Genomic DNA, 66048 nt, shown 5'->3' with positions numbered 1-66048 from the left:
GTTCGACGTCAAAAACGAATTGTAACACACTCTCATCTCTCTATTAGAATGCAGAAGTCGAAATATTACTGGGATATTTTTAAAAAATTTTAATTTTTAGAGATTTTCCTTGCAGTGATGCTGCCCATTGTCAACTGCCCGAATCATGTTGTCCTAGATTACAATCATCGGTAAGAACTGGTAAAATATCACCACAAACGCAGTTAACTTTTCAGAGTACATTTGAAGGTCGATAGTTACTTATGCCATGTTTCAAACAACGTAATTTCAAAACTGACTTAAAACAGTTTACATGTTTTGCAGGGAGACTGTGACAAGCATCAAGCAAGTGAGTTTCGGCTTTAAAATCATCCTGCTGTTTTACCTTATGTGTTTCAAATTCAATGAAGAGATCTATAATAGTAGCCTATATTCTTACTGCCTAAAAAGTAAATAATCCCATGCATACACTTTACGCAGATTTTAATGGATGTATGGATGCGATGTTCAAATGGGTGAAGGGCCACACTCCTCACATAATCGGTGTATGGCTTGCAATTATCATTTTGTATCTGATCCATTTCATCTGCATATACTATATGGTAATGAATTGAGCAAATGGATTTTTAGCTTGTCCCGTTATTTTTGTAAGGAATGTTACTTTGCATAAGATTTCCTGTTTTGTGTTGACTAGATGTTTTTCAAAAAATCCGTTACTACTTGCACACAAATTTCTGCGCATACAGGTCAGGGAAATCAGATACTTCCAACTTATTTTGGACAAGATCTTTTCTCTGAACGAATCGGAATCAGAGCCCAGTACTACGAGCAGCAGCGAAGAATCGACCGACAGTGAGTACGAGGAACGTCGCAGAAGACGACGCCGGCGCAGGAGACGTAGAAGAAAACGCGCCAACAAAAGACGGCGAAGCTATCACGTGAACAGGGCCTATCATTGACAAGAGATTATTGTTATGTTAAAAGCAATGGAAATATTTGTGTTCAAAATATCTTCGACGCTTCGGCGTAAATAATAAAAAGTGCTGTCAATGTTGGTTAATGCAGCTCAAGGTCATTTGTCGTTATTTAGATCGAAATGTTACATCAAATTTGGACAAAATAGAAGGTTTGTTTGTTAATGCAGAAGCCTGTCATTTGTCAATATCACTTTATTCTATATTTCTATTATTATTAACAGGTTTCTTAGCTGTTTTTCTCGACGGACTTGTTATCACAATCACTTATTTTTTGGCACTTTGCATTATTCTGTATATAGCGTTTATATAAATTCCTGCAACATTTCTGAGATTCGTCAGGAATGACTTTATTGAATTTGTGTCATGAGGGTGGCGCGTTGAATAATAAAATATTTAACGCAAATACTGGTATTTTGCTTCAAAGTATCAATAGCAAAATTAAATTAAATATTATTATTAAAAAATAATTAATTAATAAAATTTATTTTAAACTAAGACATGTAGTTTTTATTGAATTCTTTGAGTATTAAACTACTTCTTAGCTATATTATATCAAAAAAATTAATACCATATCAAACTCTGCTAGTAGAAATTTGGAAAAATGAGTTACCGAAGGAAAACTTGGCATTTTTGAATTTTTGAAAAGAAGGTGGCTGCCGATAACAGGCGCCACAGAGTAAGTAAATATTCTTTTTGTTCCTTTGGTGATCTTTCTTAAAAAATTGGACTTCCGTATAAAGTTTTCTACGTGACGGTCGTTACACGAAAACCGCTAGGAGACGCCGCGAAGTAAAATATATATAGAAGCTATATACTTTAAGTTTGTCTGATTTAGTCCTTTACTAAGAAAGTCATTTCCTTGGATGATATCACTTGGCCATAAACACATTTTTGACGTGTGATTATAATGGCTACTTTCGAAATATTACTTTGGCTGAGAATTTCCCAGAATTTAAATTTACCATGTCATCTCCGGCAATTTTGAACAAATTGTAATCCTTTAATGTTACAAGTAGTGACATCGCCAACTATTCATTGGAGAGAAATTTTACAAACAACAAATTTATCGAACACAGAAGTTACGTAATGTGCAACTATTGTAAAGCTTATAAGACTTCATTAACGAATTGTTTTGTTTGCTTATCTGAAGTGAGACTATAAAATAGTAATAATTCAGTATTACTAAATAAATATTCCAAAACAAGTTGTGAATCTTGTTCATTTTAATCCAATTATAAGAGATGTCAAACAATAGCCATTTATTGCAACCTGTTGGGATTTCATTTTACGTTTCACACGACAGTGTCTTTCTTCCGGTTCTATTTCTAAATCTATTTCTAACAGCTAACAAAGTTTCTGCAATGAAATGTGTATTTTTGATAGAACAATCCATACGATTTTGTAGATCTAAATATAAATAAACTTATACTTTGAAAAATCGATAACAATTTAACAAAATCGAAAATTTATCCGTGGATTGAAAATGTCATGAGAAAGTTCTTTAGTTTGACGTTTTTGAAACAAAACTTTCAAATCGCATACGTATAGCATTCCAGCCATAACCGCTCGTAAGCGAGGGACGTTGTTCAGTCCCAAAAAGTGCTGCAGTAATCGATATCACTTACGAATATACAAAGTGGATTTTGAAATATGCACTTGTTATTGAACTTTGTTGAACGTGCCTGCTGATGTTAAGCGTTATTTCTTTCAATAAACTGACTCCAGCTTCCACATGCCGCTATAAATCAAGGCAGTTTTTGTATGAAAACAACTTTACAAGCTTTCAAATTAACATAACATAAATGTTTCATATTCATGTAAACAACCCTAGTCTGACACGTTATTTAATTACAGAGAGTCAAGTAAAAGGTGTGGAAAACGATGTGCTTTGTTTTTCTTTGACCAGCTGTAGAACGTGTTTCGACATCATCACAAGTAGCTCGCACACCCACAATAGCTCATGTTGTCATTAAAAGGTTATATAGGATATATGGATAGCCCTATACATAATGAACCGGGTGTCAGCTCACTTAAGGTTGACCGATTGAAAACACCTGTCACATTGCACAGGTGGAGCCCAACGTGACTCACTTGACAGATCGTTTTAATCGATTACAACAGGTTAGATACAATTATTCGTTTAATTATACGACGGAGAGATAGCAGAACCGCGCTCCTTTCAAACTCATACAAGTTGCACGTCTAAATTTACAGCAGTGACTAAAATTGGCCGTACTGAGTCACTTTCCCGATTAAAAGTTTTGGATGGTTTTTGTTTTCTTTGCTACGATTATGATGAACGCTTATACGGCTTTAGCCGTCAAAAAGTATACAACGAAAATAGCTAGTTGTTTGACAAATGTCGGATGAATAATACACTTAAAGCACTGGCCACTCATATCAAGTCAAATTCTCAAACAGCATTTATTTTCTATAAACAGGATACTACACGACAACAAGCCTGTTGCGATATCTCCATTCCCGATGCTGTACGCGGCATGACTTACAACTCATTCAAAAGATAAACCGAATTAGTACAATTTAGTTAAATCTTACTGGACTTGAGGTATTTTACATGGCATAAACTGATGCTATCTTTGACCTTGCGGGCTTGAGTTGTATTGATTTGTTAGTCAGCAGCATGTCGGTTAAGCAAAAACGCAAAACAAAAGAAAGGTTTTGTTTGAAAAAGTTCTGTTTTTTTAAATAAAGCTATATGGGCTTAAGTTTATACATCTTAACGGCGTAAAAATGTTTTGAAAAACTTCCAGCTTAAGATTGTTTACTTCCACGATTAACTGCCATGTAACTAAGTTTGTAGATAATTTACTTATAAATCTGACACCAAACGTAAATGTGAAGAAAGCAGAGGTTTGCTAAAATTTGGTATGCCAGTATATGCTGTGCTGAAGGTAGCACACCTAGCGAGCAAAATTAACCGTTTCTAAGAAGTAGTGAAATGGATATAGGAGCTGTGCTTTCTAGACCTCACAAGCAGAAAAGTCATCAACACTTCTGTATTTTGGGCTTGCACGTACGGTTATATTGTTCCTTTGTCAACACTTCAAATAGAATGGTATGTACAACAAAATGTTGCAGTGAAAGAGCTGCACCGCATATAAATCCATCAAATCTCATTACCAATAAAGAGTTATTGAACAATGTCATCAACTTGTGACAAATTGATCAACCCGTTGAAAGATTATGACCCGCGATTGACCTGGGTCAATAACTTTGTAAATGCCGTCTGTCGTTACTTGCAATCAAGCGTAACGCGTTTGACTGTGTGTTTTGACGTATTTTTTCTATGCAGAACACCTTTAAGTCATGAGTGCCACAATTACCAGATTAAAGCTTTCAAAAAATCTTTGCTTACGTAGGTTCCTTTTTATATCAGATGTTATGTGTCACTGGCGGTGCGGCTTCCTTGTCATTTAGTTAATACGGATGTCTGCTTACGCTTATTTGATTGGCAAAATGTTGTCATGTTGATTGACGTCTGTACTGTTTCTCACAACTATCACCGTCTCTCACTTTATGAAAACCATGTGACCAAAAGCGTTGTTTCAGCTTTTTAAAACATTCCGCGCCTATTATGTGTGACGGCATCCCAACGAAATGCTTGTGAATAGGAGACGCTGACAAAGTGCCAGAATCCAGCAGGTAGTTCTTGTTCTTTTGGGCTTATTTTTCGCGTTGGGATTTGTTTATCGGTTACTTCAGGAGCACACCACCACTAATCCGATGTTGTTCCGTCACCTTAGGTTTTAGCAGTTCTTGATTGGTAAATTGCCTGTAAAAGCAAGCATGTTACCGAGCTTTGCTGGGTACACTTCACCAGTCATTTTACCTCAATCGAAAAGATTGAGTTAAGGTTGCGACAGGCTCCAATGGAAAAACGTTGAGACCTGTCAAAGCATTTTGTGCCGAAGCAGATTAAACCCTGGCAAGGCTTTTCTTTAGTCTAACAAGCCTCCACTTAACATAAAGTTAAACGTGTTAGGTTTCAGGATTTCTGAAAACTGCAAGCTTTATAGACGTTGTGCCTGATCCAAAAGTAATCATTACTTATGGGCTATGGCCCTTACACGTCGTAATTTAAAATAGATTATATACGATAAACTAATATGACTATTGCACCATCACATTACAGAAATTAACAGAGTTGGGTTCGGAAATCATTGTTGTTAACTTGCGTAGGCTATAGCTCCAAATCATTTTGCCGAGGAACTAGTACGCATGTAGACATATCTATGTCGACCTTTATTCCAAAGCCAGCGTTGTCCAAACCATGATAGGTCTAATTGCGGTGATTTGTTAAATTTTATTTAATACAATTGCCTAATCTAACACAAATTATCACAATTATGCTGAAATATCTAAGTGGTCTACAAACTTTAGTTTTTGCATAGCTTTTTCTTGTGTGTACTCGGATTATTTCATTGTATCTGTAGGGATATAGTGACGTTTTCCAGAAATAATAGGTAAACATATCGTAGTTGGTATTTCTAGACTAAATTTTCAACTTATACTCGTATACAGTATACCTTATAGCTTCAAATAATTGTAGCTGATAGCGGCAAATACCTTTAAAGTAGTTTTAAACTCGAATGCAGTACTGAGTACTTGATCTCATGTACCATGCACCTGTTGGCAAGATTTAAACGTGTATTGGTGTAAATTCCAGTACGTCTGTGCACAAAACTCAAAGTTTGGGACTATATAGTTTTTAAGTGGGCGTAAACCAAAACCTGATTTCGAGTACTGAGCAATCCAAAAAAATCTTTGATGTCTAAATCTAGCAGGCGACTTTATCGTAAAATGTAAATATTGATAGCAGTCTGTTGTCAGTTTTAACCGTTTCAATCAACAGGCAGTGGATCGGCGACCACCGGGAAAGCAATATGCGGCTCTTGTAGTTGAAGTGCAGAAAGATGAGAGTTTGACAGAAATCTCATTCGCGACTTTATAGGCGAAAATTAAGCTCACTGCAATGGTGCGTATATGTCTTTTTCCCTTTAAAATGATTACCTTACGTTTTAAAAATAGTACGATTTTCGGTCACCGTGCTTGCAACTAAAAGAAAAGTTTTGTTATCAGTCCTTGGAAAAATAATCTACTTGCAAGCGTGCTCACTTGGAGTTGGTATTTGACAACCATTCAATTCTATATTGTAGTTCGTGACTTGTACTGGAAAGCTGAGCAATCCAACACATGATGTTTAAATCAGATTTGCGCTATTTCTTGAAAGTTATTTTATCATCACGTTAAACGATGTTTTGAGAGAAAATGTTTTTCTAAACATATTAGCAAAGTTAAATTTTCAAGCGCTTCTTATATGGTAAGAAATGGACAATAAAAGAAGAGGGCTTGAACAAATTTATCGCGGATAGTTGCAGCAGGTGTTTTATATCAAGTCGTTCGTGAGATTCTTGAACCTAAAAACGTCAAACTGTCAGCGAAATAAACGAGGCCGTTGATTGATGATTTACATACAAACGTTAACGATTCGTTTTACAGAGAACATTGAGCATCTTGAAGTGATGAACGAGGTTCACTCTTTACTTCAAAGAACCATTTTGTTTTGAATGGCAACCGTGACCCTTTGCAGTTAATGGAGTGTGCCGTGATTATTCTTAGAGTGGTGGACAGCAATCATTTAAAATTAAGCCGGACCTATCAGTGTACAGTGGATAGTGCGAGGAGCGACTTGTGGTATGTAGACAAGCGAAGACATCAGTGTAAATGCCGTTAAAAATCCGCTTACGCCAGTTGAAAAAAGAAGCTAAAACGTTTTAGACAACCTTTTTTGTGGTGGGTTCTTTAAACGTGCAAGGTTGGCAATCTGAGATGCAAAGCACCTTGTGGGGCTGCCAGCTGGACTTTGATGTTGAAGTGCGAACGTCAACGACAAATGAACCTTATATCCAACCTTCCTGGCTCTGTTAAGCTAGGTCAGGTCGAAATTTTGCCCTTCCTTATTTTGTAAACGCAAGATGTCTGCTGTGGGGCGGACACTAAGCGGGAAACGGTGATATTAACTATTAGCAGTGACAGGAATTTGTAGTTTCTTTTCCGAACTGAATAGAGAATACTTGTGAAATTGCTTAAAAGCTATTAAATTAATCTGAAAACACAAATCCGTGGCATACCTAAAACGCTCCCCTGTATACCAAACTACTATACTGTGTTATAGTTGAGTCCAGACGACAATTTGGCCCAAAACAATTTTGTGACTTGCTGGAATCCTTGGGGTAATCTGAATAAGTCCCGCACGATCAGTATTGCTAATTTTTAATCGATATTGTCAAATTAGGATAAAGTATCAAAGCGCACGTATTCTTTCTATAACGTATAACTGTAACCAAATAGTTTCCGAGGGAAGTTGCCAAAACGATGAGCGGCATGACATCTTCATCCGCAAATGGCTTAATTTCCCAGAAAAGCACGCTTGACAGACTAAACAACCTTTTGTTAAACCACGTCCGCAGTAATTACATCATAGAACTGCAAATGTGACAGCACCAAAGAAACGTCGTGAAACAGCCATGCGGATCGATAAGAATTGGCATGTTAACTTTTAAATGCAGGATAATTTATCATAAGTACATGTGTCAATGAAAATACGTATGTACTTAAATTGTCCAAAACTATACGTATTCTTGACAACGTAAAACTTTCCAGTATAAAAGCATGGCTATTAAAGCGCTCATTAAGTTGTACGGAGAAATCGTTTGAAAAAACATTGTTGTCATCAATTGTCAACAACCCTGTTAAAGCTGTCATCAATAAATTGGATGCTTGTCAGTTTAGGCCGGGCATGTTTGTTTTCAATACCACATTTTACCTTTCTCCATACGCATTACTCCGAAGATCGAACCTTTGGTTTATTTATGGTATTATTTTTCGGGTTTAGTATACACACATACGCGAGTTGCTGCTACCGCGTTAAGCCAGGAAGCGCGTGATATTTTGCAATTTACGCTGACACCGTAATCAAAAACCGTACTTGACTGACGAGAAATGAGGCTCAAAATTAGACAAATTCCTAATTTACTGGGTTTATTTAAGCCACACGATAACTAATTAACGTGTTCGTTATCATCGTAAATGCATACAACTGTCTACAAAACCATTTTCCAAGTCGCCTAAATTTCTATGTCGTTTTCTCTTGTATGTTTATGGCCCATTACCACGAAACAACAGCGAACAGCTAATTTATGCATAACGAGTAAATCATTTGCCTCATGATGGAAGTATTCGTTTAGCGTCAGGCTTAAAAAGCGATTAACTTGTCTACCGACCATTTTTGCGCCACTTGAATGAAAAACAGAGCTCTGGATTGGCGCAATAAATCCTTTCTGTTAATACTTGAACTAACAACTGTATAAACATGTCTAGGAGCTTGCTTATGCAAGAGCTCCACAACTACTGCAACGAAATCTTGTTAAACCAACAATATTAGTATATGTTAGGAAATGTCTGCTACTGTACCAATAAAGTTAAATTTGCGAATGCAGCTCGTTGTCGTAGTTATAAAACTACTTTGCTGAGGGTTAATGAAATTTTTTTGCGGTATACATTCTGTAAATAACCTGATGTACCGACACAATCATTGGGAATTCCGAATTGGGTATTATAATGTTATTTGGATTTTTTGAACAGCCATTAACAGTATGGTGAACAATTGGAGGTTATACAAATTGCTTTCCCGACAAAAGATGCCTTGTTCTATCATTACGAATTAAAAACCATGAGGCGCACTACAAACATAACCTTAGAAAAATGGGCATATCTGATGGTGTTGTGATAATTATACATTTGTTTTTCTTGGACTTTACGCACCTTTTGATTAATGGGTAAGCGAAAATCTCGACAAGCACTAAAATTGGAAGAGGTATTACGAAACTACGTCCGTCCGGACAAGTGTTTTTGTTCGTTCGTGGTTGGAAATAAATCACCTCTGATAAGAAAAACAGAAGCCGAAAATGTTGACAGGAATCGGTGTGAGACGAATTGTTGAAAATTCGATTAAGAGGCCGCGCGCGAGGGCTGAGCTGTGTAAACTGTCTCAAGTGTCACAGCACAGCACTACACCCCGTATGAAAAGATCAACAGTTCAAACGAGAGAGAAGCGAGTGGGAAAAGAGAGAATTAACAGAGGAAAGAGCTGAGGGCCGCCTTGTCAATCAATCATCATCTGGGCCTTCTTGGTGGGGAGTGTGCCTGTTATTTTAAGAATGCGATAAGCAGAGCGGTGAGCTCCTCTTTTATCTCTTTTACGATTTGTGATTCATTGTTCAAGTGACACGAAAAGACGGATTGGTCGTTTTGCCTCGTAAATCCCCGCAAGCTGTAGCACTCAAAAATTCCAATTTCCGGTCGCTACAAGGGGCTAAAGAGCTCTTTTCGGTAGCAACTGTTTTTAGAGGAAATGGCTGACTGACAACAAACAAGAAATCTAGTCCTGATAAATTTCCTTCTTCCTACCGTAACGTGGCACATTCGCACATCGCAAAGTAACGATAATTATGAAATCATCACTTAGAGATTATTCATCTTAGCCCGCTCGATTTAATCGCTCCTGTTTATCTCGAAAGTGTTGACGTAAATACAACACTCAAAATAGCTTTGCAGGATATTTCTGTTGCACCAGGATGTTAAACAAACTTGTCCAATGCACTTTTCCACGCCGAAATGGCCATCAACAGTCATTACACTCGGCTGATTAAGGTTCGGTTTAGTGGCTTAATCTGTTTGAGGTTGTAAAAGCATCTGTTTAAGAGAAGAAAAAACAGTTTGTAGCCTCTAACGGTGAAGTGTACTTGAGAAACTTAGGACCAAGCACCTACTGGGATACTTTGCCAAAAATAACCGATTCAATCAGATAAAAATAGCACTTAAGGTAATTTCTGGGGGAAAATCTAACACTAGCTTCTAGCTTCATATACAATAGAAGTCCAATATGATCAAAGGCAAAGTCGTTAAATGTACGGTCTAGTTGTCGAAACAGCTTACATTAAAATGGTATACAGTGGGTACGTGCAATCTCGTAACATAAAAATATGTAGCGGTGTTTGGAACACTTGTTACGGCTATGCGGTTAAAAAGTTATGTTCCAAATGTTCCAAACATCTCGCATTATAAAGTCTAAACATAACTCGATTATTTTTCTTTTAGTATGTTGAGTGCCGGAAAACCGGAAAATTGTGAACCTGTTTTTCTCATAAGGTAGTGTAGTCTATGGCACATTGCCGAAAATTTGTATTTCATACAGCGCTCGGTTTTGTTGCAACATGCTCCGAAAGCAATGAGTTAAGCTGACACTTCCTCATTCCCTTGTGTTTTGTCTAAAAGCGAAAACGCTAAGTTTTGAAAAATAAAATAGAGTAGTTTAAAATGGAAAACTAAGATTAGTACGCTATAGCAACCGGTAAATGGCTTGGAAAGGCTTCGGAAGTTATAGTTAACGCTATAGACGTTTTCCATTCAATACTATGCTTCACAATAAAGGCTATAAAAAGTTTTTTTGCAATTTGGTACTTAAGGCCTACAAACTAACCTCGACAGGAAGCTATTTCCATTTGGACTTTTACAGGCTATTCTTGTATTGGGAGTTTTGTTGTTTTAGAATAGGCAGCTGATATCGCTTTAGTGAAATGAACAAGGCGGAAAAGAAAGTGCGTGTAACAATTGCAATAGCAACAACATGTTATCGGTCATAGAAATTCAATCGTCGGTTGTAAAATGAAATGGTTTCAAGACAAAGCGTACAATTGTAATGTTGACCATATGTCGCAAAAACATGATCTGGTAACATCGATGTTTGATTGACGTTTTATTGTTTTTACACACTTATACCTTATGTATAGGTTGTGTTGAAACTTGCGTGTCCGTTTTTGAAATGAAAATACATTGGCGGCCGCAGATGATGTTATTATTGATTTCTAACATCAAACGTGAACTCATTGTATTGGAATGAAAATGCAAGCTGCCCTTTTCTAATGGACATCAAAGCAATTGACATCCAACAACCTGCACATTACAAGCCACCCTGGGTCTGTGTACCGGTTAAATTTGTGCAAGGTGTTTTACATGAAATCTTTATGTTTTATATTATTTGTCAACATCTAGCCTACAGTGAACAGCTATGTTGACTAGAACATATTGTTGTACAGCACTTGACAGGTCGCAGCACATTTTCATAGGCAGAACACGTATGGTACTTCATTTCGCAACGTTTAAAGTGCATGTACGCTGGAAAATACCTTGTTTGTTTCGTGGTAAACCACAAAATTCATCATGGCAAAACAAAATTTTTACCAGTAAAAAAAATGCAAGTAACAAATTGCTTCATCGTACCTTGAAATTAAACGGCTTATACAATATTCGGCTTGAAAAAGCTTAATTGGCGTTTTTTATTGGTAAAAATTAATAAAGCTGACAGGATAGCACTTTCGTTGGCATCACCATCAACGTACGGGTCGATAGACTTTTTTTGTTTCGACAATCGCATTTCCGCGTCGGTTCAAGCTCTAAATCTATTGGTGGCATGAGAGCTGTCACATGAGTTGAGAGACAGGCAAAAAAACGAAACTGGGCTTTCAATCATTCGAAGAAAATGAAAAAAAGGCGAAGCGAGCAGGGCGAGTAGACATATTAACGCGTATACAATCGCAAGTCAACACGTCGTAGCAGATGGCTTATTAGTAACGTCGGGCGTGCGTGCGGCTATTTTGAGTCCTGTAGTGATGGCTAAATATGGGAGTTTAGTATTGAAAGTTATTAACTTTGGTATTATTTATGTAATTAACACATATTCGAAAATGTGTTCAGAGAAGAACGCCAGTCTGCTAGTGGTCAGAGATAAGTTTATCCAAAGCTTAAAAATTTCGAAAATGGTTTGTATGTCTAACATCATTTGATTATAACTCGTTTTTCCATTTATTACGATACAACAATTCGCTTTTATCAGTAAAATCAAAAAATGTTTAAAAAATCTAAGCTGAAATTGGCAGGAGTAACACTCTGATTAAAAACGTATCGATTTTTTCAAGAAAACCTTCACAGTAAACGACAATCAAGGCGTTTAGAGCATGACAGCACTACAGGATGACACCTTTTATTTTAGATATCGTTACTTGGCCTCGCTTATATAAAATAGGCTGAAACGGCGAGCAGATATTCACTTCATCCGGTGTTTCGGTGTTGCGAATGACTTCCAGTAATATTTTGCAGGAAGACATGTTTGAGTCCCCCAGAAAAATGTGCACGTAGACAGAATTTTTGGCAGAGTCAGGCTGTCATTATGTTGCAGCTGGAAGTGCTGACTACCGAGCAAGTATTTTGTGACTTGCATTTGTCAATGCGACACATGTAACTTACCTTGACAGCGAATGCGCTTGTCAGTTGTTAAAGTATTACAAATGTGTACGACAATCATATAGACGTGGGCCCGAGACTTACTATCCAGCCACGTACGCATCACAATGAAACATGCGTTTTGGGCAGTTGGTCTAAAATGAGGTTTTACTATTTTGCTTAAGTTACAATCAGATTTTTATGTTTTAGATCTAAAAGTTTGCGATACTAACATTCTTTGATTTGCTTTCGTAATACGTAATTCTTCCGTTTACAAGACATCGAGTCTCAGATCAGAAAATGGCGGGAAAAATGCAACAATATCTCCGCTCGGAGTACATTCAACCACCCCCGGGTCCACCAACAGTAAGTTGTTATACAATGAGTTACAATTTTTTGAATAGCATAATACTATAAATTTAGGTTATTTTCATATTTTGCACCATATTTTATTACGTCAAACTTGGACTGTAACAAATTGTAATTAGTTGACTGACATTTTCTGTGGTATTAACGCTGTCCCCGGACGCAGAAGAGACATGAAATGTAATTTAAAAAAGGTCGCTTTGGTTTGACACTTGAATTAAAGCCTAACGACCTCCGGAGAAGGACTGTGTTGTTAACCTGTCAAGCATTGATCGCCGATAGTAATAAAATAGAAGTGCCGAGCTTTTCGGATTTTCGCGTCTCGTCGCAAACAGCGGCTAGTACGAAGGTATTGCATCTAAAAGAGAACCCTGACCGATTGGTGACCCCAATAACAACCCCTTGATGTGACCCTGGCAATAGTTTGACCGCCGCGAATGGTCGGAGAATTCATGAGCTTTCGCGCTGTTCTAACCCTTCCCTGACCCCGCGAAAGAGAAACAATAATACTCATAAATTATCGAATGGTGCTTTTCGTCAGAAGAGTGTAAGACCATCTCGATTACCAAGCATTTATCACACTGAAGCGTCACTATTTTCAAACACACTCCCACAACAGCTAGGAAGTAATCGTAACATTTAGGGTCGGGTCATTGCGAGTGTTAAGGTGTTTTGCCAATGGCAGTTGTTTTAAATGAAACGAAAACCAAAATGGCAAAAAGCATTGGCGGCTTGGGAGATTCATCTGCTTGATGCTTTCACACAGCGCCCAATATGGAACCTTACACGCAACGACGTGGCTTGCGATTTAATGTGTTTGTGATATTTATATGTGATTTACGATATCTCTTGCGACGCACCATGTCATGATATAATGTACTCGCTTCCTCTCGTGTCGTGTTTTGCGACATTATGATGATTATATAGATTGCTTTAATTAACGAAAAAGGTCTTATATCTTGAAAATCCGTCACATCTTATGACGGTCGCACCAATAAAAAGGAAATGGTTAGTTTAGGATGGTTCAGCCAGTCGCCCAACTGGTCGATAATTTGCTCACTTACACCGTATTTTTTTTTATTATGGTGGTACGTTGGTTGAATCTTTTGTGTTTGGTCAACATTTATATCACTAGCACCTGGTATTCTTCCGTTTGACTGATTCTTTCGACACCGCTTTGTTGGTCGTTCTGCCCTACATCAAAATGCCTCTTTCTTTGAGAATGGCCAGACGCCTGTTGATACCATTAATCGTTTTAACGCTTCGCTTATCGCTAAGAGAGACATGGGCTTGCCACACATGACGCCTTAAGACGCTTGCATTGGTCGAGGTCATGGTAGAAGTTACGCGACGTTTTTTGCGCCTAAGTGAGCACTTACCGCAAATAATACAAATCCGTCAAATGTGGTAAACGGGGCGGATGACAAAGCGCCATCACCAAACGTATTTCTCGATTTTACTGCAATGTTTTCCGCCTAACCAACAGCACTTTCTACTTTGATCTAGCCTTCATTTTAACTGTCAATCATCGCTCATCGACCGCAAAACCGAAGAGTGATTTCGATTTTCGTGGACTTGGCATTTGACAAAACGTCGCATTTATTGCTCGATGAAAAGTGGAATAGAGCCGAATAAATAAGCTATTATTGAGTGATGATATATTTGATAACGCCAGGCGTCTACCCTTGCCATTGTTAGAGCGGACAATAGCCTTTGATCTATTAAAAAACTCATTGTAATGTCACAAAAAGCAGTGATTTGTCAAAGATATTTGGCACCGATGTGTTTGCATTACGTAATGACTGGCGAATACGTCACATAGCAGACATTTTGGTTGTCAGTAGTTAGCCCCGAAATTTACGATTGAACCCGGTGTTTTATCGGTTTAGTCGCGCAGCCATAAACCGTCAATCTCTGTCGGTCTCTTTGATCTGGCCCTGTCCAGGATATAAATTTCCTTTACACCTGCTCTGGCGCATTCCCATGTGGATTTATTATATCTTTTCATTGTGCCAGGGCGGACTTCTTTTTAGCCGTTGTTTGATGTAAAAATGAATAATTTCCTCGTAACAATACCAGCGTTTTGTGCGCCCCGCTCGTAATTATTGACCAGCTCAAAACAACTGCCATGGTTCGCTTTATTTTACAGCATAATACCACAGAAGAGAAAGTCGTTGAAAAACACGTAAAGTCGACATTAAAACATAAAAGAAAATTGCAAGAGACGTTACTTTTCATTTTGATTTTATGATATAAGCGGTCACGCACACAGGTGGCCATTTAGTATGATCGATGTACTGACATAATTTTTCCTTTGTTTGCAGTTGGATGCGAAAAACAGTCCATTGGCATTGTTAGCTCAAACCTGCAGCGCCATTGGCAAGGAGTTACCCGGAAAAAAAACAATTATGCAAACCAAACTTTGCCCGGTCAATGACGTGAAGAAGACATCAATGGTCGTTCCTCCAAATCATAAAACGTCCATATCGCGAAGTCCACCGATAACCTCCCTGTCGCCCAAACATTCGACGTCACCTTCGGGAGCTGATGAGAGGTTCTCGTTTCGTCATGGGCAGCAATTGAAGCGAGAGAAGTCGCCGACCAATCTGTGCGTGTCACCCGCGAAAAGACCGCGTGCTTCTCCAGAAGTTACCAAACCCCACAATCTTTCAAAGCCTCGCAACAATGACATCAAATCACTGCCAACATCACATGCTGCGCCTGAACACAAGAAATCCATCAGCTACGATGCCAAACGACGTCACGCGCACTCGACTGATGATGGCGAATCGAAGCAGAAGATTGATACGTCATCGATACGTCACAGATCTCCCTCAGGATCATCTCCTACAAACCAACGGGGACTAAGCGGCTCGTGCGGATGTCCGTCCACCTCTTCGACAACTGATCAGTCCCTGCACTCCACGCAAGGTATCAGCACATCACCACATCAACAACTGATGTCGATGTACGATCCTTATTGCATTGGCTGTCAAGGCCCTCATGTAGCCGGTAATCCGTGTTTAGAAGGACTAAAATCCCCTCATCTACCCTTCTACCCCTTCGCCAATCCCGCCAGTAGTTACCCATTTTACGCACAGATGTTAATGGCGGCAACAGCACGCACCGGAAGCGCTGCCGCTGCGGCGATCGACTCAACCCCCCACGTCTGCAACTGGGTAAATGTAGGTGCAGGGAGTTGTGGAAAGAGATTTGCCACGGCAGATGAACTTTTCAACCATCTAAGAACCCATGCGGTCGGGTCCACTAACACCAGTTCCGGCTCTAACTATTTAATGAATGGACTGGACAAGGCAACCAATCCCTACGCTGCCTACTTCTCGCAACAGGCAGCGGCATTTGCCGCGGTTTCCCCAAACGTCTCAACTCCTCTGACTACAAATTTCCTATCGAGGAGTCAGAGCCCCCTTAGCAGATATCACCCATACAAAACCCCGAATATGTTATCCCAGTTGTCGGGAATGCCATCGCTACCAATAGCGGCTGGTGTCGGGCCGTATTGTTCACCTTTTGCCCTGTACGGCCAAAGGCTTGGCGCCGCTGCGTCAGGATATTCGTATCCTTGAGAAATATTTGAACTGCAATTTTTCTCCTTATTAGTTAAAGCTGATAGTAAGCGACAATCTATTATTTGGTCATAATGCAAACATGACAAGTTCTATCATCCTGAATAAATGCCTTATTGTTCGGTAAAGAATCTAATTCAATTGATGGAAATTCAAGAAGTGAAAAAATCCTTTGATCTTTTCTGATTTATTGATTTGTCGCCCCTTTTGATCAATATTTTGCAGTCGCATACGTTTATCAAATCCCTTTTCTAAATTCAAAGTTTGAGCAAAGGTGCAAAAGTTGTCTGCTTAAAAGGTGTTTTCTTAACGTGCTTACAAGTATCCTTTTTGTCTGCTTCCGCTATACGAAAATTTGAATGTTATTGTAGTATTTCTGTTGACTGTTTTATTTTCCGTATTTTTCCTTGTTTTGTATGTGTTTAACTTGCAGATCTGGACATTGTGACATGTGAATAGTTGTTTTTATCCTCTCTTCATTTTAAAATATTTACGCCAATAAAACTTATTATCCTGACTTTCCTTGCTTTTGTTTGTCGGATTGCAATTGTATTCACGATATTATAACTGCACGCTGGGACAATTTTAAAGATTAGGCCTCGTTGTTGAGCGATTAACACAGAAAATGGATGATGACATTTGCGACGCGATGAAAATTTACAATTATACATCCTGGCGCACTTGAAGTAAAATATAACGCAAAAAAATCACCATAAATTTTTGAAAGCTTGTAAGTATCAAAATTTTGACAAGAGTTTATCTTTATCATAAGGAGGTTCCCGAACGATTGTATACAAACCTTTAAATAATGTAGAGTCTGTCTTTAAACAACCGGTTTATGTGTGGATGCAGTCTTAACGAGGTAAAGTCGCATTATTGATTGTTGTTGAAGATGGCAAGGCGATAAGATGACTGAACGTGGGTTAATTTAAAATTTGACAGGTTGTTCTACGCAAGGGAGCAAAGATTTCTAGGCTTATGTACATATGATTGATATAGGAAATAACCTTCATTAGCTTTTTGAAAACAATAGCAGCAAAAATAACAATTGAAAATAAAACAACGCAAATCCCATATTAAACCTAATTAATGATAACATCCAATGCTTCGTTATACAACTGATAGCGGTCTAATTTAGATTGCGTATTCAAGTCATACGAGTACGTATAAGCTTAGAAAAATCATTGACCCTGAAAAGTGATTAAATTATGAGTTTTCCACAGGAATGAAGGCTGTATTTCGCCATATACGTATACAAATACAGCTATCTTTACGCTTGCGACTTTTTCAGACTTCTTACAGTGTATTTATTCATTCACAAATATAGCATATATAGCTTACATCTTGTACTTTCGCATATGTACCAAATACAGTTTTTATAGAATTGACGATAATACAATTGCGTCTGTTTAGATGTTAGCGAAAGTTGTCCGACATGGAAAACATTTTGTGAAATTGTTATTTTCCATTCGCAAACTTCTGTATGGAGTCATTTGACCTTGTGTACTTTGATAGAACTATGCTAAGCACTAGAAAAATGATATCCAGGTATTTTAAGTTTTTGACAGTAAAAATTCCAGGTTTTCCCTGTTGTTTGTCATAAGTAGGACATAGTTACCAAAGTGCTTCGTTAAATCCCAGTTAGCGAACCCTCTGATATTTTATAGGCTACCTGTAAAGATGAAAGATTTTGAATTCAATATACAACGCAATAAAGGGATTTTATTTATAAATCCAATTCACGAATACGGAAAATAACTTGACGTGTAAACCAATGCAAAACCTGAAGTCTCTAACTTATTGGAGTTTGGAATCACTAAATGCTTAGGGTTTTCACCAAAGTTTACACTAAAGGCACCACCAGACTGAGAACAATAGACGTGATTTAATGCAGTTGGAAAATGGTGGTGAAACTGTACTCCATGGATACTGTAGCTGTAACCACCACAGTACGACAGTACATGTTAGAAACAGCGGGTGTCTTCTATTTAAACAACATTTAAATGTGAAACAGTGTGTACCATACATTACAGTAACTCCCGTATACTGCATAATAATACCAAAAATGTTTTCGGTTGGTCCAGGCGAATAAGGTTATCAGCCCAATGTGCAGTTTAGTAGAATACAAAAGATTGCAGTTTGTGCAAAGTAAGTGCAACGTCTGTCATGCGCTCATGTATAATTAATTAACAGAAGCCCGGTTTAACACCTCTATTTTTTTCGCAAAGTAACTTAGGTGAAAGTACGATTGGACAAGTCAAGGTACGATATGACAAGGCAGGTAGACAAATGGTAAAATTTTACTCTCTCTCTCTCTCTCTCTGCGCTACACGGTTTTATCGTAATTATTTTTCTACTTTACTTCTGGGCTATCACCCAGCTTTTAGAGTGACATTACCCGGACACTGCTACAGATTACACTACCTGTGTTGGCAATAAAATAGCGAGTCGTAAAAGCGACCAAAACGATTTACGCTTCCAAAAATCTTTGATCTTTGCTGTTTTGTCATGTCGTTAACTGGAATATATTTCAGTCAAATATTTTGTCAAGTTGTTCATCAGCCCAGGTAAGAACGGAGAGAATCCAGTTAGATTATGTTGCTAATGTGCTGGCTCGTTGTTCGAAGGTTTTCAGCAGTATCGTATGTGTGATTTCCTACCATGCTTACCGCACCAGAAGGTGTTTAAATTATGATAAGTCAAGTAGTAGTTAAAAACTGTACTGTTGAACTTCGGCAAGCCAAAAACCAACATTTAATTTGTCGTTGAAACGTAATGACAGCGATTACGACATCAAATTATTAAGTGTCGTAATAAAGCTGGCAGTGATAGCGCGATGTCGCGTTTTATTCGACGGGAAGGTAACATCAACGTCGAATCATGTTAAGCACATGTTTCGGTCCGTTTAATTTCGAAATTTCGCACTTAACACTAATGAGACGTTGCCAAGACTGAAGAACTTGTTTGTTACCTGACGTAAGAGCAATTTTCTAGAACACTCCTCAGGAAATTTAACAAAAAGATATAATAAGTAACTCATGACGTACTACAAACTCATAAAATAATATAAGTAAAGTAATTATGAAGCCCATTTTGTTTTCGACTTTTTTTTGCATTACATGTAAATCTTAGCTTTCTTAATAATACATTTACTCGCATATTTTACAATGAAAATTTAAAGAATGAGTGAGTCATTTTAAAGCAATCGACATGTTTGTTTAGATTCATTAGTGTGGGTAGCAGGAGAAATCCATTTAACAACAAATATCGAGGGTAAGCACTTTGCCACGTACGTGATGTTGGGTAGATAAGGCAGTTATTTGGTTATTACAACTACAACGAACTCTTGGGGTACCTTGTCAGCACGGCAACGAAAACTCGTATATACAGCGTTGTACCAGTGTGCCAAGAACTTCTTGTAGTGCAGTCAGTCAAACAAATTGACTTTGACAGCGTGTGGCACAGCTGACAAAGGGCATTTCTCCCTAGACAAAAGCGGGGCAGAAAAGCAATAAAAACGGGGAACCGATTTCTGTTATCAGACAAATCTCTTAATGAGCACGTTTATCACGACGTTTAAAATTATGAGCAGAAACATCGCGCCTGATTAAATTATAAACATCATATAGCTTCGTGATGATTTGACAGCTATTCCACGTTCCGTCAAAGATTCGCTGAACAATTAATCACTAATCATAGGCTATTTTTAAATAGACCAGCATACTTCTTTTGTATGTGGTATGTCGATAGTCGAGCCTATGCCAAGCATTTTCTTTTTGCCTGGCAAAGCTCGTAAATATGCTTTGTAGTCATGGGATAAAGAGTACCCATTATTCGCAGTGAATGCGGCATAGGTTAAGTTATCACAATAACATTTTCTTTTGCAAATACATGGCTCTTCTTCTGCAATATGACTGAGACTAATTATGATTTGCAGACCGGTTGTTTCCAGATTTGCTTTTATCTGCGAATTTAGTTTTTATTTAATGTGAAACAAGATTTGCGAATGCGCGTTGATGGCTTTGAGGCTGATAACATAAACACCCCTTCACTCCGAACAAACATTTATGACTGGTTGTTTATATCACGGTTTAAATGTTGTATAAATAAGCTGAAATTGAACACAAAAACGATCATCCTAAAAAGTCTGCGAAAAATAGAAAAGGTGAAAACCATACATACGCTATGCGACACAATCTTATCGCGATCTTACTGATTTTTCTTAGCTTTTGGCATAAGTAGCGTTCTGGCTAAAACTAGACAAGTTAACGTTTTCCAAGCGTTTTTGTGTAAGTGGATAACGTTATCATAGACAAACTTGTCAGGAAAATTGCCGTGTACAATTTATGGCCTTTGTGTTTAGTAAAGTGCAGTATATTTCCAGCTGAAGCTAGTAAGAGAAAGGCACCTTTAGATTATTGGCAAGATCGCTTGTTTAAAACTCTTCCATTAAAATCTTTCTCCAAGATAGATGTAGGTGCAAAGTATGGACCTGATTTAAAGAAAGGCCTTTCATTTTACTTCTAGAACGTTCTTATCACTTAAATCGGCCTCCTACGCAGGTAGCGGGTACCCTGTTTAAGTGACGGTTTGCGGTGACTTAAGCCTGTTGCTGAACGCTTATATAAAAAGTAAAAATTGGTTTATACGTGTCTATGTACGAGAGTCACTCCATATCACTCTGCGTAGGCTTTAGCTTTTAAAAATGCCGACGCTTGGTTGTTAATGAAACTGTGCGATAGAAGCAAATTTGATTGTGAAAACAACAAACCTTTTCCTTATCCTTATACGAGAATTTCATAACAGGATGTAGTGAGCGGAAAATCTGGTGGCTTATTGTCAGCAAATCAATCATCGCCTAACTGAAGTTGCGTGACGTGCTAAAGTTTACTAAACGTGTGTAGGGGTTGCGTAACAACACAGGCTAATACATCACAAAAATAGCGCTTGGGTTGCTGTAAACTATCAAAAGCAATAATAAAACCATTTCGGTTGCGTTTCAAGTTATTCAAGGACATGTACTGTGTGCTGTATATCATTTCAACAGCTTTTTGTCTCCAATAAATATATCGCATTTAATTGCAATCTAAACCACAGCGAGCAACCCAGCAAAAAAACGCAAACATCTATGGCGAACGATTTCAACCATTTGTGCTTATGTAATAATATGTATGATGTATTTATGTCGGATTAAAGCCTTCGGCTTTCAGAACTTTTCTGTTTGGCATATATGAAGAACGACCAGAAATTCCTTTGACTCCAAAAACAGTAATATCGGATTTACGCCATTGGTTCGCAATCAATCTATACGACCGCGAGTCGCCTCAAACGATGAAAAATGAATTCGTCTTAACGTTTACTGTTTGGTTTTATTTTACTTTAATAAAAATAAAACAGCAAGCCGGTAATGATCTGTTGATAATTACTCACGCAAATATTAAGATCAAAACACGGACTATTAAAAGATTGGCCTGTTTTCAGCAAACTATCTTTACCTCTCAGTTCTGTCATTTCAATTATATAGGTTAATACATGAAAACTATTTATCCATGCAGTAAGCACATTAATCGTCATTAAGGTCTTCTAATAATTCCCTCGTAGAGCAAGTAAAGCTGAAATGGAATTGGTATTGACCGCGCATAATTTTCTTAAAGCAATGGGTCGTCTCTCTGAAATCGTGGGCGCCAAATCAAGTGTGTTGGTCACATATGTACACACTTGAAAATTAAACTTCGTTGACCTGCAGTACATACTAATGCTGATTGTCATGCGCAAAGCGTTGCAGTAAATATTTGAAAAAACTGGCCAACCGAATAAATGCTTTGAAATTACACTCGATAAAACCGCTTAATTCGGTCGGGAATGATAACACCGTTGAAGTCATAGGTGACAGTTTATTCTGACCACGTTGAGTGACAAGCCAGCTATTCACCGTAGACTTTGTTTGTTGTTTGTTGAATCTAAAAATAAATCCGTGAAATTCTCCCAGCGAAATGGTGGATTAACCGAATATTTTGTCGGCACACGGGCAGCGACAACACATTCATATATGGTTTTCACCTTTTGCATGAAGCACCGACTCGCATTTTTTTTGCGTAGTCGCTTTGATCTTGCGAATGTTCAAAGTTCACAATAATTTCTATACTGGTTGGATAAGTGGATTTGTACGGTTTCTCAAGGGTTATGTATTTGCCTAGTGGTTACATGCTGCGTGATGCTTAAAAGTATAAAGCAAAATGTCCAATCCATTATTACCCGCCACCTTGTCAAAATGCTTCCTTTAAATCATTTTGCGGAAAGATCTATAACAAAGCATAAGCCTTTAGGTAAGGTGGATTTCGCTATCTAATGGTATATGAGGTGCGTTGTATAACGATTTTATACGACGAGTTTGCCTTTGACAACTTCTAAATTAGATATAGGCTAATTCCACAAGTGTGAATTTAGTTCATATCAATATCATTTTACATGTGAGTGTGACGTAACGACAATGGTGTTACAAGCTACGGATAGCAGTTTAATAGCAACGGCAGATTAATGTAGATGTATACACCCTAAACCACAGTTTTCATTGGATGAATCTTGTAACCAAATTTAAACTTCTCGCCCAATTCAAATCACAGTTCTGTGCAAAATGTGTCATTTTTTATTGTGATAAGAAAAACCAAGCAAGAATGTTTTACTTATCATTTTTAAGAAACTTTTTTGTTTGTTTTTGATTTTATTTGACTTCGTTAAAATCGCAATTGATTCCAAAATTGTGTGATACCTGTGCGCTGGCAGATAAGCGACAACGGTTGTTTTTCATTTGGCGATTATCATAAATGGCAAATTATTGACACCTATTCGTTCATCGACTTGCCAGCTAAACTTCTTCGTTGCCGCAGAACATCTACTACGAGTGAACGATCTACTGCTAGTCTAACGCTACTATAAACACAACCAACCCATCAAGTAATACGTTTCCGGGATCTTTGTTGCTGGTATCACCTAAAATCTTGATATGTGAAAAACTAAAAGATAGTACAAGTTTATACATTAACAGTCCAAGACTGCTAATGTAAGTCGGCCCGGCTTCTTCAACTTTAGTAGCAACAAGTGTCAGATAATGGCATGTCGGATCGGCTTAACCGACCAAAACAAACTTCTCTGTCATGGCGCATCGTATATTTAGAAACTTTGCGGCCTTGTCATACGAGATCAGTGCGTTGGCAAGATTATATATGGGAGAAATTGATGGAGTCTATAAGTGATGTTCGAGTAAGCCGCTTCAGCTCGACTTTGCAGCCAGTCGGCTGGAGTTTGGTACAGAAAAAAGATGGATTGGATAACTAACTGTGGTCAAATATACGTCGTATTTATTTACACCGTTACACTAAATCGTTTAGCTTTAACGTAAGAAATATTCATCGTGTTAATGCGTTGATTTGTTGATGGATGATGCGCGTGACAATTTTCGTTCTTTTTGTTACACTGCCTCAGCTATACTTCATATATGAGGGGTAATTCCATTTATGCATACAAATGGGATTGTGCTCCGGTATATTACGCAAAGGCTATGCAGTAACTTGAATTATATGGCAACTTCATCATTTGCATAACGTCAAGCCGTGCAAGATACGAAGAATAACTTGTGAAACGTGCATGTGGAATGGTATTCTTTGTGTCGAGAAGCTATGACGTGAAAACAAAAGGGTCAGGAAATTTCAGTTTCCTCGCATGCTTGCTGCGATAATTACCTTAAAAAGTATTATTCTTGGTAATACCGGAATGGTAGTAAACTGGATCTTCTGTTACGAGGAGTAATTTCTCAGAAAGTTTATTTAAAGCAATCTTCACGTCACAAAGAACGTTAAACTAAATGGGATGTTTTTTTACGGGACACAAGATCGTTAGGTTGAAATGGTGATTGGACAGATGGCCAATATTGTAATTTTATCGGGAATTCGGTAAATTAAGTTGTAAAGCGGCGTATAAAAGCGCACTATTTCACGATTTACGACGTCATTTTTCTTCTGTTGCGCTTCAAACTTCCACTATAAAAAACAGTTAATCAGCGTGAACCAAATTCCCATTTCGGCGATTAAATTCTTTTATTGACGATCTATAAACAATCGACCTAATAAACGATTTACCGGTGTGTATTGACAACAGTGGTAAACATGACTATTAGCTTGATTTACAATTTTTTTTCTACGGGAACAGCTTAACTGATTAAAAAGGGCTAAAAAAGAAAAAACATTTTACAAAAAAAGAACTACATAAGTGAGTTAAGAGTAAGGCACGTATAGGAAAGAATTTTCGGTAAATTAAGCGTCTAAATCATAAACTATAATAACATAAGCTGTTAACTTTTAACGACCTCGTGAATTTAAGAGCGCTTGACGTGACACATAAGTTAAACCTCGCAAAATTTTTTTATTCCTTTTTGTCTAAAACGCAGGTGGCGCACATCGATTCCGCTATTAAAGTGTTTAATTGTGGTCGGTGCTAATGTGCATCGACGTTTACAAAAAATTTCTTCAAAATACAATGTTAATGTAAGGCATTTATATACAACTGCTGGACATGTTAAATAACTGTGCGTAACTTAGATGCTGCCCCTGACAACGATTAAATTATGACAAGCACTACCCGATTACAGCTGTGACATCAAACAACTGCGAGAAAAAGAAAAATTTCACGGGATATCAAAATCGTGTGATCAAATTCAGACATGGTGCTTGTTGATAATTTACCAACAATATTTTAAGGCCCTGTATGTACAAGATAATTTGCAGGGTTAGTTGTCTTGCATTTTTATGTAAAGCAGGAGAATTTCTCGTTCCTGTCAATTTGTGGGATGTTGAGCTACTCCATAGACGAATTAATCATCGTTGTGACCGATCGCAAACACGACCCAAGATTAAAGCAAACAGAAAAACAAGCTTTGTCGTTCATGCCTATCAATAACACTCTTGATTTTATCGGATGAAAAGCCGCGATCGCAAACTTGGCTCACTTTCAGTTAATGGAGGGTTTGATGCCTTTTTAATCCAGCCATTTTCTAAGGCGTACCGTTTCACTTGGATTTGTAATTTTCAACGGTTATCAACGATCGTGTATGTATGATCACTACCTTTAGAGTGAGCTATTTTCTACTTAATTGTTCACTGTTCAGCTGTTCGCTGTTTACTGGGAATGCCTCATTAATTTGTTCGGATTTGTACGACTAAGAGGACCAACAATGTCAAAAGAATTTCGGCCAGATCTCCTATGAGCTGAAGAAACCAACAACATTCTGGACTTAATTGTACTCTTTAGTAGAGATTGCTCTTGATTCCCAAAAAGGTCAAAATCCAAGTACCGGGTTAGTTTTCTTCGAACGCGTGGACAAGCTGATGTTATATTGCGGATATAATTAGATTAGCGCGACGAATTGTTTATTTTGTGACTTGCCTTTGGTATGTTAATCATTTTTGTACATTGTCATTCAAAAACAAAAACAAGCCGAGATTGATAAAATCCCTCATGAAAGGGAAATTTTGTTCCGTATCATGCACGAATCGTATATATGTTAATGGAGAGATGATTCATGTTTGTTATTTACGTTCGATTGTATCGAGGTAGAAGATTAGGTCGAGGTCATCGTTGACATATTATATACAAATCCCAAAAAGTATACTAAAAATGGAAATAAAATTTTCCTCGTATTCTTGTTTTTAAACGATATTGGAATATCCAGTGTAAAACGCAAACAATCCTCATGTGGACATTGGAAACAACATTGAAACAAGCAACTTGTCTAGTTCAACGTTAAATAAAAAAAATCTATAACAAAAACTGACTCATTAATGTTAACTTGCTGTTGCTAAGCGTGAGTAAAAATATTGTTGTTCCATACAAGACTTCAATCGAAATATAAACGTATGATGCAGTGGTTATAGGAGAATTATAACGAAGTATCTCACTGGTCACCGCTCATGATGTGTCAACTCTAAAACTGGTAATACCTTTACTTGAATTGAAAATTGCTTCAATAAAAACATTTGCATTGATGTTAGATTTGGACAGGCCATAGTATACGTCCATTGCTACAATCTAGGCAGAAAAGCAAGCTATTCTCCTCAAGTAAACCAGCACGCTGACGTCCCAGCAGTCGTAAATCTAAAATCTTTATGGCATCCAAAGATTTACGACTTTGGATGACAGGAAAATTTTTCGCCTCTATCGTAATCTTTTTACTTTAACTGCTCCCAGAGGAGAGGTGCCGTCGCATTGGGAACATTTACGAGATACCTGGTCAAAACATCCCAGTGACATTCTTCCAAGTGTTTACACGTAGATCTGATATCGCATAGGTAAGGTGATATGGGTTAGAGTATACTTGAAATCAGACTACAGAAGTAGTAGCGGATGTGGAAGTGCCAAGCCAATTTTCTAGAAGTACTGCCAATCATTTCCAAATATTTATCCAGTGCGAATTTATCTCTTGGAGATAAAGACTGAGCGACTGAGCCACGTGATAGAAAATAAATCCATCACTGTCATCTATACGCCTCTATACAAACCCTTACCTATGCACCCAGACATCAATTGTGGAGGGCGGTTACAACTGGTAAAAAGCAAAGCATGACAAACTAACTGTATGGTTAGCGCATCTTTCTAAAAATGACGTTTATGAATTGGTATTTTCTTTCAATGTAATGCAACTGACGTGTGAATGAAAGTACGAATGATTGATTGTATGGAATGTGTAATCAACTGTTCTTCAACAGAGGCAATAAATTGGCACCCAGGGCGATAAAGAATAAAACAGTGGCATTCCGTCGTTGGATGGTACCACAACGATTAATGCCGAATAGTTGTCCCCTGTGCAACGAGCCATGATTCCCCGATGGCGCCTCACTGTCAGATAAAGAAACATAAAACTGTGATGAGATTTCGTATCGTTTTAAAGTTTAAACAGAACCATTTCATCCAATTAAAATATTAAATCATTCAAGCGCCGAACAAGTCTCGTCAGATGTTCCTTCGTTTAAAAACCATTTGCGACCAAACCACCAATAATTGGCTAGAGGCCTTTAGAAATAAGGTCAAAACAGGAAGGGTTGATATGGCCGATTACCGACAACCAGCAATTAAATAAGCTTTGACATTGCTCGTATGGCTGCCACACCTTAGATTTCAAATAGTAATTTGGCATGAGCTTGATACGCAACATGCTTTTTGCAGTACGTCATAATATTGCTAAACTAAATCAACCGCAAAAATGATGCTTATCAACCTACAAGCCGGCGCCAACCAAGAAAACATTTGTTGGCCACGAGTTTTTGCTTTCCTGCAAGTGGTAAGCATTAATTAGGAAATTCACAACTTAATTTCACTACGATCACATTCTTGCATTTGCAGTACAGAATTTTAAGAATAAGTTTTCATTTAAAGTGTATGTGTGCATTTTGAAAACGGAAATTGCTTTAAGCAAGGATGATAAATTGCATACAAGGAGCAGTACATAAAGCGTTTTCCTTTATCAATTAGTCTTTTTGAACGCGTACAAGCACAGAAAACGAGCCAGTCTTCATAATCAAACAGAAACGAGACGATTATTTTAAATTAACATCAGTTTCGGCTTATTTTTTCATCTTATTTTCAACATTGCTCATTACATTTCTTTTGAAGTAGACCCTTTTGGGCTCAATAATGCCCAATGCGGTCTTGATTGTGAAAGACGTGCTGGGCACTTGGGGCCGAATTTTACTGGTTATCTATTTACAGCAAAGCTATTTAAAAGGCATTGTTAGAATAACCTTGGTTTATTTCGTTTCACAAAGAATCCATTTTGGCTGGTAAACAGCAAGATAGTCGAGTGTTAAAGAGATCAATCAGAGATCTCTTTTTGAACATCGAACAATAAACGGAAGATTTCATCCGGTTTGGTTCTTCCGCGTATAGATGAGGAAATACTTTTTAATACAACATGCTGATGACTACTCTCTGTTTAATTAATTGAGCGATAGTCGAGTTTTCATCGCCTGTTTAGATCACAATAGGTCAAACGAGTATAAATAAGGCGTTTGTAAATTAAAAATCAATCACTTTTGTTTTGCCCAAAGGCAGGAAGTCCTACATTCTCACATGTGATAAACTGCTTTAATTTAAAAGTGAAAATACACTGCAATTTTTTTATAACTCAAAATACGGGTCAAGCTGCATCAACAGAGTACGGATGTGGTTGGTGTGAGCTGGAAAAAATTTAGAAACTTGGGTAGGGTTGATCGATGGCCTCTGCGAGCTTCCCGGGAGTATGATCGATGGCGTAGTCAGGCTCGAATTATTGACCGACTGAGCTGAGGGATGCATATAATCCATCAGATCCACTACGAACGCTGACGAAGGAAGACGAACGAGCACTCGATGATCGACCAACGGTCTGATGATGACATATAGACAAGCCTTGTGACCCAAAGCCTGAATGTTAGTATCGTTACCAAGGGCCATCGGAAATCTCGTTTAAACGGCGATTGTTTGAAATCAACGTTCACACGTGATTTGCTGAAGAGCGGCAAGTTTATTCTGACCAAAACACGTCCGCGCAGCTTAACGAAATGGTCCTTTTCAATTGGCAAGAACGCCATTGTGTTCATTAGCCCATTTCAGGCTTCTCTTGCATCCTCGAAGTTTGTTCAGAGGTGACGTTTAATTTTATTCAACTTCGTATTCAACTAGAACAAGATTAAGTTTTTAATTAAACGTCAAACAATATTGCTTGTGATCACAAATTAAGCAATTAAAGCGCATCTTATGTTGTCAAATATACCCCGGCCAACATGTTGTTGTGGTAAGTTGCCATGCAAAGATCATTACCTGGGTATTTGTTTCAGCAAATTAAAACTTTACTAAAATGACGTTTGTCAGATGAATTTGAAAGCCACAGAATATTGCAGTCTATTTTGATACGTTATTATCGATCATTTCGTGGCCAGAAATTTATACTGTCTTTATTGCTTACAAAGCATTAATTCGTGAGTTCTTGAAACACGTCTATTTGGGTCCAAGGATTCATCTTTCACCTCAACAAACATTTTGTACCAAAAACCCAGGAATGACTACATACGAAACCAAAATCGTTGTTAAATGTTGCTCAAAGCCCCAACACAGGTTTTCATGGTATTAGCGCAATATAGCTCAATGGCTTTAGTGTTTATACGGATCGTCAAAACAGTGGTAAATTAGCCAAACTCCAAAGCACTTTAGCTAATGGTTTTTTGATTGCTACGACGTGGGCAAAAGGGTATTATTTTGATCGGCCATGACTCATTGATTCTCCAATCACATCAAGTGGGGTTTGATCTTATATAACAAAGAGATGACTTTGATGCAGATACTAACTCATGCTTTGACATTTCGTCACTGAAACCTAACACAACTCACTGTCGAAGGTCCGTTTTCACTACCATACAATGTCTTTTACACGGACCCTTTTAAATTTTGCAGAGAAGATAGCTTATCGAGGCCATTTATCAAATTGGCTTTATTAATCTTCACGCCTCATGTTTTGTAGTGAAAAGGGCACCTATAAATTTTGCGATTCTGTGACCATCATTGCAACAAACAGAAAACGATTCAATGTTTTGCTAGAACTGGAGTCTTGAAGTTACCTGGCAAACTGATAACCTGATCGCGTTAAGGTGTGCCTTGAAAGTTTTTACGGTTGTCAGTTGGCATTGAGCCAAGGAAAATATGCTGTAAAAATTAACCCAGCGAAATGTGCATTCAAATAAATCGTGACGGACGTTTTTGAGTTCTTAACAAATGAAGATTCATCGTGTTGATACCAATATTTATGCAATATTATTCGGAGAAGTCATAATTTCGGAATAAATGTTTAGATCGACAATGAAAATTTATTTCTCTTCTATTTATTATTATTATTAGCTTGCTGTATATAACTAACTCCTCCTCGTTATAGTTTATTGCGCTGCTGTTGACATCTGTTATTGATAACCATAAATTTATATGAATAAAACATTAGTAAAGATGAAAACTGTGCAAAGGTGAATTGTATGCGCACCAGTAAACTTGCCAATGGTGAAAAAGCAAGTCGTCAAAGCTTTTTTCACATGCGACGGCCAGAACTGAAAATAACTAATCACCTTTATAACGTCATTAAACCTTCGTTACACGTTATTTATTGCTTCCATAAACTATACGACGCAATATCCGCCACAGTTACGGATGTTCATCAGGCGTAACTGGCTGTCATAACGCTAATGGACATTAAATCAGACTGTCACTTGGCGGTGCCAGTCCAAATACAAGCGTTTTTGATATTAAACCTGCGCGAAGATTTTGTCTCGTCCCTGTCTAATTGTAGACGGGTGATTTATGAAGGAAACTGCGCAAAATCCTTTTATCAACCCGAATTAACAATAACGCTCCGATACAACACATATTAGTCCGGGTAAAATAATTAAATGCAACGAACTTTTTAACGCATTTTTAAACAATCTTCTGCCAATAAAAGTTTTGTCCAAGTGTTGGGAAAATATTTCGTACATAATATAATTGTTTAATTTCGCACTAGTTTAATCGAAGAGGGTAAGGCTTTTCAAAACAGTATTGCCATTTTCGGCAGCTGTTTCCAGGGCGTCGGTGTATACAGACCACAGTCAAATCCACTCACTCGCTTTTGTTAAAAAGGTTTTGGGTAAACGTCAATTGCAAAATTGATCCAGCCATTGTTATAAAGATCACGAACTGCCGCCAATGGAAAAGTAGGGTCGGTTTTGTCTGTAAAAATAGCCCTGCCTGTGTGACAGCCTATCGCTTGGAACAATGCCGGTCGAGCCGAAGCGAGGAAGGATATACAGAATTATGAAAGGAGATATGATACGTCCCAACTATTGCGGATATCCCAGGCTAATGACTATTATAGCAATTTCCTCGGTCACCACGGCTTATCCTGTTAAACTCTGCTTAAAGCCATAGGGTTTAACCAATGAATGTCTCCAAAGCTGCCTGGTTTTAACAACGTGACTTATTTGTTTGATTGACGTCTTGGAGGGACAGCATAAATAATAAGCGGTTGCTAGGGGCAACAGAAATGAGAGATTAACTTTCTCTATCCCCGCTCATTAAAAAGGATCTTTGATGTGCCGAAGATGTAACGTTGCTACGGATTTGATCAATCAGGCGTAAAGAACGGTAATTTCGTTGATGGATTTCTTGATCTGGAACGGCTTTGGAAGAGATTTTCTCTTCTAAGTGATTTAGTGACGCTGTAACTGAATAGAGTAATGTGGTTTTCGCTTGGTTCGTGGCCCTGTCACTATCATTACAAGATATGACGCGATAGGCCGACACTAACAGCGGTTTAACTTGACTATTCGAAGTGAGGTTTTTCTGCCGTTTTTTTTACCTCAGACGAAGCAGGGATTAAAACATCCGACTTAAAGTATAATGTCAAGGTATAATCATAATTCTACGCGCACTTATAGACAAGTGTCGGCCAAATTAAGAACGACGACAGCTGTGGTCATGTTAATAGCAGTCCCGCCTTTGCTTGTAATGTTGTTTACCGGTGGTGAGAATATAATTAGTTTTTGGCTAAAATTGGCAAACTTTAGAAAACAACCTTTTTATTGAGGTGCTGAGTAAATGTAAAGCATCTTCTACTGTGCTACGCCGCTAAACGTCTAAACGTACACAATCTTACATTGACTTGTTGCAGTTTCTGCACTTTGGCATATTGTCCAAGTTAAGCGTACAGTAATGCATACAAATGAAAGCAACTTGTAACATCCTAACGACGTTTAACGCCTGAAGTTGTTTGGTGAACAATTTTCATGTTATCATTAAATAAACAAGTTTATCATGAGTCGAGTTCAGGTATATTTATTGCCTATAATTGAATGCTACGATTCTTAGGTAGTCCACGTTTTGTCTATATTTCTCTTCATATCATGTGACCATACCATATAAAGGATTAAATTTAATGATGTGAAATTTATTTTGTTTAGCAAAATGCCGTCAACAAATATCGTACAGTTGGCTGCTGTTACGATTGTCATGTTTTACCACTCATCACCAGGACACTATACGATTACTATTGGTTCGAACAGCAGGGTACGACGCGTTATTAACGTTTGATTGACAGCTGGAAGACCACGGTTTATCCCAACGGAGAGACCTGACAGCGATAAGCATCTTTCGCTTTGCGTGGGGGAATTCTTCACAGGCGTGTTTTGATGTATTGGTGGTGCACAAGCAACATTATCGGCTTTGTCGGGCGAAGTTGTACAAGTAATGTCGAACTTGATTCCTTTGATGTGCGATCGATCTCACAGTTCCTTTCAAAGAATGGTTGTCGTCATTCCCACATTTTCCAGCAATAGAGAGCTGCTTATTAGCTTGATGGTAAACACACATGAACTTGGACGATAAGTTTAGCGCCGTGTAATGACATAGCAACATAGAGGGGAATTTAAGGAAAGGAGTTAAGCTCCGGGAACTAAATTACAGGGGACATCAAAGATGAAAAGGTTGCGAAAGCTGCGTGGGTACACGATGAAAAGAAAATAACGTTCGAAGAATCGTCTTCAAAAAGATAGTTTGCTTTTTCACAGGTCGTTTACTCCTTTCACATAGAGACAGCTTCGGTTAAGATATATTGAGTGGTATTGATTGGACCATACGCATCCGTTTAACCATAAGCCAAACGTGCTTGTATTGAACTAAGTTGCTATATGTATTACTAATGCGAGAAAAAATAATGAAAAACCACAAGATCAAACGCCCCATTTGCACTTGAAAAACACCCATAATATATGAGACTATGAAAGCGAACTTTTCACCTTTGATCCCAAGGGGAACATCACGGTCTTGGGTTCTTGAAATGAAGTGATCAAAGATTATCTTGTAGTATGTAAAGCTTTCGTTGGCAGAGAGCAAGCCCATTAATCTCGAAGATAATTTTATTAAACCTCAGCAACATGATTGACTGCGACTGTGTTTGGGGGTCAAGACCTTTTCCCAGCCGGGCGTTAAAATCATCTTCAGGGACTAAAAAATATCCTGTTCTATCTCGCGGCCTGTATTTTCCTGCACCAATTTATGAAAATTGTTAACCAACCATGATGGAGCTCTACAATTACTTGTTATTTGTGTTTACCAGCATCCAAAGTCCGCTAATCCTTTCATTAGACTTATGGTGCAAGTCAACTATATTTGTATGGGCCTATCTCACTGATTTTGACTAGTTGTGAAAGTGTAGATACGTAAATTTAGCAGAAAGTACATGTTTGTTTTGTGAACAGTATACTGTTCAAAATGTCTGTCAACTGTTTATACGATTGTGCTTTGCCTACTTTCCTCTTTATAATTTCCGCCTCCTAAGGCGATCCAAATAGGTTATTTTTACTTTTCTCAAACAAAATAAACAAAAATAACTCAAAAAATCTTTGAGTAAGTTGTGGTTCAAGATTGAAACGCAAATTGTAAACAACGAACAGGTTTGAAAAGTTTAGCACCAACATCAACACAATAAAGAATGATTACAAAAATATTGCGCTCTATGGACATCTGGTGGAATGTTTCGAAGGATATGTTGTAACTGCTGCACTGATGTAAAACAAACATCTACAAATATTTAACGATGTAGCAACTTATTGTAAATTCCAACAAGTTGTGGGTTAAAATAAAATTTAGATACAGAACAAAGTTTAAAAAATAAAGTTTAATCTCGGAACTAAGATATTTAATCAAATTTGCTCCGAACAATAAAATACGAGCATGAACGCACACACGACCGAACACACGTATTGAACAGTTGAATTCAACTTTATAAAAACATGCAATAAATATAAACAGATTATTACCTTAAAGCTTGCTTTCTGGACGTAGGAGAAATGCGTTTCTAGTAAAGTCCGATTAATGCATGTTCGCAAGCACCAAAATACAAACAGTTAAAACTTTAAGAAACTACAAAGAAGATCACGGAAACTTTGTCATAAAAGAATAAACTTTAAATGGGCTTCCGACTTACAAGGTAAAAACACAGTATCAGCCTGCGAAAGGTGTATAGCTTAACGTCCTTCTTATTTGGATTTTCCAAGAACACCTGAGTCGTTTCAGGTAGTGCTTAAAATAGCCATTTCTCTTTAAACATAATTACATGACTGTCAGAAATTAAAAACATTTCTAGATTTTTGCCATATGTGCAACTGCACGAAAACGACAACATTTGCAATTACTTTAAGTTTGTAAAAGCTTGGACCACCGATGTTAGAATCTTCATGTTGGCTAACAACGACGCTGACATGAAATGACATTAATTACAAAGTCTTTTGCATAGATGTGGTATGAAAAACAGGTTTCACTTTACAGGTGATGAGTTGTTTTCAAGCGACTATGATAAGAGAAAACATGACATTATACATGGAGTCGTCTGCCTGCACTCGGCTGTAACCGCAAAGCCTGTTATTATATGTCGTCGCAAAGGTCAACTTGGGCTTTTTTGCTTGTTGTTTTGAGATTTCAAGTGAACAAGGAATGTAAATGACAACCAATGTGATGCTATATCACGTCCGCTGACAAAGATTATTCTTTTGCTATCATTTCGCAGCATTAGTAGAGTTCTTGAAATAATACAAGGTTGGTAGGTGATTAGTTCGATAGGAATTCCATAAATCCGTTTTGGTTTGATGAAACGTCAACAAGCGCCGTATATTGCTGTTTGTCTCTTCGCTTATAAATTTAAAACGGTCACTCCAACAGTTAAAATGAAACGCTTGGTAGTGATTCGGGTGTCTGGTTTGTTTATAATTTCGACTCGCTATTGACAAAGTGGAACATTGATTGAATGCTGCCTGTGACGAAAATAGAAGTTTGACTTACAACGTCAATATCATTTTTTCTGCAAAACGGACATTCGTTTATGTTTATTTACAAAAAAAAAAACGAAAAAGCTGACAAATAACAACAACGAACTACAACTCTAAAGAATAACGTTGAACAACGAATTGAGAAGTTTTTAAAACTAGAATGTTTCCAAGTTTAGTGCTATTTATATGGACAGCTGACGAGAAGACACCATTTTATTTTCAAATTCTCCATCTCTTGTCTAAGAGTGAATGGCTGATCAGTGATCACCGAAAATGAGTTCTCTAAAAGGTCGCACCAAATTGAGCGTCACGGCGGTAGCAAAACGATGTTTGAGTTACTTTTGCTTCACAACTCATTCCAACCTGAACAAAATTCAGGCCAAATTATAAATGATGTGTTAAAAAGCGCGCAGTCGACTGCTGTTTTATAATCGTTTAGGGACTTAATAAAAATGAGAATTTGACTTATAACGTTGTTATTGTTGTCCCTTTTCCAATATAAATCCTTGTTTTTTCGTTTATTATTAAAAGAACTGACATACAACAATAAAACGAACCAACACAAAAGAACGTTAAAGAACAGCAAACATCTATGTACAGGTCGAACGAATTGACAACTTTTAAACCAGAATACTTCCAAAGTTTTGAAACTAAACCAAACATTAAAACCAAATTTCTTCAACAAATAAGGAGATGTTAATTGATTCACAATGAATTACATTAAAAGTCCCGCTAAAAAGAGCTAGTGCAAACATAACCTGATAAAAACATTCACTTCATTTTTATAGAAAAACGTTTACAAAACCTGGTCAAACGACATATAGTCAAAGTAAACTGTCTGATCGTACAAAAAAAAGAAATCACTGCTGTCCATTCTGCAATTGATGAGGAGGCATAATTTCATTTTCAATTTTCAGATTTTCCATCGCTTGTCCTATGGAGTGGGCATCAATGTCTGGCATGACAACATCGCAATGACTGGCCACCGAAGTTGAATTCTCGGGAAGGGCAGCAACGAATTGTGTGTGGGCACACTTGAGTGGTACTGGTTGAGCGTACAACGCGGTTGGTGGCTAGTAAAAAACGATATTTACTTGACGGATTGCCTATTTCTCTCAACATTTGAAAACACAACTTTTGTAAACACAGTCCATGCATCTTGACGCTATATGCATTTTTATCATTCGTGAAACTAAAAAATGAAAGGCAAGTTTGTTATTTTCCAGTAAACCATTCAAAGACAGCCGTTTCAAAATTAATTAATTGAATGTTTGTTGTCTACTTATGGCAGGTTTTTCCTATAAGTTACATACTGGTTCTACTATTACTTAAAAGTGAAGCTATCTGTAATTAAAATCAATATAAGAAAAAAGCGTCCTCAGGACAAACATAACTGTTATAATTATTTTGAGTAGTTTAAACTAACTAGTTTCTTGTTGATGGATACATGGCGGCCATTTAAAAATAATCTGCACATCGAAAATTCGTTATAAAGATGTATGTAGTTGACTGCTATTTCATAATAAAAATGGCAGGCAAAAGCGTTGAAAAACTGTATTCAACCGTATCACAAAGTAAACAATGCTTGTGATGCCCATTAATTTATATAAATTACTCAAACCAAAAGGCAGCACTCTGATGAAACAACATCATTGGTCCTAGCTCTGGGTGGTCCAAGACTGCCAGCACAAAGGGCCATGTTAAGGTTTGAGGAAAACATTGCGGGTCGCAAATTGGGGAAACTCTGTAGTCTAATGTAAGCAAAGGACTGAGTTTACTGATCTAATCAACCTAATGTTTTGTCGCACTTCTTGATAGTTTCTACTTGTATGCGACTCCAAAAAAGAGCAAAAATCATCGCATACATGTGTATTATCTCACAATACAGTGACGTTAGCGATAAAAAAAGCATTGTTATTCCATGATATTCACATATTGACTTGCACTTCAATGATGTGCGACTTATCTCGGGCTGTGGGTGAATGTAATGATTTTAAATGAAACGTAGTTGTATTTTAACAACTGCTCATTTTGAACTGGAAAATACGGTGTAATGAAAGTGTCATCGGGCCGCAAAAAAAATGTCCCGCATGCGGCCCGCGTACCAGGGTTTGGACCACTCTGTGACCTAGCTCATTAATTACAGTCATTATTGTTATCTGTTATTGGACCGCGGATCACGTATCTAATAGCATGTACAATTTGGAAATGTTTTGTCTTTAACGGTAATAATAACAATAATAATTTAATGCAGTATATGCCACAAATACTAAAATCGCCACCACAGCTAACAAGCGTAAAAGCTTCATACTGTCTATGGCTATATGTATTAAAACGTTAGAAGACTTAAATACTGCATAGACTTTTTATACAGTTATTGTAAGCTTGTGAAGTGATCGTTAGTCTAAAATAAAATAAAAATCCATTTTTGGAACCCTTGATCACACAAGAAGAAGACAAAACGTTAAAAATTTGATCAAGAGGACCTATAGTCCAGCTCCTAGATAAAAACAAAGCTCAACAGCCACGACTCAAGAGATATGAATTCAATATTAGCACATAAATAAAATTGATTTCTTTTATAAAAAACTTTGGTTCGAAGTTTCTAGCAATTAAAGCTTTTGCTATTAAGTTCGGGCTCAATCATTCCAATAAATATTTCTTATTGAGCTACTCGAGTTTTCGAACCCTAGTCTGTTTTTGCAAAAACTACAAAATTACCTAAAACTCAATTAACAACGACGTTACACATGCCGTCATTCTGACACAAATTACGCTCGTGACGTAACACAGGACATAACTCCAAGCAAACAATAATATTTACAACAAAATTTAGAACAGAAGTGAAAGAGCTATTTTAACAAACAGAAGGTAATTAACTAATTATGGTACTTGGCTGAAAGCTTGGAATGCTTCTAAAATTCTATTCTGCGTCTAACTCCTTCTAGTATAGAGTCTCGTAGAGAATTAAGGTTTTGAAAAATGACTTCTACTATTTCTTATAAAAATGAGTTGTTAATTGGCCGTCATGCAAATGCACCTAACGAAGCAAGCTCTAGCTGGCGAATGCTCGTGTTATTACACTAAAGTTGACCTTTGAGGTGCTATTACATTCTGCTATCACTTTTATTAAAAAGTTGTTTCGAAAAATAACTGTAGATGAGACCGTTTCGGAAAGCAAAGAAACTCTTGTATTGGGTTAACGCAAAGTTGAGAATCTTTACGTTTGTTGCTGGCACAATCGGTTGTCGGCTGTGCTAGTTGTAAATGTGACATTGGGTATATTAAATTGATGTTATTATTACACCTGAAAAAACATGCTCAAGTTTGCGAGAGCTCGTGTTAATAAATTTAAGTTAACCTTTCAGGTGCCATTTATTTTGCTTTTGCTTCTTTAATTAATTATTCATTAAATTACAGTACAAGTCTATGATTAACACTTTTCGGTAGATTGCCTTAGATCCTTTTCTTTACCCAAAAAAGTTGATTCGGCCTTTGCTCAGTGAACTTAACTTTCATATAATTTTATGTCTTAAAGCAATAAAATTATTTCCCAGATAAAAACTAAGGTACTACAAGTTTCAACCCAAAGTTTCTTATAAAAAGAGTGTATTTCTTTAAATATTTTAATAAATTTCTTACCGAGTGAATAAATGGTGGTGGAACTGCTGATGGATGAACGTAAGCGCCAGAAGTAGGTACAAGCATTCGCACCGACTGTAAAAATGTTTGAAAAAGCGAAATGATATAATCAGCAACAGTACTATATAAAAGTATCGATATGGAAGACGAATACAGTGAGACCTCGTTAATCCGGACCACTTCGTTTCGTCAAAAAATGTCGGTTTAGCGGGGTATCCGGATTATCGGAAAGTAAAAAATCAATCAATCTTGCAAATGCAGCACCGTGTTCAAAACGCAGTATGCACCTTACTCCAATTCTAAGTACCGACTTTCTGGCTGGACAGCAACTAAAATAAAATTATATTTTTTGTATGATCCGACCCAGTGTCGAACCCCAGAACCACTGTATTAAAGACGAATGCTCTCCAAGTGACGAACATTCGGCCGCAAATCGGTTTGACAACCGCTCTTGCATGGCGAAGCATTCCGGCGGGACCAGCAGTCTTGAACTTTCTTTGACCTGTTTCCAATCTTTGCGCAATGCGATATATTAAGCTGATAGCACGATTGAGTCGCAGCAGTATGTCTTCAATAGATTGCCGCACTCAACCGATGTACTGTACGTATTTTTTTGCGACCGCGGAAGTGTTGTTTGTTACTGTTGATGAACAATTTATTTTTTCGTTTCTAAAATACTGTACAGTATTTCATAGTATGACTAAAAAGCTGTGCGGCTAAAATTTTTTACAAAGCGCAATACTGTACTTTTGAATCAATAAAGACCGCAACGTTATTATGCGTAGATAATCGGCTATTGTTTCGTCAACTAACTACATAGTGTATTAGGACAATCGTGAATCATTTTCGCTTAACTGTTAATAATCCGGTTTATCGGATTTTATTGCTATTGATTTAGCACATTTGTTCCAAAACTTTTGTGTCGGAGTCGGACAGCGGGGTTTCCGGATTAAAGGGGTAAAATGCATAGGAAGAAATCCGTTCCCGGCAGTTTTGTGTCGGATAGCGGGGATTCCGGTTGTTCGGGGTCCGGATTAACGAGGTCCCACTGTATATACTTGATACTTGACTATATTTGATACCTCTGTAGGCGGAAGGAAAGCTGCTTTTTCCTGTGCAGCAGATACAGCTTCTGAATGGCGGCTGCTGACAACAGGCAAACTCTGAATAAAATATACAAAGAATTACCTACAAACGAAAACAGATTACCAACACAATTGCGTAACCATTGTTTGTATGCTGCCAAAGACGAATCGAACCTGTGCGTTGGCTGCTACAGTACGAGGTACTATGTAGCTTGGAGCCGGAATTGCAGATGTCATTGGAAGAACATTGACGGGTTCAACCCCAGTAGAGTGAGACGGGGCAGGAGCAATTAACTGACCACAGGCTCCCCCAATCTGCAAAGAAAAAAAGCAAATAGTCACAATGTCAGGTTGTGTGGTGTTATTTTGTTAATACTGAACAACTAAATATTTAAAACGCTCAAAGATTGTTGCAGTACATTTTGCATTACATTTGAAAAGCTTTCCAAAACATACCGGTGCATAAGGTAAATGCAAGGTGTTATACGTCGGCCCGCTATAGGTTGCTGGATACGTGTAACTCGTGTAATGTGTAGGAAGTGGGGCTGGGTAAGTCTCTGCCCCGTAGGTCATCACATGGCCATGACCATGGCTATGAGGAAAGTTCTGAAATCGTATTCGATGTAAACATCATAAGGCTGCTATGCGGTTAAGCGGCCATTTTTACGGCTAACTAACCTGAGGCTGCTGTACAGAAGTCATCATTGGTGGAGAATAATCAAGAAAGTACGTGATTCCGTTGCTGGGGTTGGTAAAAGAAGCATAACCGGCCGGGTGAATGACCCAACTACCCGGAGGGCCGGGAATATGAATATCTGAAATGTACAACAAGATGTCAGCCTAGCCATGTTATATAAGCCGTCTAATTCATAAGGTATTTCATTTTGTTAGGGAACATAAAATATACATCATCTTCGGCATATTCCCACCAGACAAAAGAGAGCAGTATAGAAATTTAATAATAATTTCGATATTTTTGTACCCCTAAATAAAATTAAACAATTTACCATAGTTGCGTGTTTAGACAAGTAAGTTCCCTAATAGGTAATTTAAATTTTTCTGGCATTGGGATTAATATAGCTAGACCTACAAGCTTTAGTAAGATATGTATAAGCTATGGTATTTTCGTTTCTGGCTGGAGGTGCTTGCCTTTTGGAAATCCTGGTTGCTGCTTTCGAATTGCTGGCCCGATGTTTAACTTTTTTCCGTTCATATATAAATTGTCTTCCTAAAATTTAAACGTGACATCATCTACAATAACTGTAAACGTCACAAACACTGTACTAACGTTCAAAGAACCTTCCGGTGGAAGATACATGCTTACCTGTTCTCTGACTTTATTGGCCTCTTCCGCGCTTTCGAACGTTACAAAACCAAATCTGAAACACCAAGCATAAATGGATTTGAACAGACACTGGCTGTAAAAATTTATATATAATACAAGCTTAGAACAAATTATATATATGCAATCATGTGCGCAAGCACAAGCAATCTCTTTGACAAACCCTTTAGAAATTTCAGCTCGATCTCTTTTAATGTTGGTGTGCTTAACACGTCCAAAAGCAGAAAAAAACTTTTGAAGATCTTCTTCCTTAGTCTGTTTGATGTAAAACAATCAAGTTTATTAGTCACACTTAAGCTTTGAGTGCACTTGACAGTTGACATTACTTTATACATTTGCACTTAAAATGATAAATAAGCCTACTTTAAAGTCAATTCCGCCGACAAATATTCGGTTTGGAATGAAGGTGCCATATCGGGGTACCGAGGGGTTGGTTAAACTTGGTATGCTCGCGAAATTAACAGGAAACGGCTCAACCGGTTGCTACAAGCAAAAAACACTGTTATCCACCAGCCAATAAAAACAATGCAAATAATTCTTTGAACAAGTAAAAATAAGTAGAAGGAACGGGTTTCAGAGGTTTTGTGGTCACGATCAGTTACGATTATGGTAAAAATCTTACACTAAAACATCTACAGTACATAATTTTGCTTTAACTTCGTAACTTGATAGAAATATAAAATCTAACTAACGAGTATGACTAAGGTTTGAACAATGACCGAGAGGACGTCCATTTTGGACATAATTCACCGCGAATTAACCAAGCCCAGAAGCGTAAGCGAAATCCTTACATAGTCAACACCATGGGCGGAATTTACCACCACGAAACCAGTTTTGGAGAGAATTATACTGGTAGATGTTGATAAATATGTATTAAACAATAATGAGCATCATATGCTGTTGAGTGGACAGCGGACCAAATAATTGAAGAGAATGGTATATTTTAACGAAAAAAATCTTTAAGTAGAAGCATTTTGCCTTAAGTGCGTATAAAGAAATAACATAACTATTTCACTGAAAACCCATGCCGAGTTATATTTGGTCTACAATAAAATAATAATCAATTAAGTTTTTATTACATGTCCTATCTGTTCAAAAATGTTTGAATTTAAGCGTATAGAATAGATCGACTTAATTTTGGATTGCAATCAGTAAACAAAGCACAAAATGACTATTATGATACATGTTGAAACAAACATGCATATTTGTTCGTGACCTCGTAACAGAGTAAAAAGGCTAATAATTCATCATAATACGTATTGTGCATATAGGTGGTTGGTTTTCTTCGGGAAAATAAAACAACGTTATACAAAACAGCAAGTATGTGCAATGCTTTCGACGGATTGGTAAATATCACGGTAAATTTAACAAAAAAAACAAAAACTGCTTGTTGGGTCCAGTTCAGTATGCAAGTGCACGACCATCGAATTCATAATCCCATATCGCAGTAATATGACCTCAAAAGTCGTCCTTGATATGGACGTCCAATTGTACGCTTGACTCTATTTTTTAAGCGTTCATATAAAGGATGTTTATAACACTTATACTGTAATGATGATTACTTTATCATAGAGATTTGGACAGTATAAACGTCATTTTATTATACGGTACAGCATACGAATACTTAAACCTATAATTAGAACAACTTTACTCTCCAAAGACAAACCTCTGAGCTACATCGTTGCCGACAAGCGAATGTTTATACAAACTGTTTTTGTTTTTTAGAAAAGAATAAACAAGAGTAAGCGATTTTGAGTGTACGTCGCTAATTTCATTACACTGCACACTACAGTGTTCACATTTAAGTCGTAAGTTGACGTCACGTACAAAAATATAAAAAGCAAAGATATTGCAAACAACAGCTACAGTGTCACCAGACAAAGTGGTCACCGGCAATTGATTAGCAGACTTAACACACACCTTTGCTCCACACTGCTCTCTAAGGGCGGTTTTATAAAAAGTCAAGATAAGCTTTAGCTGAAATTGCTCAAACTGTAACATGTTATGGTAAATATACCTGCATCGGCTTTAAGTAAGTTTGCTGACGATCTTTGTCAATTTGCTCAGAACCAGGAACACAAGTCTATAAGTTGATTTAGAAATGATAATAAATTGTAAAAAAAACTAATGATAAATTGTATTATAAAGAAGAGTATGGATCAGGTATACTGTAAAAATAACAAATGCTTCATATAAGTAAATTATAATCAGGCTGTAAGATAATTTTGTGCTTAAAGCAAATTAAATTTTAGAAAGTGACTATTTCACCGTAAGTAAATCACGCAGCCCGTTGTCAAAGAGTGTCGATTGGGTAAGGTCTTTAGAAGATATGATGGAAGGTTTTATGAAAGTTAGATTAAAATTAAAAAATTTTTGGGTAACTATGTTATAAATTTATAACAAGTATGTTAGGTTAAAGAGAAACTGTGACAAATAGTTTTGAACGTACGATTTTGTCCGGTGAAATAGTGACAGCCTAAATTATATGCTGTTGACCTGAGATTTTGGCGTAGGAAAAGCATTTGTCGGCGCCACACCAGTCATGATTAAGTCTGTAATGTGTAATGCCTATACAATTATTATAACTTTAATTGAAAATGTTAACTTATAAAAAGCAAGCCTAAAATTTTGAAGAAAATAATTTGTTACAGAACTTGTCGTTGGCAAATCATATAAGTTACAATGACTGAGGAAACAGAAAATTATTTCGCCTGCAGAAGTATTTTGTATGCTGCGCTGAAAGATATTTAATTCTGTTTTTTCAAAATAAAATTTTCTCACAACAACAAAAGACTGCATGCATCATCAATCAAAGTTCTATACTTTATAGCTGTTTTGCTCAAGCATAATCACAGCGGAGACTTGCCAATGGAAACCAACTTAGTCCTTTTTGATAGGGTCAATGAATATGACTGCAAACTGAAGATAAAAAACCCACAATATCTGTTAAAACAATGATAAGTGAAAAATCCGAATCGTAACTTTTTAGAAAGTGATTATTTCTCCGAAATTAGGTCACGAAACTCATTGTTACAGACAGGCGTTTAACAAGGAAAATAGGCATGCAAAAAGTTGATTTTAGCTGCTGTAATTAGGGTAAAGGGTTTAATTGAATTTAGATTAAAACATAGAATAAGCTTACTATGTTATAAAATTTAAGTTAGGTTAACAAAAATCTGTGAAAAGTTCCTTTCGATAATAATCGGTGAAACAGTAACTGCTAATTTTTTATTAGTATCGGCAGCGCATTTGGTAAAAATTTTAGAAGCGTCCCTACACTTGATTGAAGGTAGATTTACGATACAACCATAAGCATAGGCGTCAGTTTTATGAAAATTTTTTGATATTTTTGGGGCAACTTATCGATGACGAAAAACAAGCCGTGATTAACGGCGTAACGATATTCACCGATAACAATATTAAAGTTATAGCTAATGTTGGATTTATTATGGTTTCAAGGACATAAAATCGCTTTTCTGAATGAGAAAAACTGTTGATATTGCAAAGGTTTGGTGCATCTCTTATAGTAGGCCTACTTAAAATTGAAAGCTGGCGCGGTGTTTGTGTTTTGCAGTGTATGTTTTATTAAAAGCGATCGTTCTTAACCGAAGCGTTGTATACTCGTTCCTTACAAAAAAAGCAAGACATGATGCTCAAGCTTTTCATTCATTAATTGTCGTATTTCAGGCACTTTTTGATTAATTTTGCGTTCTCGAGATGTGTTTCAAGTGAATATGTACAACTTAACACCAAGCGTCACTGGTCAAAAGTTACTTATCAAAGGTTATCATTGATCGCATCGGTCGTGTTGGAAGCGAGCGGCTTTGTATTTGGGAGCCACTTCAGTTTAACCGAGAAGTAACTGTTAGTTTAAAATTTTAATTGTTCACGCTTTCATGTCTACCAATTCCAATTTCAACATTCGGCCGCTAACAGTTAAGCATTTACGTATAGAGATGCAACAATTAATAACACAATACATCTATTAAATTTTGTATGGCTATATTTTTCTTTTTATTTCTCACAACGAGTCGTATAATTACGTTTGTTGTGAACAACCCTGTCATTATTATACAGTGTCATTACGATTGTAGTAAGTTATGTTTCTGTACTAATCGTATCCGATTAAAACTAACTAGAAATTATCAGTTAGTTATAATATATCAAATGACCTCTTCATTCAATAGCAAACGGAATTTTCTTAATTTTTTACAACTTTTTCGCAATAATTCGTGTAGAAATCGCACCTTAAGTTTAGTTTCTTAACTTTTCAAAATTGTGGCTGTTATACCATAACTCAATGGAGTTTTTGGAATGCCAAAGAATATTTGGTGAACTTTGCTGTTGTTTTGGTATGTTGTTTTACAGCATTTATGCACATCTCACAAAATTGTAGCACTGAACAAAGGGAAAATTGATATTCACTTTACGAAAGTAAGTTTTGACAAGCTACGATTTTTGCATGGTAAAACTTCACATCCGCTCATTTCCAAAAAATATACATACAGCTTATGCGACATAATGAACCAAAAATCCCTGTTTTCAAAGCGATTTTCCAGAGGCAACTGATGTAGGTGACCAAGACGTAATCTTTACAAAATGCGAAAATAAATTTAACCATTCCTACGTTTAATCGTTTTCGCTACGCAGTTTTTCGTTGGAGCTTACCCTTACCTTTGTCACCAACCACACATAAAAACATCAAATAAATGTTTAGTTTAACCACGCAGATTCAAAATCCGAGCACAAGTATTTTACCTACAGTAATAAGCGAAGTTTTTAAACGAAAGAATGTGGTACGGATCGCATTGAAGCAACTAAACGCCTTGTCGTAACGCAGCTGTTAAAAAAACTGGACAGAAAAATCAAAAAGAGAAAAACCGCTTAGGCACGCTACTATGCTCGGTAAAGCAGAGCCCAGAGCGAGTAGACGAAAATTGTGCAATATGATGTAGTATGGTTATTATGGAATGTTAATCTTTACGAAGACTATTTCACCGTTTGTAGGTCACGCAGCCTATTGTTAAAGATAGGCAGTTAGGTTAGGAGAATGGGAAAGCAAAAAGTTTATCTTAGCTGTTTATGATTTTATTGAAGTCAGATTTAGATTAGAAGATAAATTTAGGTTATGTTACTACTGTATGTTAAAACAGTTAAATTAGGTTAACCAGAAAATGTGAAAAATAGCTTCGAACGCACGATCTTTTCCGGTGAAATAGTGGCAGTCTAATCTCTATCCGTGGATTGAGGAAAGTCCTTGCCCAACTTAAACCTGATGATAATTCCCCATCACTCGAGCTCAGGTTACCGAGCTAGCCTTCATGCAAGGTCCGATTGTCACACATTTTTTATATATATAGTATTGCCCGAATTTAGGACTGTCCACAGGATCTACTGAACAGAAGCAGGTGTTGTTAATACCTTGCCCAAAGGCAGTGCAGCGGTATAACTCCACTGGGTGTCGAACACGGAACACGAGCAGGATATATTGGGAGGCCAGCGCTAGAATCACTCGGCTACCGTGCCAACTTTGGCAATTAGGGTCAAAATCTTCGGATGTGGATGAAGCCTTTCAGTGTTCGTCGTGTTACGGTGCGATATAGATTAACATTTTTAATAGGATATATCTGGGTTTATTTGCGTTATGAAAGCCTGGGGCGGCGCCCCCTCTGCGAACTTGACGCCCGGCCATAGCTAACATTTAATATAGAAAAACTCAAATAAATATCTACAGTATTATCTCTAATTTGAAATAACCAGGGAGTTGATAAAAATTTGTGTGTCAAAGATATCGATATTCAGGCAAATTTGAAATATATTGTGCATATTGAAATTGGTTTAATAGTTTTCCTTTCGATAGCCTGATACCCCAAGAGCTGTAGGTTAGCACATAAGTAATACTACCAGTACTAACCTTTAAGAGGCAAGTACAAAACAAGATGATCTTAAAGCAAAAAACATTCGTCAATAATTATACCGGAAAATAACATTACCAGAAGTGTTTTAGCATTTAGCCTAATGGGAACTAGTTAGGAAAATGGGTTGCAAGCAGAGCAAAGGGTATTGTTCCCCACAAGTTGTACTTAGGTACCGTGCCATTTTTATGGGGTAAAATGTAGTTTTATACTTTCATTTATACAGAACTTTGAGTTCATAATAGGATAAAACCGTTTTGAACTGATGGGCTTCATTTCCAGTCTGCACTTTCGTAAAATATCCTACCCCACGTACCGTAGGAACAGCATCATGTTTACGATATTAGCCTGACAACATAGGCTCGGTAACCGAATTGTCAGAGAGCTGGAACCGTGTGTCATGTTCGATACCGAATTGCTGCATGGCGTTACCGTTATAATGCTCTTGGGCTATGCAATAACGACGCTTACTCCTGTTCAGTGGACCTAGTGAACAGTTCTAAAGGTGGGCTAGATGATATCAAAAATGAAAAAAAAATTTGAAACTTGCACAATGGCTAGCTCGGCAACTGGGGCTCGAGCGTTGAGCAATCATCGTCGAATTTAAGTCGCGCAGACTCAATCTGAGGGTGAAATATTATCATACCATACCATTAAAGAGATTTGATTAAAGAAGGTACCGGTTGAAGCTACGGTACAGCTACACTATACCGGTAACAGACTGTTCTGCCAGTTCTGCTTTTGAACAAGAATATTGTAGCTACGACAAATGCACAACTCACTTGAACAAAAACCTTCGTATTATAGGCTAGACTGCTTGTTACCGTGCGTAAGACATTAACAACCTTGCCTTTGCGTTGTTGATACACTACCGTACCGTATGGCGTACACTAAAGAACCGGAACAAAACCGGTTGGTAGACAGCCTAGCTAAGTCTCAGTAGGCTGATTACCGTTATGAATCGCCGCCTTTTTTTACTACGTTTGGCTATTTTCTTTTGACAAGCTACCATTTGTAACATTTAACCTTACAGTATATCTGATACCATGGTTTCTGAACTAGGTAAGTTCTCTGTGTAACAAATACCACGACACAAGGCTAAATAAGCTCGAACTACCAATGCCACTTTCGCTGCCCATGAAATTTTGGCGGACAAATGAATTCTGAAAAACAATAACTATAATTGCGCTATTATGACGCAACAAGCGGGTGTACGTTTAGTGTTGTATTCAGTAGTCACCATTAGCGCATAGTCACAGCAATGATACAAAAAACGGTAGTCGGTCGGTCACAGACTCATAGTACTGTATTGTAGGCCTACTTACTTAAAAACAAAATAAATGATATCTGTAATATGTGACCTCAGAAAAGGGTGGACTTCGACATCGAATACCTGCGAAACGACTTCTGTTTTGTGGGTTTGCTACTTGGTTGTTTCTTCCTGGAAATTGCGTAATCTTTTGCAGGAAATTGTGACAAAGTTGTAACGCTTAAATTATCATAACTTAGCTGAGCGTGCGAGATGATTATGCAAGTTAACTACACAAACACAAACTTTTAAGCAAAAATCTATGTTTGTAGTTAGACTCACTACAAATTGACATTTGCCATGTAGAAATTTTTGTTGCCTTGCACGGACCGTCGGGCCCTTGTGTTTGCTTTATTTTTCCCTTTCATTAAACCCAACTGTGTATGTAGGTTCGTGGAATAACTTATTACACAAATAAAACAGATTAGCAGAGCCTCCAAGAGAGATAAAATCAAACAATATTCAGTTGGGCCTCTTTGAAGCCGATAAAATCTTTTCAAATCTAAATATTACATGTCCAGTAATTTTCAGTAAATCTACATCCACATGCTAACTCTCATAAATGCTTTGCACTTAACAGCATAATCGTAAAATGTAATTACTATACCTTACTAAACGGTAAACGTAAATTCTGAAACATAACTTAAATGATATTTGCAGTTGCAATGAATGACCATATTTTAAGTTTTACCAAAATAAAATTCTTTAGAATGTGCCTGAAAATTTCTTTCATGTGAAATAGTCATCATAAAATGTTTTCCTGCAATATTTCATATATCGCTATCAAAAGCAATTTCTGCGGCAATAGGTTTATTTTAGGCTGTCACTAAATCACCGGAAAAAACTGTACGTTTAAACCTATTTTTTATGGTTTCTTGTTAACCTAGCTAAATGTCATAACATACTGTTATAGTAGCCTAACCTAAATCTTTCATCTAATTTAAATCTATAACTTCAGTTAAACCCTAAATAGCTTAGATCGACTTTTTACCTAACCAAACCACCTGTTTTTAACAACGGACTGCGAACTCACTTACGGTGAATAGGGTAACCAACTTCCGATTAAAAAAATTTTGAAATTTTTTGGTAAGTCACATGTAATTTAGAATGGATGGAGTTCTTCTGTGCATAGGCGGATTAGCCCACCGGGAGTTCGGGAAATTTTCCGGTGGGCCGCTTGACTGAGGGTCTGTCAGTACGCTCAGATGACATGTTATAAGCATGAACGACTAACGTTTGCTGGAAAACAGCGGACGTAGCATATACACAGGGCCAAATTTTGGTAAATGCATGCGATGCAACTGCATTGGGTCCCGCGCTGTCTAGCACCTAAATAAAAAATAACAATTTAGGTTTTATTTTCGCTAATATAAACGCTTTGTTTCATTTTTACTGGAAAGAATCTCTTCTGGTGACAGTATATCATGAACTAAAGCTCCGCTGGGAGCTGATTTGCACAAAGTTTTCGTTATTATTAAATGAAAGTATTTCAAACCGACAAGGGGCGTCGCCATGAGGCATCAGCTCTAGCGTTCGGCTACGCGCATGTTAGCGCCGACCCTGCATGTATATAAGTAATTTCATATATAAATTAGATTTTACAATTTTTCCCACTTAACGAGCGTTTAATCTACATGGAATCGTCTTATGCTTTAAGATTTCGCAAACATTATGCTCTGGTGTTTTCTCTATATTATCTTACTGTGTTGTATTAATAAACATTTCCAGTTAAAACTATAAATAAACAATTCCCGCCGTTAACGTCCACTAATACACTTAGGGCTGCCTAACACAGTATACTCTGTTGCACTTCCGCTGTGTGTTTTAAAATTCGTTATTAAGAACCAAATTAATCGAATTTAAATTTCCTCTCCACACACGTCGGACTGGTTGGTTATATCAAAATTTTTCGCAAATTTACTTTGACAACTTCTTGTTGCAAAGTAACAGTAGCTTAGTGAGTTGTTTATCTTTCAAGTTAGCAAGCTGCTGCCTTGTGAAAGTAATTTGTGAGAAGTTGGAAAAAAACATAACATAATTGACTTGAGTTAGGCTCTTAGCACAGTATACATGCACGCACTGCTTTAAAAAGTGAAAACAAAATATATTGGGGTAAACACCCAAAATTAAAAACTCTTCTGTATTTTAAGAAATAGAAGAAAAAGATGATTAAAATGAGGAAAGCTGGTATTGAGAGAAATGCGAGAAAAAGAAAAAGAGATTGAAAGAAATTGCATTTCTGAGTTTGATGAGCATTTAAGAAGATTTTGCAAATGTTAGCACGTCATCCATCAGAAGGTCGAGATCAGTCAGTAAATTGCGCTGTGCCAGTTCCAAAAATTTCAACATTTGTTTGCAAATGCCAATATTAGGTCGAACGCCGTTTTGTACCAAAATTACTCTGGGGTTTGTAAAGTCGTCGCAAGATAAAATAGAAAATATTTCAGATTTCACCCTCATTTCGCCAAGACAACAGTATCTACTGGTAAAAATATAGCTTCTAACTGATTGTACCAAAGGTCGTTAGAAGCGGTTATATGGCCGACCGCCTTGCTCTTTTTGTATCCGTGCAAGAACTTTTAGCAAGTTAAAGTAGCTATATGGGCTAAATGCGAAGACACGTTTAAGAAGTCAGCTAAGCGATGGACATTTTATAGACTCATCTTTTTGTGGGTTTTTCCTGCTAGTATTTCGAATGTAGTAAATAAGATAGCGTAAAGCAGTATTAAAATGCGCAGAATTCTTGCAAAAAAGGAGCTATTTTCCTCATACACACGTTTCACTTTCAAATTTTTTTAATGCGAAAATGACAAGAGCCGCTCTGCATGTTTAAATTCCCTGGCTGATTCAGTTCGCTAATCCGCCTCTGCTTCTGTGTAGAAAAGAGGTCCTTGTGTGGCGATTATTGCAGTTTTACAAGTCCAAGAGACGTACTTATCTATCGTGACAAGGGGGTACAAGGGCATACTCCCCCGCAAAAGTTTGGGTTAACAAGGTCTAGAATGGCACAGAATCAATACGACTAAGAAACAACTGGCACAGTATTTCAATATTTCAAAATATTCCTCATTAAAGATTGGGTTAGTTTTGGTAATAATATTGGTAAATTATTATGACTCACAGCAACTCTTTTTATGCTTGGCTGAGAGTGGATTATGACTTTAGTTATACCATTAGCACATCATCTGTATAAACTTTGACTCAATTACACCAACTAACAGACTTGGGAAAATGTAGTCAACTACTCACGCTATTGTGCAGTTGTAATTCATGGTATACGTAAGGACAAGCTACTGAGAACAACATAATTCAAACAAAATTAAAATACTGCATCGAACGTAGACTTCATTCGACAAACTGACATTATTGCAGCTCCGAAAAGTGCCCTATAAGCAAGTTGCATATCGAAAAAACAATAAACGAAGCGCAGATATCAGTTCAATTACATCTTTGTTGTCACCGAACTTTCTAGATTATTGTTTGCACGGCTTGGATCAGTTGTTTCTAATAATGGTACAGAATCAGGGCCGTCTTGAACGCTGCCCGTTTTGTTCTCTTTCCCTTTCTTCGACCCAGATCTTCTGAACTGCTGTAGAAAATCTTTTGATTCGCCTTTTCCTTTAGATTTATCACCACGACCCTTTTTCGAAAAACTGTGACCAGGACTGCTGTGACTTTCCGATAACTTACCCGTTAAAGGTTCGTGAGCTGACCCTGTTAACAAAACAAGACTACGCTCATGAAGGAATTCAAACCAAATATGTTAATATTCATCCCAAAGGAAAATCTTTACTGGCTGGCACACAGCGAAAAGGTAAGCAGTAACTATCCGAAGTGGCTCTACAATGGAGAGTGCTTGAAGACGATAAACTCATAATTATTATTTATAATCTATTTTCTTATTGTGCTGGGCAATTTACAAACACTAGCCTAAAATGTGGGGAAATAAATCCGTAAACCACCAAATTCAAACTTACTCCTCTTAGAATTCATAGCGTCACTTGCACTTTTTGATAATGAATTACTTCTCTCCATATCCTTATGAATTAAACCTGTTTGCTCCTCTATGTTGAAATGCTTCAGAGAAGGGACACTTGTGGAACTTAAACGGTGGGAACCTTTCCGATTTGGTGAATTTCTATACTCCACTGAGGTACCAGATGGATTTCTATGCCTTGTCTAAAGGTAGAAATTAATGAATATGTATCATACCTTGATATTTGTATTCATTTATTAAAACTACAGCGTATTTGCAAATATAACAGCACTTTCCTATTAACAGTGTAAACCGTAATGATAACTGCATTGTACAATCACACTAAGCAAAAAGACGAAGACTAAAACGTAATTTTACAGTGCTGCTAATAAACTTGTCCAGTAAACTGTTGTTTTAAACTTACACGTTCATCCTCATTTGATTTGGTAGAAGCAAGCCATTTCTTGCTTTTCTTTTCACTTGCAGAAGTTGCCACGTTTTTCATAATTTTTTCAGCACCTAAAATATCAAGTACATGTAAAGTAAGGGTCAGCATGTTTTGAAAAGTTTACAGCTTTTTAAAACGAAACGTTGCTTATCTTACCTGAGCCATGCGCACTTGGTGATGGCATGGACTTTTTAAATTTGGACTTGTTAACTTGTGACGGTGAAATGTGCTGCTTGCTGAAAATTTCATAGTGAAACTTTAGTAACACAGTGTTTTGAAAATTTGTTGATTGCCAAGCTTGAAAAGATGTTAATCAAAAGATTCAACTGTACTTTTATTCAGTTAAAAAAACGGTGGGTCATTAAGGTAAATATTTTAAAAGATATATGATAAAAAGGTGTAAATATTTTCAAAATTGACGCTCTAACACAATTGTTTGACCTTCCACCTCGTTGTTGGTAAACGATTCTTGAATAAACTAAAATGTTTTGTGTGATTATTTTCCTTTCTGGGAAAAGAGACCTGTTTTGTTTCAAAAGGAACAAAGGAATTCAAAAAATTTCCCAAAATCCTTTTTGTAGATTTACCATTAAGAGTTGGAGCCTCTGGTAGTCTGGTGTTATCATGTCTACAATAATATCTGACTGCATTTCAGACAAAACGCACCTGTTTTCATCATGCTCTGTTGTCAAGGTGCTCTGATGTTTTTCTTTAGCGATAGATTCTAAACGGTAAAAATATAATGGAGACATTTGAGAAGGCCAACAAAACCTGCACTATAAAAATGTCACCATGTAATACTTTAATATCATGTTATTCTACACCAATCACCAACCTTCCTGCTGGAGGCTGAGTGTAAAATCTCCTGATACCTCTTCACTTGTGTGCTGCCATTTGTAGTGTTTAATTGATTGAGCAGTGACGGCATGTCGCATTACCTTCTTGCTGGATGTTCTTGTCATAACTGGGGTTAAGGTCTCTGTAAGTCCAAGGGGGGTGTCATCGCTAAATTTACCTTTCTCATGATCCACAGAATTCATTATGGCATTACATAGTAGCAGCACCTGCATGATGGGAAACAAAACCTTAGCAAAACATAGCACATTGGTTGCTGAGTGTTTAAAAAATATATATATTTCTAATACCTGAGGGGAAACTTCATACGTTGCACGTTTTTGCACTGCCTGTACAGCTCGCGTGGCCTCAACCCGACAGCCATTATAAAGTGCATGATAAATTGCACGAAGAAGTGTCAAACACAAATTATTTTCCAGTCCGATTCTACGATCATTCTTGGATCTACAGCAAAAAGTGGTAAAAACTATGCGATCTATTAAAAAAGAGTATATCACACTTTTTCCACCCAGTCACCTTGCTGTTTTAAGAATACTTTGATGCCAAGGAAAACCTATGCAGGAGATTTGTACACATACACGACACAACTGCTGCAGTGAATATTTTGAAACACTGGTGATGTGGTCACAGTATGAAGACATAATGACATTCAGAATCTGAATAAAGTATATTGTTCCACTTGAACTAAAGCAGAGAGCCAATCTTTTGACATAAATTGCTTACATCAAACTACTTTATTCGTACATTAATGTTTGCACTAAGATGTGTTTCTCTATTTTCATTACTTACTTTGCATCTGTTTGAAGGAACAATGGTGGTTTCCACAGTGGCTATTGGTAAATGTGCATATGTTCTTACAGGATTGGGCATGTTTAATGTGTGTTCGGAAAATGGATGCTGAAAACATTGGCACAGGTCATTGGAAGCATCATAGACTGCTACTTCACATAACACTTCTGCCCATATTATCATTTACAAGCTAGCATAAAGGTGCTAAAGGTACTGACTATCTTGGCCCTTACTGATGGGCTGAGTCAAATGCGAGTCCACCTTTTCAGTAAAGTATTGGCATATTTTCAATACTTGAGCTCGGTTCAGTATTGCTTATAACTTAGCACTAGACATCACATGACAAAGATGCAGGGAGACAAGTGGGCAATATGAGATGTGGCCAAAAAAATTTAGCATTTAGTTTTTGCAATTATGGTATGGGTGGTGAAGTAAGTTACATGAATATTTGAAATATAACAAAGAGTTTACAATGCACAAAATACAATGCAATAGAAAATAACATTACGCACAAAATAATAACTTGGTGTAACCCAGGGGTGGCCAACCTGGCTAACGGTGAAATCAACTTTGAAAATTTTTTACAACTAGCGACCAACTATTGTTAAAATTGTAACAAAATTTATGTAAGCAACCTGACATTGGTAACAGTAACCCAAAAGAATGCAAAATGACAAAATCTAACTTAGTGTTCGTATGCAAGATCTAGATTTTCCAATGATCACTTTCCTCAAGTTTTTCAAATTGTTGTGGCCATCATTGGTTCCCTTACGTTTGAATGCGTAAGTCCGCCAGAATGGTGAGCAACAGCGTTTTTTAAGGTAAGATTGCACTGTTTTTAAAAGTTGGATCAAAATTCTAGGTTTAGGCACCTCGACCAAAATGCATGAAGGGCATTTTTATGCACAAAATCTAATTTAAAAAGCCTCCAAGTGAAATAAGATGTCGTAATTATTCATATAGCAACCAGTAATTCAAGATGTACATTTTTGAAATGCCGTTTGAAACAACTTTGTAACGCTGTATAGGTCGATTTTGAAACTCCATTAACATTTGCCCAATGCTCTGAAAGTCCAAAGATTCGGCTTTAAAGCTACCTTGTTGAGTATTTTCAATCCAAGTTTTTTGCTTTCTTGGCACCTACTCAAGTGAGTAAGATCTAGATCTGAAATTTAAGGTCTCCACTTGGTATCAATAGTGCAGTTGCTGCAACAACTAAAGAATGGGCTGTGGAATACACAACAATATTGTTTTTGTTCTATCCACTACTCATCGCTTTTGTTTGTTGAGTTAATTGAGAAACCAAAATTAAGGTCAAAAATTTTATGCAACGAAAAATGTCGTTTGAAAGTCTCTCTATGTAATCTTTCTTAGTTACTGTGAAATATTTATAAAAAAGGTCTTGTAAAACTGATAATTAAAGGCTTGTAAGTACTGTCCAACAGTGCTTACAAAGAGCATAGAGTTTACCACTGCTGAAACAATGGTTGGTCAATAATTATGTAGCAATGATGTAAGAATAATGCTGAAAAAAATCTAATATAAGCGAAAACGTAAATTGTATCCTCCAAATCTGGTAAAAGTCCATATAGCCCATAGGCCTAGTTAGGCTACTGTGGACCCCCACCACAACCAAATGCTGTTAGATTTTTTTTATTCTATGGAATGTCCCAAACACATTTAAGATCGGTAACAGTGAAATAACTCATTCCCGCTATGCGTTTATGCATCATAGCTAATTTTGCCTTTTCCAAGTCTTTTCCGAATTTTTTTTTAGTAAAGCGCCACTTTGAATTTATGAAAAACTTGCATGGCTCCAATAATCTTTCCAACATCTGCCAACATAGTTTGTTATATACATGCAATGTTAGCCTAGAAGCATTGTTTCTGAAATATATTATTACAGTATGCGTTTGTGTATACAGTATTAAACACAGGACTGAATTACAGCATTGCCTTAAATCAGGGGTGTCAAACTCAATCGCACCAGGGGCCAAAACTCAAAACTTATTTAACGCCGCGGGCCGAAAGGATAAAACTGGATTGAACGTTTCGTGACACGAGTACATGAATTGAAACAGGCAGCGAAACAACACCAAATTTTTGATGTTTTTGACGATTTTTGATTATTTTTCTCTTACGTCATTATGTTTCATTCATCTCCTTGCAAAGGCATTAAAGAATTAACAAACAATAAAGAAAAAAAGCAGCCCAGATTCCAAGCGTTAAAATAAATCTATTTATTCTATCGTATGGTGGGGCAACTGCTGTGCTGCTGTATTGTGCGATTTGTTATAATCTTGTTTCTTGCTTGAAAAAAGTAATTTATACTGTACAATGATCTCGCGGGCCGGAAATAGTTCTATGTATAAAATAACATTGCGGGCCAAGTTTTACTGTAAAGCAGGCCGGATGTGGCCCGCGGGCCGGGAGTTTGACACGTATGCCTTAAATGGTTGTTTTGGTTGCAAGCCAAAGGCTTGTATCTGATGTGTTAAATTAAAACTTAACTTTATGATTATCCTTTGCTATGTCTAATATACATTCTTTTTACTTGATTACCATTCCATTTAGTCTTTCTTTGCCTTATTTAATGTTGCAAGTGATTGATAATAATTATATAATGCAGCTGCCGTTACTAACATTTGATACAAATTACGCTATTACACAACCTACTTTTTCGGCATATTTTATGCACACAAAACATCGATAACTAGCTTTTTATCTGTCTGTACTCACTACATAAACGCAATTGAAATGCGCGCTGTATGCTGCACTCGGCTCACATTGCCGTTTTTTGACATAGAGCAATAGCTGAAAACAATGTTTGTAATGTGACATAGTAACCGTTCTTTGTTAACTATTTCTACGATCATAAATTGAGTATGGAAAGCATGGTAGTGACACTGCTAAACTGTAAAAGTGATACCACACTGCACAACACCCACGAAGAATATCGCTTTTGCGTCACAAGCAAAAGTAAATCACACACTACATCAATAAAGCTACGACATACAATTAAGTTTGAAAAGTCCAATTAATAACGACTATAGCAAATAATGTTTATTTACATTTCAACCTGACTCTTACATAAAACAAGAATAAACCGTAAAGTGCTTTGTCAAAACAGATGTTTTTTTTCTGGGAAATATGGAGTGTCTGCTGTCAAAACAAACACAAAGTTTTGTGCAACTGAAACTAATTATTAAGTAATTACTTGTGATATAATATGGTGTTAATGATATCTGCTTTGGCAATAAACAACAATGATACAGTATTAGCATAAAACAACACGTGCAGCAATATAGACAAAATTATGTAATAACGCACAGCCATGTGGCATAAATTACCTAATTAAACTTTGAGTTAAGCGCAACACTAGTTATTCCATCTTTAGAGGGTGATTAAGTCGTTTCGTTAGTATAGTTTGTAGCTTAGTAAAAGTGAAGAGGTGAATAGTTAAAGCAGACTGTATATTTTGCGGATCTGGCAAAAAGTTGGCATTTAAAGTTAAGGCACCAGGACTATGCAAACCTTAGCTCAATTTCAAAGTGATGGTTGGAAATTAAGTTTTGATATGGCAGAAAAAATTATGAAAAGTTGCTCACTCGAATCAGGGGCTTTAATTTGTTTGCATGTGAAGCTAAATTCCATAGAAAGTGCATGACTGACATTTTTAAAACTGTAGCCAACATTATCCTTATATGATGATCATAATATTCCACAGAGTAAGGTGCGTGGGTAATGTTCTAACGGAGTTAAAATCGCTATAGGCAAAATACATACATACATTGGTCACTTTTTATCCTGCAGGTTGGCTATTTAAAGAAGACACATGATACGCATTTTTTTGTCTAATTAGGTATGAGTTATGTTATTGTATTTACATACTTTTCATGTGTATTCGGCAAATTAAAACATCCATATAAGGAATACCTAGATTTTATGATTTTACGATATTTAAGTATCGCATATGTGATTTTAATCGTAATAATGGTATATTAAAGAAATTACATTTAAAAACTATAGTGTCTAAGCTTCAAGTTTCGAATTTCGAAAATATATGTGGACGCATTTATTTTTTCTTTCGTATCTCATTACTTAGTTACCATCTTTATCTGTATACATCTGCCCTGGAGAATTAAAAGGCCAATGCTTTTTGTGACAGCACCCTGCTCTTTAGTAAAACGTAAAGATTGTCAACAATAAACATAACATTGTTCGTATAATGTAAAAGAAAATTGACAGCTCAAAACGAAGCCTGAAGTGCGTGTTACTTCACAATGGAAATAAATATGCATCGATTCCAGTAGGACATTCTGTGACACTCAAAGAAACGTATGAAAACATTAAGGATGTGCTGGAAACACTGAAGTACAGTGATCATGGCTGGGGATTATTTGTAGACATAAAAATAATGAACCTTCTGTTAGGACAGCAAGGTGGTTACACCAAATACTCTTGTTTTCTCTGCTACTGGGATAGCAGAGCCATAGATGAGCATTGGATAAAAGATAAGTAGCCAGAAAGGAACAGTTTAACACCTGGAGAGAAAAATATCATTCATAACCCGTTAGTAGATACCAAGAAGATCATCCTGCTGCTACTTCCCATCAAACTTTGGGCAATGAAATGGTATGCTAAGGCTCTTGATCACAATGGAGATTGCTTTAAGTACATCTGCTAAGCCTTCCCAAGTCTCAGTGAAGAAAAGAAAGAAAAAGGCTGGAGTTTTTAGTGGCCCACAAATAAGGAAGCTGCTCAGAGATCCAAACTTTGCAGCATCAATGAACACAGTTGAAGTAAGGGCTTGGAATGCTTTTTCTTTAGTTGTTAGTAACTCCTTTGGCAACAGAAAGGCAGAGAACTATCGAGACCTCGTAAAAGAAATGTTGTCCAGCATGCAAGAGATGAATGCAATATGAGCATAAAGCTACATTTTCTGAAAAATCATTTAGATTACTTTCCTGAAAACCTTGGGGACTTCAGTGAAGAATAAGGTGAACGTTTTCACTAAGACATTAGAGTTATATGAAAGAGCGCTACCAAGGCCGATGGGACTGCCACATGATGGCAGATTACTGCTGGAACTTGAAGGGAGAAAATTACACCACTACCCATAAATTAAAGCCATTAAAACGAAAATTTTCGAGCTTTTAAAGATTGTGGCATTTCTGTATCATTACATTGATTGTTCAACGGCTAGTTTCTAGTGATGTTTTTTAAATGATTTCGAGGCTTTGTGTTTGTGTTTTGCATGATTATGCGTTCCAGCAGTTTTGATTAAAACAACCTCTACATTTCAAGGCGGTTTCTGATTTGCGGTATTATTTATAATGAACATATATATTATCTCAAAAACGTGATGTAATAGAAAAAAATAATGCCAGATTGGGATTCAGCGCCCCAAAATTAGGTAAAAAAGACCCCAACACAGTCTGCCGCAAAAACCGTGTTGACCAGTGATAGTAGCCATGCAAGTTAATTGTAAATTCAAAGCGGCGCATTACTTAAAAAAAAGACTCGGAAAAGGCAACATTAAGTACGATGCAAAAACATATTGCGAGAATGAGTTAACTCATTGTTACCGGTGATAAACATGTTCGTGACATTCCATAGAATAAAAAAAAGCTCACGGCATTTGGTTGTGGTAGGGGTGCACGGTACCGTAGCCTACCTGGGCTCCCAGATTATAATAGTGTGTAAAGTTCTGACGTTATTCTTTATGACAAAGTACAGAGTGTATGTAATATGTTCATGTTAGACAGAAGTTGATGGTAAATGCCTGAGACATCACGTTCCAACACCATCAATTACACTTTACTAACTTAGCTTTCGAAACTTTGGGAATTTATATACAAACACCGTTTTGTACAGCTTCATAAAAATACAACGGTCTACAACTATTTGAAATACAGTGTAACTTTTTACACTCCAAAAAGCTACCTGCGGCAGTGAACTAATTATTGCTTGAGGAACAAATCAGTGTAAAAACCTGGTAGTACTCTTTAAACGCAAATTCTGGTCTAATAAGACACATCAGATTTTGAAAACACTCACCACCATAGGATCATGATATATAGAAGGATAAACAATACTAGGGATTTCCACTCCGCATTCAGAGTCTAACTGTTCTTGGTTAGAGTTGTCCTTTTCTTTTTCGTCACAGACTAGGTTGTATATTGACAAAAGATATGTCCCAAGAGATAGTTTGTATAATGATGTTTCATGGTCTGGAGATGAACACATTTGCATGTATGTTCCAATCATAGCTGGAAACATGTCAATCGCAAACATTTTCATTTCTGAGAACCTGCATTAAACACAAAGGAGAGTAAATCAATGTCATTTCTAGCTGGAAATAACATGGGAATGTAAGAGGTGTATAATATACTATACAATACAGGTAGGTCTACATGTACGACATGTATTTGGCGCCCAAAATAAGAACAACTGGAAACAACAAACTAAGATTTTTCTACCAAAAACGAAACAAAATGGTGAAGCAATGTTTTGACTGATATCAAATTGATTTTGGCTGTAGTAAATTTTTAGCTGAAAAAATAATATATCATCAATACAAAACTAGCCTTTCCTAGCTAGCTAGCTAGCAATGCTAAACGCTCTGATCTTTTATGATATGTCATACTTGTGGTACATAAATTTCTTTTTATGATGTCACAAAATGTTGGTTGTAAAACGCTGGATGTATTACTTTGTCTCATCGATTAAACGAGATGCCAGAAAATAATATGAAAAACCCTCTGCATATAAATCATTGTATTGTTTAAAATAACACAAAGTAAGGATGCAAGTCAAAAGGACATTTAAGGACATTTCTCAGAAATAAGGACAATTTCAATATTTTTTAAGATATATTCCCTGAAATTAAACAAAAACCTTGAAATAAGGACGGTATGGAATATAAAATCCCCGAACATAGGAGCTTATTAATTGGGAAAAGGTAAATGCTTGTAGTTAAATGTATAAAATACCAAAACAGAATACCTTAAATATTATCGTAGTTTTGAATTCTGTCCTTTGATGTTTGGACTTCAACTACTGTCTTATCATACTGTGCCACCTTTTGTACAAGCTTATCATGATCCCCATGGAAGACACGTTTTCTAATTATTTACACTTTGTCATTTATATACTGTGTGTTGTATATTGAGTAATATTATATTCTGAAGAGGAACAATTGTATTTCTAAGGCCCAAAACATGTTAGTTTCCAATACAATATGAATATTTCTGCAGTTATTGTTTTTAATGAAACAATTTAGTATAATAAAGCCAATTCAAGTGCCTCCAAGTTATTTTAATATGAAAAATAAATACACAAAGCAACGGTCCTGGGACCAACAACCAATAACATACCCACTACGATAAAATTCAAATAGCTGATGGCATGATGGTTGTACAAGTCGTGTCAATGTTTCATTGTTTGAAGACATCAGTACTCCATGAAGAGAAAGCATTACATGTGTTTTTTCACTAAGTTTCTTTGCATATCTTGGCCTTGAAGAATCTTGTAAACTTTTAAATTCGGCCAACCATTCCCGTACAACCTGCTCATCTGGTATTGGAGGCTTTAGTTCCATTTGATAGGTGCACTTAGGTCCAAATATCACACAAAATACTATAAGTGAATAAAAATTAAAAAATATTAAACTGTTAGTTTTTCGCTGACGTATTTCACTGAGAAAAATGGACATTTAAGGTACTTTGTCTCAATTATATACATGTTATGTCAAGTTACAGGTGTGCATAACATATTAACCTATATATAAACTAAACTAACCTAATAACATCAACTCAAAAACAGTAGTGATTTAAAGAATAAAGCACCGGTGACACATCACCTTTTAATTAGCAGATAGTTAACTTTGAAGTCTACTAGACTATTATACAATTTTAACTTTACCAGTTTGTATAAATGCTAGGTGTCAGTCAATCCCTGACTTGAATTTGTCCAAAATTTATATTGGGTTATCAAACAGTGCTACCTATAGACTATTGCTAACCAGAGTTATAGTAACTTTTAAAAATCAAAAGCGAGAGAGAAAACAAAAATTTTGTTATTTCAGTAAATTGAAACAGTGCACAACCAACAACAAAATCAAAAACAATCGTATGACATGGAACAGCGAAAGATTTGCGTCAGATTTCTTTATTCATTTTAAGCCATTTAAAGTGAGGGGCAAGTCCAAAAACAAGTTGGCTTTAAATCAAACAGTAGATGCCAGGAAATATATTGGCTAAAAGGATTTTTATTAAAATGTAGTGGTAAAGCAGTTATTGCCAAAATTGCATCACGACTTTGGCCTCCTATTATAACAAAGAGGGCGGTCATGAATTATGACGTCACAGTGTAAAAACAATATGCTTCATGACTGGGGTTTGTATTAGGTATGGTAGGCTAGCTAACGTGTTTTGGATGGAATACGTCTCTATAGGTAAGTGATTTTGTATAATGTTTATTTTCAGCATATACTGGGCCTGTAGGAATGTAACATATGACACTGACAGTAAAACTGGAAAAGCATTCTTGTTTTTACTGCAGTTACTGATGGCGGTACCGGACTAGGCTAAAGCCAACAGCCAAGACTTCACTGTAGGTTACCATTTACATAAACCAATACAAATATACCAACGGTAAACTAGTTTAGGTTCATTTAACGCAAAATGTTCGTGTTATACACTTAATAACTTAAGTATACGCAATAATTATACCTATTACTCTTTACTTGTTTGCCACAGAATACATTCTATTTAAACTTGATCCAAATACCTAACGCACACTTCTGCACTAGACCCCAATTGCCATTATATGCGCAATTAATATTAATCCCCCGTGCAATTGGCAAACTTTCCAATCTGTAAAGTAGCCTTGGCCCTTGGTTACTTCTGTATTAAAGCTAGGAAATCGGGTAGAGTTGTTTATATGTCGGTCATGTTTGAAAATTTTAAGTTAAATAGACTAATCCCATTTTGTGTCAAACAAAACTAGGCTTAAATTTGTCCAAAAAAATCTCAAAGTTTAGCTTTTAAACTCACTGGTAAGCCCCAAACTTATCACACACAAAAAAAAAAAAATGCTAAATTTGGGAATTCCCCTAAGCCAAAAATGCTTAAATATTAGATTCAGAATCTAGATTTAGATTGATTTACATTTCAAAAAAATTTAGATTTATATTGCACTGTGAGAAATTCAAAATATTTCTTGTTTAATATTTGTATAAATATGACTTCAACAAACATCATTTACAGCATTTTTCTGTCCTATTTAATTATATAAGCATGATTGTACTTCAAAAATCTGCACACTTTATAATCTGTAACGTTTTGTGAATGTGTACTGTGCTACTAAACTTATAACTAGGGCGATTATTTTTTGACTTGTCAAAAAAAGTCAAAAATTTGTCAAATTTACAGCGTTAGGTCAAAAATTGTCAAAATTGTTTAAAAAGTCAAAATTTTTTACCAAGTCAAAATTGTTTAAAAACTGCATTGTCGTGGTGTCGTAGAGGTTGCACTGTAGGTGAACTTGTCATTTTACATTGTACACCTTGTAGCCTACTTTATACTGTTGTAAATGGCCCATTGTCTTCTTATTGTGAATCAGCTCTTGCTTCGGTTTTGCTTTAGATACATCATGTATCTTTAGTTTAGAGTGTTTAGACAAATGTATTGAATAGTTTTTGTTGTGTTTTAGTTGCAGTTTTTTTGGCAGTGATTTGTAATTAGCTCATTTCCCTTTTCAGAATAGGCTAGGTCTGTGTTCAGATTTTTGCCCTTCTTTACTATACAATAAATTTTAAGTTTTTGTACAATAATGCGTAATTTAACTACTTGATTTCTTCATACGTCAAAATTTGTCCAAAAAAAGTATTTTAATGTCAAAATTTTCAATTTTTAGGTCAAAAAATAATCGCCCTACTTATAACAGTAACATCCGACAATGTTACATGCCGGCTTGCCGCTGTCATTCCAAATCGTGCAAGATAAACGGTGAAGTTGATGCTATTTCGCGGCTATTCCTCGATACTGACGAATCTCATCTTAAGGCTTGAATTAATTGCTGGTTAGTAGTTGTCCTAAGAGTGAATTGCATGTATCAGATAAACACATATTAATTTTCAGTTGTTTAATTAGTTCGACCGTCAGAGCTATAAAAGCTAGACATGTAAAGTGGTCAAAGTGAATACTACATTCTGCATTAACTGTTCAAAACTCGGTGTGTCAAGACAGAGATAAGGTCCTTGTTCATACAATTTGCCGACGGTAACTAGTTATGTAAGCAATAACTGTGACGGTTACGTCATAAGTCAGTATATCAAATTTTGGATTTTATTTATTATAAATGTACGCTTCTGACTTTGCTGCTTTCATAACACTATGGCAAAGGCGTTGGGCGCTATATATTGGGTATATTATTGGGTATAACCAGTAGTGAGATTCAAATACTTCAACATCCGGTTCTGTCACTAGCAGCATGCCATATTGACCCGGGACCGAAGTAACAAAGTCTTATACATACGCTTGTTAACAACCGGTTCGCGGAGGTTATTAAAATTCCAAGAACCGGTGCGAACCGGCTGAATCCTACCACTGAATCGGTAGGCCTATAACCAATTCTTTAACGATTTGAAATAACTTGTTTTGAGACTCGAGTCAAGTTAACCCAAACTTCTCCAAAACACAAGTCAAGTTTTTTCAAAAACCTGACTCAAATCTTTCTATTTCTGGTATTAATTTTTTCTATATTAACAAAATATAACTTAAATTTTGTTACTGGACTCTTTGTGTTGCTACTTGCAAGTGACAACTGTCAAAATTTTGAGGCAGTTGCAATAGTTTTTTTGCAATTTGATGATAAAAATTCTGTGGACTGAGTTATTTCAGGTTTTGTAAGACGCCTTTTTTATATGCCTCTTCGATAATAATAATAATTTTTTTTTCTATGTAGTCGACTAGTGTTGCATTGACTCGAGAGTCATACGTTCAAAGTGACTTCACTTGACTCAAGTCGAAGTTTAGAATGACTCGAGTCACGTTATGACTGTTGTCAAGGCAAAGAATAGAGCTTTTAGTAAAAAGAACAGATACTGTATGCATAACCACTGTATATAGGCGAGAATAGAGGGAGTTCTTCTTCACAAGACCTCGAGTCAGAATGGATTTGTGCTCTATTTGTCGAATGAACTTAAGTTACACCCATGTAACCTCTTTGAGAAGAAAATTATATTTTGGGCGTAAAATGTACGAATAGATTCTAACTTAAAATGTAACAAATTTATTTATTATAAAACATTGAGTATCTTGTTGTAGCTTTGTTTAGCCCCGTCTCATTAAAACTCAATAACCTCCAAGTTCATCGCTCACGTAGTAGGACGAGGGGTAAAGTTTTTGATTTGGCCAAAAAACAAAACTAGTATACAAATGCGTGAGGTCTGCAAACTATATGCTACACAAGGAATTCTTTCTATATATAAGGCTTTTATGGACCAATAAACCTTACAAAAAACGAAAGTTGTAATAAAGGTAACGAA

At 36.7% G+C, this 66048-nt stretch overlaps 4 protein-coding genes and 2 long non-coding RNA genes across 9 annotated transcripts in view; 3 read left to right on the top strand and 3 right to left on the bottom strand.

The window, feature by feature from the left end:
* Positions 1–1359, top strand: part of LOC143469216 (uncharacterized) — a 9937-nt gene extending 8578 nt beyond the window's left edge. The window contains exons 24-27 of one of the 2 annotated variants that reach the window (XM_076966832.1): positions 116–170; positions 304–328; positions 460–581; positions 726–1359. In XM_076966832.1, coding sequence (XP_076822947.1) covers positions 116–170; positions 304–328; positions 460–581; positions 726–938 — 415 coding nt within the window. In that variant the 3' untranslated portion in view covers positions 939–1359. Of the gene's footprint in view, positions 1–100; positions 171–303; positions 329–459; positions 582–725 lie in introns of both variants that reach the window. The other variant, XM_076966831.1, reaches the window with a different exon arrangement.
* Positions 1360–3758: 2399 nt separating this feature from the next.
* On the top strand, positions 3759–6300 carry LOC143469675 (uncharacterized). The gene is made up of 3 exons (XR_013119184.1): positions 3759–4032; positions 5830–5952; positions 6134–6300. It is a non-coding gene; the product is annotated as an uncharacterized LOC143469675 (long non-coding RNA).
* A 5398-nt stretch (positions 6301–11698) lies between these two features.
* LOC143469299 (zinc finger protein 703-B-like) lies at positions 11699–16787 on the top strand. Its single transcript, XM_076966948.1, has 2 exons — positions 11699–12683; positions 15008–16787. The coding sequence occupies exons 1-2, from the start codon at positions 12618–12620 to the stop codon at positions 16268–16270; spliced, it is 1329 nt and encodes a 442-aa protein (XP_076823063.1). The 5' UTR covers positions 11699–12617; the 3' UTR covers positions 16271–16787.
* Positions 16788–27068: 10281 nt separating this feature from the next.
* Positions 27069–35010, bottom strand: LOC143469300 (uncharacterized). The gene is made up of 3 exons (XR_013119096.1): positions 34129–35010; positions 33106–33889; positions 27069–27157 (listed from the first exon to the last, which is right to left on the bottom strand). It is a non-coding gene; the product is annotated as an uncharacterized LOC143469300 (long non-coding RNA).
* A 626-nt stretch (positions 35011–35636) lies between these two features.
* On the bottom strand, positions 35637–43838 carry LOC143469495 (uncharacterized). Of its 2 annotated transcripts, XM_076967207.1 has the most exons (12): positions 43699–43838; positions 43220–43285; positions 41566–41685; positions 41366–41457; positions 41185–41239; positions 41010–41088; positions 40539–40675; positions 40317–40466; positions 40035–40175; positions 39858–39938; positions 38776–38850; positions 35637–36206 (listed from the first exon to the last, which is right to left on the bottom strand). In XM_076967207.1, exons 1-12 carry the CDS (start codon positions 43744–43746, stop codon positions 35994–35996), a joined length of 1257 nt encoding a protein of 418 aa, XP_076823322.1. In that variant the 5' UTR covers positions 43747–43838; the 3' UTR covers positions 35637–35993. The 2 variants fall into 2 exon arrangements, with proteins under 2 accessions (XP_076823322.1, XP_076823323.1); XM_076967208.1 differs by lacking the exons at positions 43220–43285; positions 43699–43838 and adding an exon at positions 41895–42269.
* A 7833-nt stretch (positions 43839–51671) lies between these two features.
* Positions 51672–63405, bottom strand: LOC143469140 (hyccin-like). 2 transcript variants are annotated; one of them, XM_076966719.1, is made up of 12 exons: positions 62421–63405; positions 61874–62135; positions 60555–60807; positions 54495–54602; positions 54222–54361; positions 53996–54149; positions 53686–53914; positions 53517–53574; positions 53007–53086; positions 52827–52921; positions 52404–52605; positions 51672–52140 (listed from the first exon to the last, which is right to left on the bottom strand). In XM_076966719.1, exons 2-12 carry the CDS (start codon positions 62095–62097, stop codon positions 51869–51871), a joined length of 1815 nt encoding a protein of 604 aa, XP_076822834.1. In that variant the 5' UTR covers positions 62098–62135; positions 62421–63405; the 3' UTR covers positions 51672–51868. The 2 variants fall into 2 exon arrangements, with proteins under 2 accessions (XP_076822834.1, XP_076822833.1); XM_076966718.1 differs by lacking the exon at positions 62421–63405 and having other exon boundaries at positions 61874–62362.
* Positions 63406–66048: the final 2643 nt, after the last annotated feature.

Source organism: Clavelina lepadiformis, chromosome 8 (assembly GCF_947623445.1).
Source record: "Clavelina lepadiformis chromosome 8, kaClaLepa1.1, whole genome shotgun sequence".
Lineage (NCBI taxonomy): Eukaryota > Metazoa > Chordata > Ascidiacea > Aplousobranchia > Clavelinidae > Clavelina > Clavelina lepadiformis.
Note: the sequence above shows the minus strand (reverse complement) of the source record. Positions and strands in the feature narration are given on the sequence as shown.

Coding starts and splice junctions, on each gene's coding strand:
- LOC143469140 (XM_076966718.1), bottom strand. CDS start 62,211: ATGTCCATTTTTCTCAGTGAAATACGTCAGCGAAAAACTAACAGTTTA. Junction 54,362..54,494: donor TTCCTTCAAACAGATGCAAA/GTAAGTAATGAA, acceptor TACTTTATTCAG/ATTCTGAATGTCATTATGTC. Junction 52,141..52,403: donor CGCTATGAATTCTAAGAGGA/GTAAGTTTGAAT, acceptor TTTTGTTAACAG/GGTCAGCTCACGAACCTTTA.
- LOC143469299 (XM_076966948.1), top strand. CDS start 12,618: ATGGCGGGAAAAATGCAACAATATCTCCGCTCGGAGTACATTCAACCA. Junction 12,684..15,007: donor CACCCCCGGGTCCACCAACA/GTAAGTTGTTAT, acceptor CTTTGTTTGCAG/TTGGATGCGAAAAACAGTCC.
- LOC143469495 (XM_076967207.1), bottom strand. CDS start 43,746: ATGACTGGTGTGGCGCCGACAAATGCTTTTCCTACGCCAAAATCTCAG. Junction 40,176..40,316: donor TGCATTTACCTTATGCACCG/GTATGTTTTGGA, acceptor TTTTCTTTGCAG/ATTGGGGGAGCCTGTGGTCA. Junction 36,207..38,775: donor CACCACCATTTATTCACTCG/GTAAGAAATTTA, acceptor GTTTTTTACTAG/CCACCAACCGCGTTGTACGC.